The following is a 60,948-nucleotide window of genomic DNA, read 5'->3' as shown; positions in this document are numbered from 1 at the left end:
TTCTCTGCTTTTTCCAGCATCGCTTCAAATAGTCTATCCTTGCTTATATCATTGTCTAACTTAAAATCAACAAAAGGGTGATATATATTTATGCCATACTCTGTAAGTTTTCTCTTATGTTGTGGATCTGATCTGTAGTTGATCTTTTTTAGAAACCACATTGATATTTTCCTATATTCAAGCGATTTATACCTTTTACTTGTAAACCCAGGTAGCAAAAAGATATGATCTAATATTAGAAAGATGCAATATAATACTGCCCTGCTAGAAAACGCAACGCTCTTGAATCCTATCTTCTAATTTTAGAACTAATATTATATAAAATTAAATAGTATTCGATCTAACATTCGAACTTTCAAAATAATCATCTATTTCATTACTTTTGGTACAGCGTCACATTTTTGCGAAAGGTTATCCCATATTATTAATAAATAAACATTTATTTATGAAAGAAAACAATAAATTAAATATTACTTAAAATGTCATTTTTAGCCAATGCAAAGAAAGCGAAAAATAATATTAGTAGTAGTTTGCGAACGATTGAACTCAAAACTTTTTCAACTGTTGAATCTTGTCCCCCTTCTTCCTCGTTGGGTTCATCTGTTCGTGTAAATTTGAAATGTGTAAATTTGTTGAAGTAAGTAATTTGAATATTTTTAAATTTTTTTTCTTTATTGTGCCAATTATTACAAGAAATGTCCACTTAAAAATTGAACAATTGTAAGGGGAAAAAATTTTAAGTTTAAATTTCCACTCAGTTCAAATGTAAATATATAACTTTATAATTATATAGTGTGGTTTTTATTATATAATTTCAGAATATAAATAATGAATGATAATTGTGAAACCATTTAAAAAAAATATATATTACAAACTAACAAATTAAACTAAGATTTTAATAAAATAAACCCAGTTTTTTTTAAAAAAAAAAATTAAGAGTACATTTTAAAATTAAAGACTTGAAAATTATTAATGATATAAAATTTGTCAGAAAACCCATTGTATGAATAAAAGAAAAAAATATCAATAAAAGTTGCAATAAAATATTTCCTAATTTAAATATTCGAAAAAATCAGCTGAACATAAGATATACTTTGGAGTAAGGAGGAGAAAAATGGAAGGTAGCAGAATTCGCTAATATAATTTTATTTAGTATTTCTGTATTGCTAAGTAAATAATGCATGGAATGACATAAAACTGCTGTTCTATGTTTTACTGCTTCACAACAATACAGAAAATTAAGTAAAATTGTATCGTCGAATTATTCTCCATCCATATTTTCCTCTTGCTTACTCCAAAAAAATAAAAAGCAGAATAATATCAGAAAATACAAAATCTAATATTATATAGCATCAAAACTAACGCAAAAGAATATTATGGCGAACGCTAGATAATATTAGTTTGCATTGAATCTAATATTATAAAAGGCTGAGCAAACAGCGACCTTTTATATCTTTCTAATATTACAAGTTGTGTAATATAACGTTAGATTTTGCCGCTTTTCTGATATTATCTAATGTTATGTGCTACTTGGGAAAGGTGTGAATCGTTTTGCCAAATATCTGAAATTATTTTATTTAAATGTGAAAAAGTGACGGATTTCGGATGGCTCCCGCTATTTAATCAAGGTTTCAAAAAAGAAATTGGTTGCAAGAGAAGCCTTAACTTAATCAAACGTCATTTAAGCAAGTACATTTAGTAAGTTTGATTTGTTCGGAAAAATATCCAAACGGCAGTAGAAGATGTATTCGTGTGCTATGTTAAGTAAGTTAGGTCCAAGCGAAACATTATTCTTTAACGAATGCAGTTAGGTTATAATTTTCGTTGCAAGAAAAGAAGTGAAGACATTTTCGCGGTTTTTTGTTTATGATTTACCGCGTGATCCAACGAATACGGCGTAATCATAACTAATAACATTGAAATTATTTTTTCAATTACGTTGCCGATTCTGTTGTTAAATTTAACCAAGATATGCTCTAAGGAATCAGTTTTTACCACAGGTTAATCGAAGAACTCAATCTATTTGATTTGGGAAACATCTTTTATTTCATTGAGACATTGCTGTTTGGAGTAAACAATCTTTGTATCCTTATATAATTTTTATAACATTATGGCTAATTCAGGAACTCATTTCGTACTAGATCAAAATACTGTTGTTCTATTGCCTGCAGAAATTAGCTCACTGTTGGCAGGCATACCTCAATATAAAGCAGAAAGCAATAATATCTCTATAAGTAATTTATCTTCTGATTCTGCTACGATTGCAACGTCTGAACCTATTGGACGAACCGAGACAACTTATTGCGTAGAACAACCTGCTAACCTGGTATATTCGAATCAGATTCTTACTCCTATCAGTCCTAATATATTGACGCCAGAGAATAGCCCTGTTGTTTCAACAACCTGCAATTCTACACCAAAAGGAGCTAGAAGCAAGTTTCTGACGCAGTTTGACGAATCTCCCCTCACTCCTGTTTCAAGTCGCCAAGCTTCAAAAATTGTCAACACTGATGCAAAACCCAATTTTCCAGCTACAAATCTTTGCAATCAGTCGCCAGTTGTAAGCAACGATGTTAAACCTTTTGGAACTTTAGTATTTTTCGATCTTGAAACTACAGGCTTGGGTCACATGATTGGAAAATCGAATGTCCAGATAACTGAGATCTCTATGGTTGCAGTGGATCGAAAAGAGTTTTGGGTCAGCAAGAACAGTGAGTTGAAGGAAATTAGAATAATGCATAAGCTGTCCATGTGCGTGAGACCTAGAAGCGCTGTTTCTCCGGGCGCTGCTAAAATTACTGGTAAGAATGCAGCAATGCTATATTAATGATAAAATTGAAATATTAGCTTTAGCACATATGTAAAAAAATTATTGCATGCTAACTCCTGCATTACCAATCTTTTCTTATTGTTTATGAATGGTTGATCGTGTACAGCTAGGCGCAGATGGCACTAGGGATTAAAATTCGTTGTAAAACTTCGGAGTTACTAGTTCCAACTGATTTTTACGCCTAAGCCCTGTGGCTGTATTTTTTCGAGCTATCTGTGACAAAAATCTCCATCACTAATTTTTTTTTGAAAAATACTTTTAATAGTAATAAACCTTTATGTTAGTAATTCGAAATAACAATAAAGCTGTGTTTACAAGAAAGGAACTAAATAATTTTTTAATAATTGAACGTGTAATAATTTTTTATTCTAATATTATGGGAGATATTCTCGCATTTTGTTGGGGGAGGGGACGCACAAATTATTTCCTTCTTTGCATTTTGTAAATTATTAGAATAAAAAAATAATCACAAATCTGTTGTAGTATTTGACCAAAAAAAATATATAGACGAAGAAGTAACATGAATCTGGCTCCTCAAATGCTTGATTCGTTTTGAGATTCGGTTGTAAAAAAATAATATGGTATTAAAAAAAAAATTGGATTTAAAAACTATGGAGAAATCAATTGCTATAACTTGCTAAAATTCGCTAGAGTTATTGCCTTAAAAAGTGTATACTCAAATGCACAATTTGAATTTTCCACATTGTTTAAGATATATGGGGATATTTAAAAACCATGTGAAAATCAATGTCAATAACTGCAGAGAATACAATCGAAACATATTGATTTGCAATGCCATCCGCCAAAATTGAGCTCACTAAAAAATGATTATCTAAATGCACAATTCAAATATTATGTGTAAATTTCTGTTGAAAAGGAGAGTAATTTTTTTGCTTTTCGAACAAAAAATCTTTCTGCAAGAACTCGGTGATGTTATGCGACAATGTCGCAACGATTCTGTTACGAGGAGCCTAAGCTTGAAAAAGGGTTCCTTCAAATATTATACCCTGTAGTACAATATAACACTTTCTTTCAATTTAAATTTTAACGAGACAAACAACATATGGATTTGGAAGACTGCAAGCTTACTATGCCCTGCAAGATGTAACCCACACTGTAACTAACTGTGATATTTTACTCAAGTATAGCCAAATAAATAATAGCACTCGAAACATGGCAAACCTTACCCTTTATTTATGTTGTGATATTAATTTTCTTAAATTTGTTTTAGGTTCTCAACTAGTTAGAATTTATAAATTATAGGAAACTCTTATGAATTGTATAATTACCCGTAAATTTAAACATGAGTCACATTGACACGATTTCGTAGAATATTAAGCCTGTTCACATATTGCTTGGTAAGCGTGACAAATGCAGGGGGATGTCCCAGAAGTTTTCTAAATTTCTTCTGGTTTTAGGAAACTTATTGTTTAAATTCACTCAACCTTCTATAAGAAAATTTTTTCTTCTTACTACTTAAAGTTAAAATTGAAATTTATTCTTATATCAAATCTTAACTTTTTTTATCCTTCAGCTATTAATGTCAGATATTTCTCTAATTAAATTTAATTTGTCTTGCATAAAACTGCAACACACTATTATTTTGGGGGGAGACTCATCTTATAGATGTCAGGGGTGATTGTATTCCAGGTGTACCCCGGAATTCCGGGTTTTCCATATCATTCTTCTAGGTCTGAAAATTAGAAGCAGAACATGTGATATTTCTTAAAAAATCGTGAGTGTCACATCATATCTCAAGACCATTGATCAAAAACTTACAATCAGATTTTGAAATATCCTGTTAATGAGATGTTTACATACATGCGATTCTTCTGCTGATTTGGTTTAATGGATTTTTGCCATTTTAAATAATTGGAACTGCGTCAGAATCTGTAATTATCACGATTATTATTCACGCCAGTTTAATATTAAACATTAATTTATATTTACCTAATTAAAAATTTAGGCATTGCAATTTGTGTTCTCTCAATTGTATCTCATGATTCCTATTTATGTGATTTATAAATCCAATGTTTTTAAAATCTAATATTACAATCCATATTTACACGTTTTTAAAATCCTATATTGCGATTTGTATTCACGCGGTTGTAATATCAAACATCAACTTTTGTATTGATACTTGATTTAGAAACTACGTACTGTGATTCGTATATACGTGATTTAAAAATTTGATATTGCAATTCGTATTTTCGGGTTTTTTATATCCAATATCTCGATTCATAATCACATGAATTTAAAATCCAATACCATAATTTTTGTAAGAAGTAAGTATTTTCTAGAATTAGGCATGAATATAAAGTGTTGGTGAGGCTATAAAGGTGTGATACTCTTCATTAGTCATTTATTTAATTGTAAATGCTAGTTCTAAAGATTATGTTAATAATGAAACATGTATGGTATTTAAATTGCTGTCTTGTTATCGATTTTTTGCAGGGAATATTTTCAGGGTGTTTCACTTTGTGTCACTATCTCCCCTAAGATGTGTCGTAATATTAATTTTTCGTCCCCTATAATTTTTTATATATATATTTATTTCTTTTGCTTTTTAAATATAGATAGTAGGGTTTCAGCTGAATCAAGAATTCTTTAGCAATAAAGCCATACGCCTCAATGCTCATAAATTACTCAAATCAACACAAAAATACCAATCTTCATCTCAACTGGATTCTTTTTTCTTATAAAAAAAAAGTGTCTAGTTTTATTTTAGCACTTTTTGATAGTTCTTTTTTTAGCATTTAGATAAATATGCTACCATACCCGATACCCTGAAAAATACAGGTGACTAAAATTCACTGTTAGCAACAATTTTCGACCTGCAGCGACTATGGCAACTTTTTTTTTGCCTGGAAAGGTTTAAAAAAGCATTTATTTTTAGGAAAAGGAGACTTTTCTGTGCTCCTAGCGATGTTTTTTTTTAAGCATAAATTGGGTTGACAACCTGCGGCCCGTAGTAGATTCTGAACACAATGAATTTCCTTTCTTAAAAAATAAAAATTTTGAATTCCAAATTTGAGTCATCACATTTTATGCACTCAATTTGCACAGATTCCATTGTAAATCTATTTTGTTTCTCGATCGCCTTTTCAACGGTTATTGCTACGAAATTCTGCATGATTTTAAGAAGCCCAATTTTTTATATGATATTATGATGCATGAATTTCAAATTTGAATAATCACTTTTCATCTCTCTCTCTATATATATTTGCCAAATCAATTAGGTAAACTGAAATTTTTTTAGATAAAGTATGTTCTTTTTAATGAAAAAATAATTTTTTGAATGATTTCTAGTAATTAAAGTATTTAATTTTCAGCAAATGTAAAAATTTTTTTTATGCATAAATTTAGTGCTAGAACACTAACGTTTATATAAAAATTGTCATATTTGCCACCAACTTGACTAAATGGATCATGTTATATAAAAAGTCATTTAATAAAATTTTAGCCATATTTTTGTTCTTATTTAATTAAGGCAACTATTTGCATGGTTTAGGGAGGCTACTAAAACCAACTATATTGTTCTGTTTTTTTTTTTCTCAGGCAACTTTGAAAATAGAATAAAAGTATTTTTTGGATTAATCTTTTGGAACTTTTTTTGCAGGGCTGGACAATTTCAATCTGATCGACCAGTATCCATTTGATAGAAATGCTGCCACAACCATAATTTCCTTCCTCTCGCATCTCCCCAAGCCAGTTGGCCTCTTGGCTCACAATGGTAATACCTTTGATTTCCCCCTTCTCAAATCTGAATTTAAACGACTCTCGATGGAATTGCCGTCTGATCTGCTCGTTGCCGACACCCTGGTCGCATTTCGCACCATCGGAATCGTGGAGTGCCCTCCCGATAGGAAAGTCTGCAAATCTGTTAAGTACGGAAGGAATGGTAGACTCTCCCATTCTCTGGAAAATCTGCATCTCTTTTTCTTCAACAAGAAACCAGCGAATGGACACAGTTCGGAAGGAGATTGTCTTGCATTGGCAAAGGTGTGCCATAAACTGAAAGAAAATGCTTTACCTTGGCTAGAGGCTAATGCTAAAACATTGGACACCATAATCCCTATGTGGTAAACTTGCAAATGTTTTGTATATGTGTTTCATTTAATTTTTATCTCTGATTTTATTGAGAGCGGAAACTATATCGACTAAAAATCTGTGTTACTGAGTGATGCTTTCAAGGATTTGTTTTGTGTTTGTCTGCTTAATGCGATGGTTTTTATATTCCTCCCTGCAATCTACTGTGTAGCTTTAAGAAGAACTCCTCCAGATTAAAAGTCTGTGGCTGTTTGCTGCTATAGTAACAAGCAAGAGCACATTTCTAATGGTAGGTAGGGAGGTACTTTATTTACATCGCACAATTGGCGACGGTCTGGGAAACATCCCCGAGAATGTTCCCAGACCATGCCATCACAATTTTGATCCTCTACAGAGGGGATGACTCTCCTGCTTTGGCAAACCAACAGCCTTACAATTTTTCATATCCTTGTAAACCTTAAAACCTCATTATTTTGCTTTGCGTTCTTCCTCCAAAAATAGCTATAAACTCTAACTTGTGTGTTTTCTGATCATCTTGTTTTATAACATGTATGCATTTTGTGGTACGTAAAACAATATGAAATCTGTTCGTTGTTAAATAACTTGATTATCAAGTTATTTTGTCCATTGTATAAATATTATTTTGACATTTTTAATGTTTTTTCGACTTGATACTTTGATTTTTAAGTTTGACTTTGATTAATTACTTTTCAAATTTTGTACATGTAGTGACATCAAAATTTCTTTTAAATCTTAGTAATTAATTGCTTTTTTCATTGATTATGAATTAATTATACATTGTTTTGCAGCAGAAAGATTTTAGAAATTTTGCATCTCGCATTTATAATTAATAAATTGTGTTGTATTTTTTTTTTTTTAACAATTGTGTTTCCTTTATTTTGGCAGATATTTTAATTCATATCTGAAAAGTGATATAAAACTTTCGAGAATTAATTTCTAATATTTGAGAGGTTAAATTTCTCGAAATGTGTATTTTAAAAATTACTTGAAATAAAACAAATAACTATTAGGTTCTGTTAGATTTCTTAAAAGCATAAATCTTGCCTTTTTTTTTTCAAATAAGAAAAATTTTGTCTTTAATAGTTTTTCCTCTACTTCACAACAAAATTTCTGTTTTATTTTTTATGTATTTAGCTCAGAATATGAAATTAAACATACAATTTTCTAAGAAATTCAGATTTTTTTATAGTACTTTAAGCTATTGGGGGGAGGGGCAGAATTTTTTTTTCTTCAGAGACTTTTAAATTTTTTATTCTAGAGTCCTTATTGAGACTACATGATTTGCTCCTAATAAGAAAATTAAATATTAGTCACTTGTTTTGTTGCAATGCAACGATTTTTTGGGAATGTTTTAGATTGCTAGGTTATAATTTTTATTTCATAACGACAAAAAGATTGTCAACATAAAAATTTATTCAATTAAAAGATTCCCAAGTTTTTTAGTGCATTAACACAAATTTATTTTCTGAGTTTTTTGCATTAAAAAGTCAAATTTTTGCTCTGTAACCATTGCAACTTAATCTATAATATTGTTTTTTAAATTCCTATTCAACTTTTGGTTATTATAAAATTTAAATATTTTTTGCTAAACAGATAGTTAAAGTATTGTTGTGTAAAGTTAATTTTTAATAATAGTTTTGTATTCATTATTTTAACTGCAAATTTTGACTGAAAACTGTTTTATATGAAAGCAAATATTATTTACTGTTTAATAATTGCAAAATGATTAAGTTGCATACCATTGTGGTTTAATTTAGTAATCAAGTTAAGTTAAAATGTTACGTAATAATTGATGTTACATATTGTAATATTCGAACATAATGTCTAATTTTTTTGGAAAAATCTCGATGTAAGTGTTTGAATTGTGATGCTCGACAGTAATCAATAGATCAATTCTTTTCTATTTAATGCATACTTATTTTTGTCTTACTTTTAAAAATAAAATTGTTGTATTCACTTTTATAGTCAACTATTTTATTTACTTTTTAGAATTTACTTTTATTTATTATTTTATTTACTTTTTTCTACCTTTTAGAACATATTCAGTTCTGAATTTGTTATCCCGAAAACTTGCTATCTTGAAATTTTTTTAGCGTTCTCTTAACTTTGAGATATTGAGAGTATGCTGTATTATGAAAGTCATAAATAAAATAAGTTATTAAGACAATAAAAACAGTAAACGAACTGTTTCAGTAATAATTGGCTGGAGTTTTTTTTTAAAATTTTAATTCGAGTTTCTCAATGTGCTTTTTTTTTTAGTTCATTTTGAATGTTTCAAAAAATCAACTTCAAATATAGTTTTAAATTAATCCCCCAAGGTAGGTATGTAAAGGAACATTTTTTAAAAACAAATTATTTTTGTGACACTGTTTTTCAAACTGTAACAATTAGGTAGGTACTCGATTTACGTCGCATTAGAGTTGCACAATGATCTCTAAAGGTGATTCAAAGATATGCCATTGCAATTTTGATCTTTTGCAGAGGGGATGGCTCTCCTGTTTTAGTAGCTCGATGACCTACTTGCTTAGTTGTGCACTTAATGGTAGAACAGTTTAACAAGGACTGATACCGTGCACCCTCCGTCCCTATTCAGGCTGATTAAAGTGGTCACCTACCCTCTTACTGACCGCAGCCAGTGATGCTTGACTTAGGTCTTCTTCGCGATCAGGCCACGGAGTTGAACATTAGTAATCGTAAAAAATTTTATTTTATATTTATATATGCAAATAAATGCTATATTTTTACAATGAAAAAAGTATGATTTCTTATTCAATTAAAAAAATATATATAAACAAAACAATTGAAAAGGAAATATAAAATATTAAACAATAAAAAATATATATTTCTTTGTCTTCTAAAATTTTTCATTATTAAATTTTTAACACTATTTACATGTAAATTTTCTATTACAACATGATTCATGCCTTTTAGTGTTACAGTTTACAATTGGTGTTTTTAGTATAAAACTGCCACTAGTCAGGGCATTAGAATGTATATGAGAACTGCAGTTTTGAGATTGTTTCAAAAAAGTCTACCCAGATACAAAAATTTAATTGAAGTAATCAGTTCAATATGTAATCCGTAAATGCATTCAATATTATCTAATCTCAGGTGACTAGATGTATCACAGAAGCTTCAAATTTTGTGTCACTTTGTTTACAACTTCCTCTGGGCCTGCATAAAAGAAAAAAATAAATAAGTAAATTGATAATATTTCAAATTAGAAAAATCAAATAGGTTAGAAATTCAAGGGAGTGATATTTAGTTTTAAAACACAGGATGTCTCAAACCAGCCCACATTAGAGAAATGTAATAACGAAGTTTTTACTATTGAAGTTTTTTGAGCTTTGAGTAAAGTTTTGATACATCACGCATAATAATGCAATTCAAAAGTGAAAATAATAAAAGCACTTATATTTAACAAAGTAAAAAATATGTATATAAATCTAAATCAAAAGCTTTCATTAAATCATTATTTATAATTATTTATAATTACTTAAACTATAAACACTCAACATACTGCAGTACTGGCAATAATAAAAGCACTTATAGGGCTAAAGAGAATAGAAGGGCTGGTTCACTCCTTTGAAGAAACTCGCCACGCCAATCCTCCGATTTTCTCTAGTGACGTCACTTTGGCGCAAAGCTCGCACTTTTCTATAATGACTTTCCCCAGTTTTTGCCATGAATTTACAAAATTTTAAAACTATTAACGAAATGCCAGTTTGCTTAATTGCAACTTGCAAAAATTCTGATAGAAAAACAAAAGGAAAAAATATAATTTTCCGCGTGTTCCCTAAAGTAAATGATCAACTATGTAAAGAATGGATTCCAAAATGACACAGTTAATATAAAACAGCAATACGTTTTTTCTATCGTTAGGAACTTTTATAAAAATTTGTTATCTAAATAAAAACCGCCTCGTTACTTCAAAAAGAAAGGCATGTGAAAAAAATTTTAAAAAATGGATTAAGTCAAAGAAAATTAAAACATAAGTAAAAAGTATAAATAAAATATAAAGTGTACAGTTGAAATTCTTCTAATTTCATAACTTATTTTTTTAATGTAGTTATTCTGAATATTTATGATTCTTTTAAAAATTACATTCTCTTGATTTTAAATATCTATAAATTATAGCATCTTAAATTTAAATATCTATAAACAATTGTAAAATTTCTAATGTCATTATGAACCTAAATTATTATTTTGTTTCAGTAATTAGCGTTTAAGGTTGATGTTTCGCAATGATTAAGTATGAACAAATTGCTATTAACGGCATATTTTAAAATCGGGGATTCGAAATTTAACTCAGCTTATTGTTATAAAAGAATATGTAGATAAAAAAGTGTCGATATATGCTTTCATTTTTCTAAATAATTAAAGTTAAAACTGAACTTTTTAAAATAAAGTAGTTATAGTGTCATTTTCGCCGACTAGTAAAATATTTTTATAAGTTTAAAATGCTATTTTTTTAATATAATGGCCAAGAAAGTTTTTTTAAACTATGTTTATGAATGGAAAATGGAAATAATGTGTTAATTACGTAAAGTTTGAAAGCTAATCACCAGAAAAAGTCTAACTTATTTTTACAAAGAGAAAGATGCAAAGTTATCATAATATCTTTGCCTGCAATCTTCGAGATCTGTGGACACAGTGACGTCATGAGGAGGGAAATCGTAGCTTCAGCTCTAAGAGCGGAGTGAACTAGCCCTTCTATTCTCTTTAGCCCTGGGCAATAGCACCAACTGTTGTTTAATAAGATAAGTATTTTTGCCAATATTTTATCACCAATATTTTTTTAATAAATTTCTTCAATGAATACGTAGGAATTTGAGAAGATAAGGATAAACAGGAGACTTGGTAGGTATGGTGTCTGATAAATCTGATACTTTCAAAGCCTTGACCCCCAAAGGTCATTTTTTTTGTTGTTGCAAATATTACATAAAAAATAATAGATATGTAAAAAAAAGATCTAAATTACTTCTTTCATAAAGATTTATACAGTCGAACCCCGCTATAGTGAACCGTCTACGGACTCAGTAATGTGTCCACTATAATCGATGGTTCACTATATCCAAATTTTTTGAAGAATATTTTTTGCATAAGATAGTTGAATGATTGAAAATTGGGTTTGCAAATTTTACATAAGTCACTTAAAAATTATGAACTAATTAACAGATAATAAAGCAAAAATTGATGAAAAAAGTACTTACGGTTTTTTAACATTTTTAAAGCACCTTGGTTTTTGAGATTTACCTATCACAGTTAGTTTTCGCTTTTCCGAGCCATTTATGTTAGCACAAACAAGAACTGTAATTCTCACTTTGGAGAGTTTCCCATTAGTGCATTTTTCTACTTTGAATTTAACGTCTGATGGGGAATCAATTTGTAAAATAGTCCAGCTTCGTCAGCATTAAAAATGTCTTTCTCTTCATAATTCTGTATGATACTCGGCCACACTTCAGTTTTCCACATCCGTTGCATCAACACTCGCTTCTTCTCCAATAATCTTACCTGAAGAAATATTTTTCCGTTTTTTGAATCTATCCAGCCATCCACTGGAGCACACAAAATCCCTTTCCTCTAATTTTTCAGCAAACTCATTCGCTTTAATTTGAAGCATATGTCCGGTCACAGGAAGATTTTGATCCCGCTGAGTGGTGAACCATTTTAACAAAGCTTCTGCTACGTTTTCTCTTTTTTTTGATGAAACCATATTTTTGTCGTATGCGGCAAGAATTGCACTTCGATTTTTCCAAATGTTTGAAACTGTAGATTTTGCCAAGGAAAATTCCTTACACAATGCCGATTGATTGATTCCATCTTCAATACGCTTTACAATTTTAACTTTGTTCTCTTTCGAAAACGCTTTTCTCTTTAGAGAATTTACCATTTTCACTGCTTTTGAAATAAAAATCTTGTCTCAAATAGATAATGTAAGAATATGAAAAGAGCAGCTGTAGAATGAGTTAAATTGTTCCCCTTCTCAAGGGGTGACTTGAAAATAATATGTTTTGAACAGATAAGAAAATTCCAAAATTTCAGCAGGTGGCCAAGTTAACTAGTTGTAGAGCAAGCTTGGGGAAAAGAGACAAAGCGAGGCTTGTCAGGGAGGGGGGAGTATAAGATTCTGTTTGACATTTATTACAGTATAGTTAAAAGTGATAAGCATAAAGGAGTGAAATATGATGCATTTTATAGGAATGCATTCCTTTTCAGTCCCAACACCTACAAGTCTAAAGATGGAGGACTGAAAAAGATATTTAAAGAAATGAAATTTGAGTCCACTATAACCGAGTTTCCAAGTTCTAAGCTGTTCACTGTAAGCGTTAAGAATAACATTATTTAAATAGGAGTACGGACGGGACCGCTAAAAAAGTTCACTACATCCGAGTGTTCACTATATCCCAGGTTTACTATAGCGGGGTTCGACTGTACTAAAAAAAAAAACATTGTTTTCTTCAAAATCAATATACATGTTCATTTTTAACTTTTAAGACATTTATAAAAATAAAAAGAAGAAAATATTTCAAAAACTAACATATTTGCAATTTTGAATAATTCAATAAAATAATACATTACAAAACTGTATTATTTACAATTGACCACTGAAATTGATACACTCAAAAGACTTTGTATCAATATTATTTGAAATATAAGCTCAAAGAAATGTTTGCAGACATAATAGAATTCCACACCAGAGGAAAGAAAATATAACTTTGTAAAATAAGTTTAAAAAAAAAGTTTTTGACATTCAAAAACTATTCTAAATAATGATATTTGTGATTGTTATATAGCTTGAAGTGAATGAGCATTTATGTATACAGAGTTCTCTTAATGAGAATAAACAATATAAAAAAAAAAAATTAAAGTCAATTCCTACTTGGGTAAACAAAGAAAATTTTTATTTTAGTTACTTTTTATTAAATAATTAAAATTTTTTCCCCTCATATAAAACATTAATTAGTCAAATTAAATTAATGAATTAATATTTGAAAATACTATTAACATCAAGTGTCATCCAATACAAGTTTAAAAAAATGCATTTAAACTTAAATGGAATAAAAAGTATTTTATTAACAATTGAAAATTTGAACAAGATATATAAATATATATATGAAGAGTGTGTAACTAATAGTAAGAATTGAAAAAAAAAGGTATGTGGTATCAGACAACTATAAAACTATACATTGGTGACGTGGTCCACACGTGTCACCCTATTTTTTTAGTTCAAATAGAGCTATAAGTTAAAAATGATCACTAATGTTATCTTTAAAATGTGTGAAAAACTGAAGTCAAATGGAAAACAATGACCAACGCTTAACCCATCAGAAAATTCCATTTCGTTTTTCGTTCATCCAGGGTGCGTAGCCAAATCTTTGAATCAAAAATAAGCACTTTTTAAAAACTTTTCAAGCACTTTACAAAAATTTTCAAGCACTCAAAAAATTCATATTCAATCAATGATATTATTGAAAAACAAAAACTTTTTATAAACAGTTTTAGCGTTAAAAAAAACCCAGAAAGAAACGGGCATAAATCGAAACAATCAGTACTTTCCCACATCACCGAATGAATTCAACTTGACCCTGAACTTAGAACAAAGGTACCCATACCCCCTACGTCAAACAAAGTGTTAGAAGTAAAATAAAATAAACAAGAACAAAATTAAAAAGAAAAACATTTCATAAGGATCTGATATTCTCTATCCGAATTGGAGCACTCGGGTTTCGGTTTCAAGTGTGCGCGCATGCGCAAGTCATAACGTGGGTACGACATGAAGTCCGCAAGAATGATTACGTACCAAACTCCCCATTTTTCGTGAAATGCATGGGATCCACCAGATATCACTGAAGGGAGAAAAAAAAATATTCGAAAAAAAGCACTTTTTAAAAACGCCAGCTGAAAAAAGCACCTTTAAAAGCTTTTAAAAACGAAATCCCCAAAAAAGCACCTTTAAGTACTTTTTACAAACGCTACGCACCCTGGTTCATCCCTATTTAATGAAAGAATTAATATTTAAAAAAACTGTATTAACATCAAGTGTTATCCACTAAAAGTTTTAAAAAAAAGTGTATTTGAACTTGAGTGGAAGAATAAAAAGTATTTTATTAATGATTGAAAATTTGAACAAGATATAGGGAGAGTGTGAACTAATAATAGGAATTGAAAAAAGGAATAGGTGCTTCCTCGTAGAAAAGGGCAATCACCACTATTAAAATTCATCCAAATGTGTAATGTTACGTTATATAACTTATCCTCAATCATTTTTAACCCTCTAAGCACTGAGCCCTTGGGTAGAACTGAACAGAGATTTCTCAGCTATGCACTACTCTGCCTTTGAAGAACAGGGAAACTGGTTTTTCGATACATGAAAGCTTGCAGCTAAAAGTTTGAATAACGTCTAAACTAAAGTTAAATTACCCTTTCATACTATTTTATGGTTATATTTCAAAAAGTAATTCTCGTTCATTATTCAAAATAACAGAAAAATTTGAAGCTTTTGAAAAATAATTAAAAGCAAACTAAAAAAAAACTATCTCTGCGTACCTGCCAAAATTGGAGAAATAAAATAACAGAGATTTTACTAGCAACATTTTTTACGCTACGAGTAAAGTTTTAATACATCATGCATAATCATGTAAGTCATAAAGAGAAATTCAAAATTTAAAATAATATAGGGACTTACATTTAGCGAAATAAAATATGTATAGAAATCTTAACCTAAAGAAGATTTTTTTAAACCGTTATTTATATTTACTTAAACTATTAACACTCAACATACTGCAGTACTGGCAATAGCACCATCTGTTGAAAAATAAGATAAGTATTTTTGCCATCAGCAGATATTTTATCCCATTTTTTTTTAAAATTTCTTCAACAAATACGGAGAAATTTGAAAATATACAGGTAAACAGGAGATAAGTTGTAAAATACAGGAGTCTTTGTTAAAAAACAGGAGACTTCGCAGGTATGTCTCTGTATATAAATTTTTCCAAAAAAAGGTAACAAAAAATGATTAATTTATAAACAATATGAGAGTTTTTTTCCTCATATATTTTAAATTGAAAATTTATGAGAAAATGAACATTTAAAGATGCATTTTTAAATAAAAAATATTCATTAAAAAAAATAATCACAATATTTAGTCACAAAAAATTCATTATTATCTATCCATACTCCACTCCCTAAAAAAAGAAACTAATAAAAATTTAACCAGTTAGAATAATCCTTAACGGTTATTTATACAAAAAGAGCAAAGAGGAAGCATTTATAGGGATCAAAATCTCAGGCACGGCGTCACATCATTCTAACTTCGCATTAGAACTCGTACCATAAACTAAGAAATCTTTTCTTTTTTTTCAATAACTGTCAGTGATTTAAAAATTGATTGTGGTACAATCAATTACAAGCTAGCTAAAATTTATTTTGCAGGATGTTGCATTGCATCATAAATCCTTATAGACTAAAATATCTCAAGATTTTCCGAAAATGATTTTATTGATGCTTTAGAATTTATGATGTGTTTTAACAATAATAGTGAAATTGTTAATGAAGAACATGCAAAATTAATAATATTTGTAAGTTAAATAAAAAATTATATATTACCTCCTTACTGATAGCATAAATATTAACCATGTAGTTCTTAAAAGTCAAATAATTTTGTTTTATTATTTAAGTAATTAGATATTTAGAATAGATCTTATGTAGAGCATTTTTTAGATTTAAATGAACATCAGTAAATAACACTGATTGAAAAAAGAGAGAATTGAACTATTCTCATCAATATGCATAGCTGCCAACACGAATAGGAATAGATCCAGTAGATTTTACAAAATAATATTAATTTTATGATAATCGTTGCAAAATATACTAAATATTTTACGCAAAGGGAATTTTAGGGATTCTTATAGTCATCAAAATAAAAACTGCAATATTTTCCAGTTATGATTCCACATTAAATGATCTTGAAATATTATGTATTAATAAGTGTTAAAATCTTCAAAGATAAATAACTGAATTTTACAAATGAGGCTCACTTTAATATGTATTAGTGACATTTATTTAAATATTCAAGCCAGCAACAAATATTCTACTTCAATAGGGATTTTTTAAGGAAACTTACTCAATTTTAGGGAATTTTCTAAAATGTACAAAAAGCGGGAAAATTTTTATTAAACCAGTACACCAGGAGAAACTGGCAAAATCCAGTAGAGTTGGCAGCTATGAATATGTAAGCAGTAAAAAATAAAATTTATCTCACAAAAGTATTAATTAAAATATATCTGAATAACAATAATATGGAACCCATTTCACAAAGAGTGTGAAATGTGAATAAGTTTCACAAAGAGTAATAAAAAAAAGCAATTATCATTAGCATGTCATATTGTTTAATAAATTTGTAAAACAGACTAACTAAAAATGAAATAAGTCTTATCATGTGACAACATAATACAAAATAGATTTCATAATGTCATGAATGGAACACATATGAATATGAATCATCAGAATTTATAATTATTCTGATTTAAGACTTACCTGGCCCTATTGCAAGTACAGTTTTTGTAAAAGGATCAACTTGAGTTAAACCCCCGTCAACAATAATACTGGTTAGTAATCCTAACTTTTTTGCTTCATCAGATAGTTTTAACCTAGGAAAATAATTATAATGATTTTACACAATAGCATTCTTAAATACATTGTTGTCACAGCTAGGAAAAATTTATATGTAACAATATAAAAAAAACAATTGTTTTTACTTGTAATAGTATCAATATTAAAATAAAATTAAGATCTTTAAAATTTCCATCAGCCTCATGAAACATTTATCACCACATTACCATAACCTTATCGTAAACATTTATTTTTTATTAGCTTGTTATTTGAAAATGGCTCCGACTAAAATAATGAGCTAATAAAAATCTAATACTGCCTTCAGGAAAGAAATGTTCTTCGGGTCATTCATATCAGCAAAGAAATAAGATCCTTCCTTTTTTTTGAAGAAACAAAAAAAGCACTGACTCCATTTAATTTTACCGATATTCCCTAATGCTTTATAACTGTCGACCCAATTTTTGGGTTAATGACAACTGTTCAACTTTGAAGCCTTGTAATTTTGAACACAAGCCAGAAGACAAGGGATCAAGTATTTTGAGACAGTTGCCTTCATGAAGGACTTTTTGATGGAACTAACCCACATTTGCCTTACATGGAGTGGAAGACCACAAGAACCTCCCACGGTTAGCCTGGCAGCAAAGGGGCTCTAACCCATGATCCATCTACCACTGAGGATATTTCACTGTAGAACTGGTGCAAGCCGTATGCGGATTCATATCGACCAGCAATCGCCGGGATTCGAACGCGGTTCACCTCATCGAAAGGTGAACGCTCTATCCCCTGAGCCATCACGGCTCGACTTTAACCCACTGACGGTTCTGCACGTAAAAAGTCGCATTTTAACCTGCAGTCTTCTCTGCATAGCAAAACCGGTTTTCCCATGTTAATTGATAGGGGAACTGTGTGTAGGGGAGAAACATTCTCCCAATTTTGCCCATTTCCTTAACTGCCAGTGGGTTAAAGTATTAACACTCAAAATACTGCAGTACTGGCAATAGCACTATCTGTTGAGGAATAAGAGAAGTATTTTTGCCATCAGCGGATATTTTATCACCAAAGTTGTCTTAAATAAAATTCCTTCAACGGACAAATTTGAGAATATACGGGTAAAGAGGTAGTGTTCATTAAATAACAGGAGACTTGACAGATATGATGGTGCTTACTAAAAAGAAGAATTGTATAGAGTAAAACTGCATAATTTTTTTATTGTAAACGTAATATTTTTTATTTTATAATATTATGCGTAATATACTAGCATTTTGTAGGAGGGAAATGCACTAAATATTTCCTAATTATTCACATTTTGTGGTTCATATGATCCTGATTCACATTCACCAAAAGTAATAACTAAAAATCTGCAGCAGTAACAACCACAAAGAAATCGACAATGAAACCATGCAAATCGGACTCTTTCAAAAAAAAAGGTTACTCAAATGCCTGGTTTGTTTTGAGATTCTGTAGTTGTAATAAATAATCAACAGCAATAACAGATAAAAATATATTAGAATCATAATGTATAAAAATAAATACTCAATTAGCATTTCCCATATGGTCTGAAACATATCAAGATGTTAAAAACCACATGAAAATCGATGTGAATAACTACCAAAAATACACACGAAACACAACATGGATTTAAGATATCAATGCCACAAATTCAGCAAGTCAAAAAGTTATTATTTAAATGCCCAAATCAATCAAATTTCAAGTGGCAAAATAATATAAACTGAGAAAAAAAAATAATGAAATAGTCACATTAAAAGTAAATAATCAAACAAATTAAATAAATCATTAAAAGTAAAGAAATTTTTTAAAAAAAACCTGGAAATTTGTAGCAATAGCTGTTGAAAAAACTATTAAAACACTGCATGGATTAACAATGATATCTGCATAAATCGAACTTATTAAAGGGTTATCTTTTGAATGTGCAATTCGAACTTTGCATGCCAGATTAATATCAGTATTTTCTAAAAACTCACAAGAATATCAATAGTAATAACTAAGCAATAAAAGCCATTGAGATTTTAAGAAACCAAGAGAAAATTCCCAGAAATTGCCAAAAAAAAAAAAAAAAAAATTATTAAAACAGTGCAGGGGAAAAAATATGTATTTCGAGAAATTCGGCAGAAAGAAAACCAAAATTGTTTACTGCCCAAATAAAAAATCTTTCCATAAACTTCTTGCGACAATGTTGCTGCAATTCTGCCATGGGGAAAGTTATCAATGAATTCATAGAATGTTTACAGTCACTTACATTTCTTTTTCACTTTTCACCTTCAAAGCGATCTTTTTTTGTCGACATGCTTCCCATAAAGGTACGACATCTGGATCAAGAAGCAGAGCAAGCTTATACGCAGATAAGGTGGCATGACCACACTGAAACAGAGAGAAAGAAAATAGTAAAAACACAGCAATTAAAAATATTTGATATTATATGCAATAGACTTAATACCGTCTTTACTCATGGGCCAAACCGGGAGACTCCCAAGCACTCAGGGGGCCCTTGAGAATCTTACTTTTTATAAATTGTATTTAAAAAAACTAATTATAAAAACATCACATTATACATATTTTTTAAAATAAATATATTCTCATGTAAAAAGTGTGCATTTTTTTCTACAAATAGTGATTGATTATCATGCAAACATAAATAATTTGAATAGTTTATCACCAGGAAAACTTAAAAAGTCCACTAAAATTTATTTTTCTATTTTAAAATAAAATTTTTAGGTACTCAACTAAGTCATAATATCTCCAAATACACCCCTAAATCTGTTTAGTATTTATAATTAGTTAAATAAAGTAATAATTGAAAGAGTTAAGAATTACACAGCACTATGGTAAGGCAACTTTTAAACTGATTATGTCTGATGTGCATTGAAAGATGTTTTAATAACTGACTTTAATAGAGTGATGAAATAATTCACACCTTTTCAATTTTTCATTTGTTATACCCTCCTTTTTTGAAAAAAAATTTAATGGAAATAAAAATATATAAAATTTAATGGTGACATTTTCGGAAGAACAGCGGGTGAAAACAGCTGCTACTTTTGACTACTGTTTACTCATAAGACTGCGTAAATTAAGTAAACGAAAACTACTTAATTCCCTAACCGTCAATGGGTTAAATAAAATATATAAAAAAATTTATTTATAAATGTGATCCATGATTTCTTGAAACTTCTGCTCGGTTAGCTAACAATCCGGATTTTTTTTGGAGCACAATCATCTCTGTATATTAAACTAAAAAAATTCACATACAAGTAAAGCATATTTAAAATATGCAATATTTTTAACAAATTTAAACACATTTCTTCTAGGCCATCTATCCATCTCAAATTCGGCCTGCCTCTTTTTCGTGTACCAACTGGTCTGGCATTGAAAACTCTTTTTGTGATACAGTCTTCGTTCATTCTGATAATGTGACATGCCATAACCACATCAGCCATAACCAGTGTAAAAGTTGCTGTACCATACTGCTGCAAAATTCTAAACTCTTTTAATTATTACTTTATTTAACTAATTTGAAATAGCAAACACAGCTGGTGGTGGTCAAGCATTTTAGTGACATTATGACTTAACATAAAACTTGCTCACATTAATTCATTTCACGGGTGAGCATAAACCTTGCGGTTACAAATTAATTAGTAGGCGAGAGTTGATTAGTACCTAAAAACTTCATTGGAACAAAGAAAAATAGATGTCAGTTGTCTTTTTAGTTCTGCTGGTGCTAAACAATTCAAGTTATTGGAGTTTGCATGTTAATCAATCGCAATTTGTAGAAGAAAGACAATTGAATATATTTATTTTAAGAAATATATAAGACAATACTGCTTATTCTTAGTTTTTTTTAAATATAATTTATAAAAAGCAAAATTCTCCAAGCCCCCTCTGGGTTTTTATGGCACACAATAGTACCTGCTATACAGAACTGTCAATAGTACCATCCATAATCAGAGGGTTAAATTTTTAAAATAACTTTATCTTCATAAATACAAAGAAGAGCGGTAATGGCTCAAGGGATAGAGCGTTCGCCTTCCAATGAGGTGAACCGGGTTCGAATCCCAGTCGATATGACTTCCGCATCAGGCTTGCACCGACCACAGTGGTGACGTGAAATATCCTCAGTGGTAGACGGAGAAAAATTAAAAAAGTGCTTTTTTGTCATTAGGTGTTGCACCAACATAAAAGTTCCAGCAATGAATAAAAAGTGAGCAGTTTGTTAAAAGAAAGCAGATAATATTAAGAGTTCAAAAAAGATAAATTGTGTTTATAGTTTGTCTAAAGTAAGAACTCCCCTAGCCATTTGTCTGGACCCGTGGCTGTGACTATGGTAACAAGGTATAACTATTTAAAATAGGGGTGTGGGATCACTGTTTACGACAGGTTTTGGCTTGGGTCAGAGAGCAGGGGTGATTGCGAGCACAAGTCAAAATTCCGGAAAATTTCCCCGAGTTCAAAAAAAAAAGAAAAGTTTAAATTGAAAAAAATTTAAACTAGGTTTTTCTAGGAGAAGTAATTAAAATTTACAAATATGTCTTTCTTTCTTGAGTTTATGATTATAACTATTTACTGATAAAAAATGTATCTGGCTGTCCCTTACAAACAAAATAAACTGTGTTTTTAAGTTCCACCTTTGAAAATTTGATTTCTGGAAATTTCTGTGCTCAATGATTTTTTGAAACGTCTGGACCTTCGATCTCCGGAAACTTCCGGATCACTGTTAGCGAAAAATCCGGAAATCCGGATTTTTTCCGGAGCACAATCAGCCCTGGGAGAGAGAATGGGAATCTTTTTCTTCGGTCTATTGTGTTAGCCCTAGAATGAAGAAAAGCTACCCTCTCTGAAATGCCTTATTTTAGTTTTCATAGCTGCAGACGGCCTCAAACTTTGTGGTGGGGGGAGTTCTTATCGTAGACAAACTATAGTAATACCTGGGATGCTATTTTTCCACAGCCCATTTTCAAGTCTTCTCTAACAACCAAAGCCATTTTAAATTTCGTTCCATAGTTGTTGCCTTTCTAAATAAATAATAAAAATTACACATTAATTTTGAACTTAATAAAAATAAACAATTTAGAAATAAATATATTAAAAGGTTTATCCAATGTTGTTAATAAAATATAAAGTATGTTTGCATTATATATGCTATTTGTCGAGCAATATAATCTACAAAAGAGCTTTTGCTACTTCTGTATTTTTTTATATTTTTTAATCCTGTTTCTTTTAGACTGTTGTCGATTTATTAAGTTAATTCAAGCAAATTAAAAAAAAATTATTTTAAATTTAATTATGGAATTATGCTTGAATGAAGTACTACTTTAAATGCTGTGTTGTAGTAATAATTTTACTCTCAGTTTTCCAAATACGCTGATTCATTCCTTACATACACATTCAGATTCGTTAAATGATTTAGTATCTAAAGTTTAACGCATTAAAATTTCTGTATTTTAAAGTTTTACTTTAATACAGCAATAAATGTTCAATAACCTTGACAGCTGCGAAAATTTTATTAGCTATAACTAAACCAGGTTGTGTATTTCTCAGGTAAAAACCTGCACATAAACCAGACATAAACGTAACGACACCCATTAAACCTGCTTTCGGTTACAGTATAGGTAGCATTCTAACAAAACAGCCAAGTTTGTGGTTTTTTTTAATATTTTACTGAACACTAATCATAATTAAAAGAAGATAGCTTATTTATGTTACAATTAACCCGCACACTTGGGTTTGTTTGTTTACAATCTTAATTTTCGTGCATTCACTTCATAAGTAAAAACTCAAACCTTGGTCATCGTCTCAAAATCAATAGCTGTATTTTCTGTGACGTCATCAAAAACTCTGCCATCAGGGGCTCTAGCCATCCCTTTCCTATTTTAGAGACCATTCTCACTGTATCTGATTAACGCTTCTCCTATCGCACTTCGATTTAATTCACCTATCCCAATCCCTCCAGAAAAAATGCGGAATGTATTTATTTTTCGCTATCAAAATGATTATATTATCTTTCCTTATATGTGAGCCAGGAAAATAGCATGTAACATAAAATCGAATCAAATAATTTAATTAAAATCATTGATGAAATTGGCAGTTACGCAAATAGATAGATTTGCAGTATTAGAATTTCATATAATGCGAATGAAATGTCAAAGTAACACTTACGAATAAGGCAAAAGAGCAAAGAGGAGCATTCTAAAACCATACTTAATAAAGTTAAAACTGAGACATCCAGTTTACATGGACGGCGGTCAGGGGCCCCCATCAGGGGGAAAGGTGGGCGCACGATGCGCCCACTTAAAGCTTGGGGGAGAATTTTTACACTAAATAAAATACACTAAATAATTTGGGGGGGGGGATTTAGACGAGAGAATTTTTTTTAAGTACATAAATAAAAGAAGCAACTGGCAATGCAAGCAAAGTAGCACTATTTCGAACAAGCTAACATGAAAAGGGGAAGTTAGCTTTTTTTTGGGGGGGGGGGGGGTGAATGCACCCAAGAGCTTGGGGGGATGGGAACCACAGACGGCCGTACTAATTGGTGCTGTCTCTCCTATTGTGCTATCTGTCCTCTTCTACTTGACGAAGGTTTATAAGCCTATTTTGAGCACACAAAAGCCTGAAAATTTATGTAATTGCAATAACCAATAAAGTTAAAATAGCTAAAGTGTAAAAAATTTACATTATAGTTTTAAAAAAGACAGTATAAGTCAAAATTAACGACAAAGTAAAATTAAATAAGAAGTGTAGGTTAAAATAAAGCGTTGAAATAATCAAAAACAAAAAGGCGAAATTAAAAATACTTTTCATTAAAATCGAAGCAACTTGGATATAATTTAAATGGAAAGTTCGTTAAAAGTTTATAGATAAAAGCAAATCAAAATAAGAGAGGCAAGACAACCCAGAAAAATGTTGAGAAATGACTGATACAAAAAATCAATTAAAACAGATTTAAAAAAGGTCAAGTTATAATAACCTCAAAAGAAAAGATGAACCTGATTGGTGAGTTTTTCGCCGATAAAGATATTTCACCAATCATGTTCCCATCCTTCTGGGCGGATATCCGCATGCGAATGGAAACTTAAGGGTGAGTGTTTCTCAGGACTTTCGACCGTTCTCTTAAAATCTAAACCGATCGAAAAAGGTTTATTTAGAGAACATATTTTTTTGTATCGAATAACTTAATATAGCATATACACTAATTAATTCGCATGTTTGATCTTATTGACCATCAAGTTTCTGCCCGAGAAATCCAATCATTAGATCAAAAGTTATTTAGGGAGTTCTGGTTCTTTTTTTTTCTTTCGCACTGTACATACATTTTATTCATTATATACTGACAAACAAAAGTAATATTCCTTCAATAAATATTCGAAGAATACATTTAATATGATTTAAAAGCCTCCTTTTTTTAATATCCAATAAATAGCATTCTATTATTTGAATTCCTTTCAGGTAGTGATGCAAAAGACCTACTGTTTATGAAAGAAGGGCAAAAAGTCTCGGAATAAACCTGGAATTTTGGAGAACATTGGGAACTTTGAAGATAAACAAATCCGGCCATTTTCTAATTTGAGTTAAGGGATAAATAATAAAATAACCTCAATGTAAATAAACAGTCTTTAAATAACTTAATATAAGTAACATTAATTACCATTGCTCTCAACGCATTCTTTTCGCTCATATTTCCTTCAAATAAACATTCAATTATTAAAAGTCACGTTTAAATTCAATATTTTTTAATTTAATAAATTTCTTTAGAAAAATCATCAAGTTTTATTTATTTGAAAATATTTAAAAATAGATTTGAAAAAGGAGAAGTATAAAAATCTTTGAATACATTTTTACAAATTACTATCTTAAGATATGGTTTTAAATAAATGATGAAAGAAATATGTTTTCTTCTAATTATAAAACATACTACCAGTGCTTCACTTAGTGACACATAACTATAGAAATTAATCAACTCATTAACCATATTGCGCATGCTTCTTCTATATTTTTCTGTATAAATGCTTCTTCCTAAGGTTACCTGCTACTTTCACTAAAATGAAGGCAGTGACTTTAATACCAATTTAAACTATTAGGAATGAACCAATTATTTCAAAATTTACTTCCCAAAAGTCGGCTTTTTCCCGAAAACGAAGTGGGTTTTTCCCTTCCTATGCTACTCTACTTCCAGATGTAGCAATTTTAATGGTCAGCAAATTGTAAGAAACATCGAGGAAAAAAAAGGAGAGTTTGATTCGTATTGGTAAATGTTTTTATTTATTCCTTTTCGAAATATCACCGAAAATGAGAAACACAGTGAAACACACACAAAAGCCGTATAAATGATTCACAAGCAATTGACAGCAATATTAATCTATTAAAATAAAATAATATGAAACTACATAAGCATCTACATTAAAACTTCGATCATAGTCATTTGTGTAGTAAGTGAAAATGGCTTCTAATTTCACCGGGAAAAAAACAATTTTCAGCTATGTTTAATTCTAGACAAAGTATGACGACGATGGAACATTAAATAAAAGGTTTTTAATGCCATCACATTCGTATGGCTCTCTGAAAACAATGTCAGAGCGATTCTCGCATCAGGCAATACACTTTGCTTGTAAAAAGAGTATACTGGAATGACATCAAGGATCTGGTCTTTTGAAAGGTTCGGTAATATTCGACGTCATTTGCACGTAATTTTTATTGGCGAAGTATATCACCAGCTACAAGAAGTGTGTTATTAGGCTACCTTAAAAGACCATGTCTATTAGACCTCCACAACATTTCCAACTTTTGTAGAAAATTTGATACAATGGCTAGGATCTGTTAAACAAAGTTCTGCATAGTTTATAATATACATATATATATATATATATATATATATATATATATATGTGTGTGTGTGTATGTATGTATCCCAGGTAGCAAAATAAGGTTTATTTTAAGTCAGCAAACCTTTTAATTTAAACCTAAAAAGGTTTGTTATGCGGTTTACGTGTAAACCTTCTACCATTAAAACGAGATCTGAGATAATCTGTTCTATTCTACGCACATTACCCTAATCCAAAACCCTGGAAAACAACCTCTTCCATATAAAAAACCTAAATCGAGGTTGACTTTGGGTTTTCAAGCGTGAAAAAATCCTTTAATGAAGCTAGTTTCAAGGTGAAAATAATCTTAAATCTAGGTAATTATAAGGTTTCTTTTCGCAACGACTTGTATGCTCAGCTGAAATCCACCTTGTCTTGAAATTTTAATGGACACTGCAATTTTAACCTATCGCTAGTGGGACGTCAGCTAAAATGTCATTATGGACCTAAGTGACCATTTCACTGAGGACTGAGTGACAATACTTTTTAAAAAAGCTTTAAAAAATAATTTTTTATTCTTTTAGGATGAATAGTTTGAAACTGCAATATTTTTGTTTTATTGATAAAAGGTTTTTAGTACAAGCATTTTTGTATCAATAAAGAGAAAATTCCGACACAAGGTTGCATGTTTTCTGGGATATATATATATATATATATATATATATATATACACACAAATACCTAAATACTAGACGTGTAACAAATTTAATTAAAGTTGGAAATGGGAAGAGGATGATGAGTTTACAAATTATATTCGGAGTAACACATAAATACACCAAACAAATACGTGTGAACAGTTTATGAATATTATAATAACACTGATATCAATTAATTTTATTGATAAATGCAGAAAACAGTTGAAATAGAATTTCTGCAAATACCCATGGCAGTATATATGTAGGAAGACACGAAAATCAAACGTAACGTAACTTTTCTTAACGATATCAAACAACGATTACAACTGTGCGGGTGGCAATTATCCGTTAACTTTTTCATAAAATTTCACAACTTCAACAGTTTCTGAAACACTCCTCAAAATATTTTCATAAACTCTGTTTACGCATCAATGTAACCAACATTTGTATACAGAAGTATTAAAATTGTTATTATTTGCTTTTCATCGTTTGATTAGATAAGTCGCCGTTAATGCTATTATCTATTTAAAATAATTGTGTGATATGCTTTCTTCCTTCCCCCCTCCCACTAACTCAACAATGCATTTTCCTAATTTGTTCCCCATTAACTATCTAATCTGAAATTTTCTGTTATCCACAATAATGTCTGATATGATATTCCTTGTAGTCCGACAATAATAAAGAGCAAACAATAGAGAGATAAAATGTTACACATAATATTCGCGATCGCAACACTGGAATACGCCATCTGGCAAAAAGAACGGTTCCATGTCTTAAGCCTCCCCCCTTTCCTCTTCTCAGCTGAATAGGAATATTTTCTCCTTTCTTAATAATTTTCGTATTTAATTGTCGAAAATAATTTTTTTTAAAATTTCCATGATGTTTTATTTTAGAACTATGTTCAATGTACTTTTCAGTTCCATATCATTTCATAACTTAAAAAATTTTAATCTATTATAAAATCAAGACAGAAACTAACGTGCTTCCTTCTCCTATGACTCTCCACACTCTAATGGTGAAAACATGCGAACTGTTGCCATAGGTAGAGAGTTCTGCTCTACGCCATCTGTAGCCCATTTCGATCGCCATTTCTCAGTCCCCAAAATATTTTTCGGATAATTATCGGCTTCAAAATAATTATTTCAAATAATTATCGGATTCAAATAACTAAATTTCAAAATAATTATCGGCTATGCTTTTTCCTGTCCAAATAATTTTCTTTTTTTGTCTCCTAATAATGTTCGATAAGATTTTATCTGTTGTCCAAGAATAATAAAAAAGCATCCAACTGAGAGAGAAATCGCAGTAAATAGTGTTCTTGGTCCCAAAATTAATTGTCCGATATGCTTTTCTCGTTTGTTTTACTCTCAATTTCTCATGTACTTTTTTTCTGCTTTTCGCTCTCTTTCATGCTTTGTTCTGCTTATTTTCTCCGTTGTTTCACTCAAAACTATCTAGTAGGAATAGTTAAATTGTAGTGTTGTTAAAAAGGGAATGGACTTACACACGAAAATATTAGTTTGCTGCAGTGGACAATTATTTTGGAAGAGTTATAACGTATAGGCGAAGATACATTGTAGGCAAAGAGGCAATTTACTAGAGGTCACTTCTACCGGAGTCTAAAGTTAATTTGCATCTTTTCATTCATGTGTACGCTCTTAAAAATTCTTTCCGTGTTGTTTAAAATGCCTTAAACTTTGACACGGATTAAAAGAAACAGGAGCTTTGTTAGAGAATAATATGCAAATAATTATGCTATCAAAATGAACATGGTTATTAGTTTGATTTAACATGTGACATAACGTGGGTTAGGGCATAATTATTCTTAATGGAAACATATTAATGCTAAGACAAATGTTAAATGTGAATTTCAAATTTCTACAAAGGAATTGACTATTGGCATAATGATACAAGAGCCAGGAACGGCGACATTGAGCTAGAGTAAAAATTAAAAAAACAGGAACGGAGAGCTTTTACAATGGTACACAATGGTTCTTACAATGATAAACGTAACGAAGTCAAATGGTTCTAGAAGCTATGTTATGTGCACAAAAATATATAGAACGTGGAAACTCTTCATTCTTACACACACGATTCATACTGACTTCTGACTGGAACTCGTTTAGGGAATCTCAAGGTCACTCAGCATGTATTTATCGAAAAAATATAACCCCCTGGCGGTGGTAATTAAAAATTTTTTTAAACTTAAATAACAGGTATATTAAAAAAAAATAAAACAAGTAATATTAAAAAAAAGTTTTAAAGTCAATTCCTACTTAGGTCAACAAATAAAATTTTTATTTCAGTTACTTATTATTAAATAATTATAATTTTTCCTCCCATATAAAACTAAAATTAATTAATAAAATTTAATTAATGCATTGATATTTGAAAAAACTGTATTAACATTAAGTGATATCCACTTCAAGTTAAAAAAAAAGTATTTGAACTTGAGTGAATGAATAAAAAGTATTTTATTAACGATTGAAAATTAAAACAAGATATATAGGGAGAGTGTGAACTAATAGTAGGGATTGAAGAAGAGGTAAAAATAGCACATATTTTATAAATAATAAGACCAGGACAGCTTTTAAAAGTAAGCATCTGAATTTAACACGTTGCCGCTTGCATTTATTTGATGATCATGCTCAGTAACACATTTTTGTTTCGAATGTTTATGACTTTCATATGTAATTGAGCGTCAGTCGCGTGTTTAGAAGTGAAAATTATCACATTTTGTTCATGAAAACTTTCGACTACTGTAAACGTCTTTTACTTGTCACGACATTTTCTTTTTCCAAAGAAAATGGCGGAATCATTTTTTTTCGATGTTTCAATGAATGATTAACAAATAAATGCAATTGTACACTTCGCACTATTGATGTTCCTTTTTTTTATTAATTAAAAACTGTGAAGAACTGCTATAGTCATCATTTGCCAGCACATCATCAAAAATAGGACGAATATATCCGTCATTTGCAGCAATGTGTTAAATTTGTTTGAATGTGTTTCAAACTAATGAACGTAGAGAAGTTTTAAATTTTTTGGTCTACTTTTTTTAGGCGCAATTGATAGGTATTTATTACTAGAGAGAATCAAAAATAAACTTTAAGTGCAGATTTTGAATAAATAACGTGAAGAACTAAATACAAAATCTGACTAAAATAGAAATTAAAGCTACGGGGAACCAAAAATTTATATCAAAATTAAGAAATAGAAATTTAGAGTTACAAATAATCCAACTGAAACTTATTTCTCTGACCATATTAAGAAAATAGGGAGAAAAGAACATAAGAATCAGAACAAAATTTAGAACAGACTTTGAGCATAATCGAAATAAATCGTAAAATTAAATGCAGAATCTGACTAAAATAGAAACAAGAGCTACAGGAAACTAGAAAATTATATCAAAATGAAGAAATTGAAATTTAGAGTTACAAATAATCCAACTTAAATTGTATTTCTTTGACCATATAAAAAATAGAAAAACGCAAGAATCAGAACAAATTTTAGAACATATTTTGAGTGCAATCAAAATAAAACGAAATATTAAATACTAAATCTGGCTAAAATAAAAACAAAAGCTTCAGGGAACGAGTACATCAAATGAAAGAATAGAAATTAAGAAACTACAAATAATCCAAGTAAAACTTATTTGGTCCACCAATAATAATAATAAAGAAAAAAAAAACTTTAGAAAAAATTCTAGAACTAGAGCAAATTTTAGAGCAGACTGAGTAAATAAATCGAAAAATTAAATATACGAAAATGATTATTTAATTTAAATATTCTACAAAATTAAAAATTCTAAAAATAAAGGAGTAGAAATTAAGAACTACAAATAATCCAAGTAAAACCTATTTGGTCCATCAGTAATAATAATTAAAAAAACTTTAGAAAAATTTTTAGAACAGACTGAGTAAATAAATCGAAAAATTAAATACAGAATCCGACGAAAATAAAAATAAAAGCCACTGTAAACTAGAATATGAAAACGAAAAATTATAAATTAAGATCTATAAAGGATCCAACGGAAAGCTATTAGTTCGACCACGTGTTCCTTATACGCTATTTAATTTTTGTAAAAGGATAAACGAAACAATTCGTCTTCTCATATTGCAATCACACCATTTGCACCAACTCCTGGCATTCGATTCAAATAGTTGTTTTGACATTCGCTCTGTGATTTTTCTCCATTGTCGAATGGCAACAATCATCACGTAAGGAGTTTTTTTTGTTTGTTTGAGGGGAGGGGGATAACTGTTTTTGTTTCATTGAATTAAGACTCCAGTGCTATAATGGAAGACTAGAGATGGTCTCGCATTGAGAGAGACTTCATGGGTCTCGCAGGTCTTCAAAGTTCAGGGGTCTGATCTTCATTTCACTTGACTTCAAGGAGTAGTCACCCTTCCATCTCTCCCAAATGATGCCCAGGAAATAACCATTTTCTGTCGGATCTGTGTGATAGGGTCCATTCAAATTGGCTTCAAAGCATCTGAAAAGAAAAGGAAACAAACATGTTCAGAGAGAATAAGGATGTAATTTTGGTTTTATTTTATGACTGTCGTTGAACAGCTGACCGAATTTTCAGTTTACGGCTACTATTCAACTCCGTAGCCTTGTAATTTTGAACCCAATCCAGAAGACAAGGGAACTTCTAGATCAAATATTGGCAGAAATTTGCCTTCGTGGAGTACTTTTTGATGGGACTAACCCGCATTTGCGTAACATGGAGAGGAAAACCACGAAAACCTACCATGATTAGCCTGACGACAAGGGGACTCTAACCCATGATCCGACTACCAATGAAGATATTTTACGTAGGTACTGTGGTCGGTGCGAGCCGGATACGGAATTCGAATAAACCAGCTTTCGCCGGGATTCGAACCATCTCATTGGGAGGCTAGCGCTCTATCCCCTGAGCCATCACTGCTCAAAGGTTGTAGTTTAAAACGAAAATCAATTTTCAAAAATTTAAAAAAAAACTATTACTTTAGGTCGGTAGGTACTTCATTTACGCCTCACTAGAGCTGCCCAATGAGCAATTGGCGACGGTCAAGGAAGCATCCCTGAAGAGGATCAAAAGACATGCCATCGTGATTTTGATCCTCTGCAGAGGGGATGGCTCTCCTGCTTTGGTAGCCCGACGACCTGTGCATGAAGTCGAGCACTTGACAATACTTTTTAAAAAAAGCTTTAAAAAATAATTTTTTATCCTTTTAGAATAAAAGGTTTGAAACTGCAACGTTTTATTTTTTAATTGAAAAAAAGGTTTCTAGTACAAATATTTTTGTGACACTAAAAAGAAAATTCTGACAAAAGGTTGCCGCAAGGTTATATGCTTTCTGGGCAGTAGTTTCACTAACTGTAGCGCGCTACTTCCAACTACTAGTTTTGATAAATTAAATGATAAATTCCCTCAAAACTCTCAAGGCATTATAAGACTGTGTAATATACGAGTAAGCTTTGACCTATTATGTTTTACTCTAGTTATAGAGCCTATCTATACTCCGTTTTTGTGTTACATATATTCTACTAGTTGATACTGAAACGATGATTCCGTTCATATATTTGCCGTATTTGAATTATCAGTTCATTTAAAACGGTTGATTCAAATTAAATCTACCTTTAATCTATCTGACAATTTCGAACTTCGAATGGAATTAAATTAAATCATTTATTCAAATCAGTTAATTACAATTCATTAAAAATAATTCCAAACCTGTTGATTTGAATGAGTGGATTTGAGTAGTGATCCAAATCATATTATATATATATGCATACACATTATATATATACATACATTATACACATATACATAATATATATACATACGTTATATACATAATATATATATATACATAATACACATATACATAATATATATATTTGATTTTATAATTTAACTGTAACTTTGACGTAACCGCAGTTTCTAAGTAAGCAGAAGTTGAATGATCGCCTACGAGTTAAGAGGATGAAATGAGCTGTTCCTTTTTCAAAATATTAATGTGTCGTTTAATCTTGTTTGTAACGTTTTTGTTTGAATATTAAATGTTTTCAAAAAAATGGACAGGAGTTAATTCCTTCAATGGCAGACCTTGTTTATTTTTAATAATGACTTCTTTTATTCAAGAGTAGCCAACTTTTGAAAAGTAGTCCATCTTCCCTCGGCTTAACTTGAAGAATCAACACAGAAAAATACAGGTAAGGTAAGTTTACCTTTACCTCTAACTAAGAAGTGAAATAAGTACAGTAAAACCCCGTTATAGTGAACGTGATTTATAGCGAACTCCCGGATATAGTGAACGAAATGTTCGCTCCCGTGCCTCGCTATACATATATAATATTATTTTTGGTGGATATAGCGAACCAAAAGAAGAGAGGATATTATGAACTTTTTTCTATCTCCAACTGATTTTTTTTCTACATTTTTTGGTAATTTTGAAATTTCTACATAAAATACATACGAGTATATCGATTTTTAAAACCATCTATTGACTGGAATGTAGCCTTCATTTTTTCTTGTTTGCTTTTTCTATCTCAGTTCCACATCCCTAAATAAAAACCAACCCTAATTTTCTTTTTGTACGTAAAACGTAGAGTAATTAAAAATAAAAGTTAACACATTTTTTTTGTGGCTAAGCATTGTTTCTTTTAATTATTTTTGTATTTCCTTTTATGGGTCATTTATTTAAATAATGCGTAATAAAAGGGAGCAGTTCGGAAAAATTAGTTAAAATTATTTGCAGTACGGATAGTTAACTCCCGGCTACAGTGAACCGAAATTTCGGTTCCTTGAAGGTTCACTATAGCGCGGTTTGATTGTATTTTTAAATTTATTGAGTTTTTCAATTTTACATGTTTTGTGACTGATCTTCACTCAATTGACCCGAACCCGCTGATTTTAGTTGATCAGAATCTCTTCAATATGATTTTAGGTTTAAGTCATTAAAATGAACTGACTAGATTAGCTATGTGAATGACTATAGTTTATCTAAAGAAAGAACTCCCCATGGCATTCGTCTGGACCCATGGCTGTGACTATGGTAATGAGGTATAACTTATTCAAGTAGGGGTGTGGGGTCATTTTTTAGGACAGGTTTTTTCTCATGTCGGCGAGAGAAAGGGAATCTTTTTCTTCCGTCTACTGTGTTAGCCCTACAATGAAAAGAAGCTACCCTCTCTGAAATGCGCTGTTCTTGTTTCCATAGTAGCTGACAACCCCAGACTTCGTAGAGAGAGGAGTTCTTACCGTAGACAAACTGTATGTTGATTTGTTTTGACAATTTGTAAAAGGTATTTTGACAATATAATTTACCGGTAATACCACCATCCTCCCTTGAAAGTGTCGGCGCAGTTACAGCAGGATGCCACTTCATCGTTATCCCTGTCATATGTGGAAAACATTTTGTTGTCATGAAGACTTAAGGAATCTGTTGCGTTGCCTTGGTAACCGCTGACGTAGAGGCGATACTGTTTGTTTTCCTCTTCTACTCTGAATCTAGAAAAGAAATAGAATAGAAATAAGTCTAAAAAGGGCAAGAAAAGACATGTTACTAAGAAGCACAAAACATGCATTGCGAAATAAACGAAAAATCGCAATATCGGATACATTTTTTTTGTTACAGCGAGGTTGTTGTTATCAGCGAGTGTGCACATTTAATGTTTAAAATAACAATAGACGTGCAATAGATATTGACATCATTGATAACACTGAATATTGATTTCAATAGCAAGCTTTCAAGATGGAAAATATATGGTCGATAAATGGGGTGAATAAAAGACACATGATTTCAATACATGCATGATTTCAATGGATATGATTTCAAGATGGAAAATATATAGTATGTAATTTGGGTGAACAAAAGACACATGATTTCAATTATAAGCTTTCAAAACGGAAAATATATGGTAGATACATGTGGTGAATAAAAGACGCATGATTTCAATAGATATGATTTCAATAATAAGCTTTCAAGATAGAAAATATATGGTAAATACATGGAATAAATAAAAGACACATGATTTCAATAGATGTGATTTAAATAGATATGATTTCAATAATAAGCTTTCAAGATGGAAAACATATGATAAATACATGTGGTGAATAAAAGACATATGATTTCAATAGATATGATTTCAAGATGGAAAATATATGGTAGACATATGTGGTGAATAAAAGACACGTGATTTAGATAGACATATGATATCAATAATAAGTTTTCAAGATGGAAAATATGTGATAGATATAAGTGGCGAATAAAAGACACGTGATTTCAATAGACATGATTTCAGAATGGAAAATATATGGTGGATACTTGTGGTAAATAAAAGACACATGGTTTCAATAATAAGCTTTCAAGATGGAAAATATATGGTAGATACATGTGGTGAGTATATGGTTAGTATGAGAATATATGGTAGATTCATGATATGAAAGACACATGATTGCTTTGCTAAAAAGGACAGAATAATTTTTGTTTTGTAACGTGGAAGATTATTTTACCGGTGGTCACCATGACTTGGAGAGGAAATAAAGCGTGCTTTTAACCTCCCTGTATTCATACTAGAAACAAATAAGAATGTCTCACATTTTGTTCACGACCTTAAACAGCAGAATCTGCAGTATCTGCAATGATACAGTATCTGTTGCAGGTATCTTCAAATATGAAATATTCTGCAATAGATACTGTATCATTAGAATGAATGTGCAAAAAAAAAAAAAAAAAAAAAAAAAAAAAAAACGGAATTCACCTGTTGTATTCGGCGAAGGCTGTGCTCTCGTCGAAATCCATGAGCTCCACCCTCAGTTTCACTTCCTCCTGTGTAGAGAGGAGATGAATCTTTTCATTTCCAATCCAAAATTCTCGCTGGGGATCGCCAAATCCATGTTTGTACACTTCCCAGCTCTGAGTAAAATTTTGGCGGAACTCATCGCCGTAATCTCCCCTCCTCTGGAGAACCTAAATATTTACACAGAGTTGCTTTAAACTATAAATAGTTCTAACTTAACTCACTATATAGTTATCACTATATACAGCCCCTTGCCATATTATTAGACGCACTATATCTTAATTATCAGGAGATACTATACAGCTTTATTGTTTTTACGCCGGTTTGCAATTGTTTACATTCGTGTATCAATTGGTTAAATTAGACGATATATAATTTAAATTGGACATTTGGAGTTTATATGCAATACTCTTATATTTAAACATAAATGTAATGAGTCCTTATAGAAGAGATTTCTTATATACTTCCAATTTGTATTTATTTGTACGTATTGCATTACAATTTTAATTAATACGTGAAATAAACAAGTGCAAACCGGTTTCATCAGCGTAAAAATAATAAAGCCGCACCTGATAATTAAGATTTTACCTAGAATCTTACAGTGCGTATAATAATTTGGCCAGGAAATGTAGTTCTTACTTTACACAAAGACAGGCACTAAACCAGGATCATAAAATAATTATGCATAGAAGTTTCCAGTGTACACAGAAAGAAAAAATGCATCACGGTTACAATAAAGTACAAAAACAAATAATAAATCTAGGTTTAGTAAAAGACGTAGAGGAGCAAGAATTATATTTCAACAAATTTGATGAGCGATACGGCGCTGTTTAAAATTAACTTCACGTTAATTAACATTTCAACTTATGCGGAGAAACTTAGTTCAGTTTTAACTCGCCATTATGCTTATAAACGATCAGCTGGGGGCCCGGGATAGCCTGGTTGGTAGGGCGCTGGACACATGTCCAAGAGTTCGTGGGTTCGATCCCAGCCGACCGAAGACTCCCCGTGTAGTAAATGGTGACTGGTGCACGTTAAATCTGTCAAGTTGCAAAGTTCTCCATGTTCCCATAACAAATCAATACCTCTGCGGGTACTCATCCAGGAGTTTCCTTGTCTTCCGGATTGGTTCAAAAATACAAGGCTACGGAGTTGAACATTAGCAGTCGTAAACCCAAAATTGGGTTTACGACTGCTAATGTTTTCAAGAATTTTTCAAGAATCAAATTTAAAAAAAAAACGATCAGCTGGGAGCCGCGATGGCTCAGGGGATAGAGCATTCGCCTTCCAATGAGGCGAACCGGGTTCGCAATCGAATACGAATTCCGCATCCGGCTTGCACCGACCGTAGTGCTGATGTGAATTATTCTCAGTGGTAGACGGATCATGGGCTAGAGTACCTTTGTCGTTAAGCTAACCGTAGGAGGCTCTCGTTTTCTTCATCTCCTAGTGACGGAAATGCGGGTTAGCTCCATCAAAATGTACTCGACGAAGGCTAATTTCTCCCAATATTCGATCCAGGAGTTCCCTTGTCTTCTGGATTGGGTTCAAAATTACAAGGCTACGGAGTTAAACTTTAGAAGATCGAAAATACGAAATGTGAATCATTTTTGGAATAGGGTGATACTGACTTTGGTTTTGAAGGTTAAAATTTGTTTTGGATGTATCTTATATGTGCCTTAAATATTCTTTTACGTTTTACGAATGCACTAAAGAACAATTTTAACTAAATCAGTTATAATTCTACTAGTTTGGATCCAGACCACTTTGCTGACAGCAGAGCCAAGCCCTTGCGACGGTTGAGTTCGGTACTTTTAACTGAATGAATCTTGCGAGAATCCTATCGAGAAACCAAAGAATATAGATAGGGGAAAAAGTCTATAGTTTGTCTAAAGTAAGAACTCCCCTAGTCATTCGTCTGGACCCGTGGCGGTGACTATTGTAACGAGGTATAACTATTTCAAGTAGGGGGATAGGGTCACTGTTTAGGGCAGGTTTTGACTCGGATCGCTCAGAGGAAGGGAATCTTTTTCTTTGGTCTATTGTGTTAGCCTTAGAGTAAGGAGAAGCTACCCTCTCTGGAAAGCGCTATTCTTGTTTCCATAGCAGCAGATGACCTCAGGGAGTTCATACTCTAGACAAACTGTAGCTTTCATTGACGTTGTGTAAACCAGTCCCTCAAGGTTAAACCCGGTTCCTGTCTATAAAGGAAAAAGCAACATTTAGGGGCGCAACAACAGAGGTTCTTGAAACAGGTTTGCACCCTCCTCTCCTCTTAACCAATACTGAGATTGGGAAAGCGTTGGGGTGATGAAGAAAAGTTTTCCTTTTCTTTATTGGCGATCGAAACGGGCTACAGGTGGCTTAGAGCAGAATTTTCTACTTATGGCAACACTTCGCATTCTTTCACAATTAGCGTGTGGAGAGTCATGGCAAAAGGAAGTACGTTAGTTTCTGCCTTGATTTTCAAATTGATTAAAGTCTTTTAAGTTAGGAAACTATATGGAATGGAAAACTGCATCATAGTTCTAAAAAAAGCGTCATAGAAATTTCACAAAAATATTTTTAACAATTAAATACGAAAAATATTAAGAAAAGGAAAAATATCGTAGTACATTCCTATACAACTGAAAAGAGGAGGAGAGGATGACATGGATTCTGTCTTCTCGCCAGGTGGCGTATTCGAGCGGTGCGATCGCCTATCGTTGGTTTGTTCCGTATTTTTACAATATTGATAAACAGTACTGTACTTTTAAAGATATTTCTTTGAGAACACATTTATATCATCTAATGCAGTTTGACATAAGAAAAAAAATGGCGCTTGGTGAGAAGTAGCGTACAGAGTAGTCTAACAACCGGTTCACGGATGACGTACCTCATGACTATCACTTTGCTTCTTATGCGCATGCGCAGGATCTTAGTTCAAATAACGCTCTTCTAAATCTGAATTTTCTTCTCACCCTGTAAGTTTTTTTTCTTTTATAGCGTAACGAACCGAGCAGTTCCCCGCAATAGTATCGTATTCGAAGAGCTGTACTTATTCTCCTTCTATATTCTTTGCGAGAAACTCTGGGTTGGTTTGAGGAGTACGTCGCTTTGTTTACGTCACTCTAGAGCAGCAGAATGGACTACCCAAGTCAAAATCTTTGATGGTTCCATCAAACCATTTTGATGGTTTATGTTGTTTTCAGTGCGATTCATGAGGGTCCAACATCATTTGATTGTCACCATCATCCAACATTTTCCTTTATGCGTTCCTGGTTTTTTTCGATATACCAGTAAACTTCCATCATTCCATGATGGAAAATGCTGCTTTAATACTATGATGGTTAACCATCAAGAGAAGTTTGATTCTCATTGACCAACAATCCATGGCGATCCGTGATGGTCCATGATGATGTATAATGGGAATTCTTGTTGGTTCGCAGGAATATACGACCAAAACAATTTTTTTTAAGTCGGGCCATCAAAAATCAGTCCGACTTTTTTTTTACATTGGGATGATGGTGGTTCATGATCGCTCCAACATTTGATTTCTAAGAAACTATGATGGAAATTTCAGATGATTTAACATGAACAAACCATCAAAATAAGTTGCTATTCTTATGTTAGACCAATATAAATCAGTCCGAATTCCTACATTGGGATGAGGGTTGCTTATGTTAGTTACCATCAAAAATATAATGGTTGATGATGGAATTCTTGATGGTTACCATCAAGATTATGTTGGTCCATCAATTTGACTTAGGTATAGCATTTTGATATCGAACACTTTCTGGGAAGTATCCCTGAAGATAAGACCTGCTTTCACAACTTTGATCTCCTGCTTTGATAGCTCGACTACCAGTGAGCTAAGTTATTTACAGTAGAACAAGTATTATAAAGAGGTCCGCGCATCCCTGCTGCTTTCGCATTCTGATCAAGGTGATCCGTTTATTGACCATTGCCAGTGATGCTTGATTTTGGTGATATGCAGTTCTACGATTCGGAACCTGGGTCGATTTGAAGGGCTGCAACAATCCTCCAAAATTGGAAGAGGGACTTGTGTGTCTTTTCCAAATTGAGTGGAAGAAAATATCATTAAGCTACATAACAAGGACTTGTGGAAAACTAAATCCGGTTAATTGGGTCCTTGCACTTCATGAAGAAGAAAACCTCCCATGCATAAACATGTGACCTATGGCGTCAGCGCCAACTAATCTTTATCAGCAAAATGGCGTATTCTATAATGGCGTAATGCTTTCAACGATTACCTACGTTTTGAATTAACACTCAATTTTTTTTTAAAGTTAAATCTCACAATAACACGAAACGATTTTTAAACTGAAATGAATAGATTAGACATATAATTCCATAACAAACTATACAATCTGTTATTAGTTACTTATTTATTTTGGTTACTTATGTTGGTTAAGATCAAAAATATTAAATATTCACGATGGAATTATTGATGGTTACGATCAAGATTATGTTGGTCCATCAATGGTAAACCATCAAAAATTTTGACTTGTAGGCCCATTTTAGTTTTGATACACGAATCCTTTGCTTATGATGAATCATATAGTATTATCTAAAGGTCAGAAAAATGTTGCACAGTTTACTCTTTTCACCCTCTTTTTAACACTATACATACCATAACCGGTCAAATGACCGTTTAAGAACTTTTGCATAGAAAATGCGCCTATCTTACCGTTTTTGCATATCTGACTTTATGACTTTTTCAAACAATTATATACAGTTAATATTCTATTATTATTTTTTTCTGTATATTGTTTGCTTCGAATAATACTTGTCGTATACCTATTCCTACCACAACCGGTCATTTGACCGGGAGAACAATTTTGCGTGTTCTATGTATTGCATTCGATGAGTTGCACTTTTCTGCAAAGACGGTTGCGTAGTTAGTTCCATTAGAATAACTGTGAATTCAAATTTCAAGAAAGCACTTAAAATTTTAGATTGGCATTTTTGTGTCAGAAAAAGTGGCAAAAACTAAATGCTTTGGTAAGTAACTTATATTTTATTTGGATAGCTTTACTTCATTTCTAACTTAACTGTTAGTTTTTATCCTGAAAAATGTCGAAACAATCAAGACAGCACAAGTTCTTAGAAGAAATGATATTTAATAAGAATAATTATAATTCTTATAGTTATAAGAATTATAGAAATAATAATAATTCGAGGAAATATATTTGCGGAAAATGTACAGTGGAAACTGTACATTTACATATACTGTACAATGTACAGTATATGTAAAAAATGAGTTGAGCAATGAATTAAAAATTCTTATTCCTTGTGTTTGTGATACATAAAAATTGGCAATATACAATTTTGTATAATTATGTATAATAAAGTTTTTTTTAAGTTTATTTCCTTCCTAACATGCATATTACACACATTCAATCAAGAAACGTAAAGTCCTGTCATTTGACCCGCTATAGTAGAAATAGCTATATATTAAGGGTTAGTATGTTAAGTGATAAATTGTTTTTTTTTCTTGCTATAGCATTTAGATTTTCCACTTACCGTCCATCCGCCTCCATCTGTTTCAAGGTCACAATAAGCAATGAACTGATCAGTGGCTCCTTTTGGTTTCAGCGTGTATATTCCATTTCTCGTGATCCCCTGCATTTGAATATCCGCACAGTTAGTACCCACGTAACCATCAGCTCCAGGTCCTTCGATATAAGCCTCCGTGACACCCGGCACAAAGACGGTATTGCTTCCTTTGATGTTACTCCTCACGCGTTCCATTTCGGACAATATCTTGTTCGTAGTACTCTGCACCGAAATCTGCCTCGTCTCTATCTGCTCCAGCTTCTCCGCGAACTTTTTGGTCTCGTTCTGGACACCCAGAATCTGTTTCGAACACGCCTCACCCCCATCTTTCGTTTTACCGGTCCATTCCTTCAGTTTGGACAGAGTGGAGTTGTGATGACGCTCGTTCGACACTTCGATCGTCTGACTGAGAGATTCGATTTTTTCGCCAACCTTGTTGATGGGCTCTATCATCTTGCGCCAAAGTTTGCGAAAAATTCTCCCGGGGCTCTCCTCGCTTTTGCCCACCGTTCTCTGTTCCTGGTGGGTGTCGCTGGAGTAAGCGATGTCGTGGGCTGTCAGTTTCTGATTCTTGCAACTACACTCCTCGATCGCACCGTGGAGCTGGACGTTGAAGCTTTGCAACTTCGTCTGGACCGAAGACTGCAGAGTGTCCGACATTCCTTTCAATTTCGAATCGATCATCCTTCCCAGGCTTCTCTCGACGTCACCGGATGCGCATTTCTTGACGATATTATCCATGGGTTGGCGCAGGAAGGATTGTAGAACATCCTTTAACGAATCGCGATCGCATTCGAGGCATTCGGAGAGCATGGCCATCGACGCAGTCAAGGAATCGATCTTTTTCGTGATGAAGAATTTTAAATCACTCGTGGGGCAAACGTTCGATATTCGCTCGACTCTAGTCTGTAGGTCGTCTATTTTTCTGTTCATGCCGCCGAATATTTGAAAGAGAGCCTGAACATTTTCAGACAGTTTGTCCAGTCTGTCTATTTCGACCTCGTTTTTCTTTTCTAAGAAAGTCAGTTGCTTTCTGTTGATGTCCTCTAAACTACGAGACATCCTCTGGAGGACTTCTTTCCTGGCGTCATTGTCCTGGTGGATTTCACTTAAGAGTTGGCTCTTTCGGTTGATGTCGGTCACTTTGTGTACTAGGGTATTGATTGACGTCTCGAAACTATTTAACTTTTTTCCGATATCTGGCAGTGATAAGGAGTTCAATTTTCCTAAATAGGGAAAAAGAATACACTCATTATATGAGAAGTTGGACTACAGTACCTGGCCATATAATTAGACGCACTATAGTAAAACTATAATTATGAGGTGATAACTATACAGCTGTATTGTTTTTACTCGGATGAAACCGGTTTGCACTTGTTTACGCTCCTGTATCAGTTGGTCAACATTGTAATGCAATACGTTAAAAATAAATACAAATAGAAAGTATATAAAAAAAATCTCCTGAATAAAAACCCATTACGTGTATGTTTAAATACAAAAGTACTGCCTATAAAGTCGTTCAAAACATGCAATTATTAAAAAACTGCAGTGCGTCTAATATTTTGATCTAATTATTATAATAGACTAATATAGTACCTAGTTTAATAAATAGTCTATATTTAAATAATATATCGTCTAATTAATCCAAACGTCAAATTTAAATTATATATAATCTAACTAAACCCATTGATAGACGAAAGTAAACAAGTGCAAACCGGTTTCAGTCACATTAAAACAATAAAGCTGTATAGTATCACCAGATAATTAAGATTTTATATAGTGCGTCTGATAATTTGGCCAGCGACTGTATAAATTACTTACTAATTAATGAGAAATTGGACATTTAAATTTAGTTTAAGTATAATGCAGTTGAACCTCACAAAAGCGAAACCGCTTAACGTGAAATATCACTTTACATGAAACACATGTTTGGAGTCAGCAATTGTTGTATTTTACATGTTTAACATGAAGTTTTCAAGCTGATTAGCGCTTAAAAGGAAAATAAACTGGATAGAGCATAGATAATACATAATTAGGTACGGTATGTTATAATATCTATAATACCTCGCCTTGTTATTGTATTATTGTAATAAATGTCGAATCTCATTCATTCATTTTGAGGAATCATATTTTCTTCCTGTTCAGATGTAAATATATAAAATAATTAGCTTTAAAGCCTATTTTAATTTGTTTGGTTCAAAATAGAATTGCTTGCATACATTAATGTAGTACATAACGTGTGTTAATAGTACGTAATAAATTGCTTTTATGATGCATCGGATGAAACGAAATTCGGTTGAACATGAAATAATTATGATAGTCCCGCCGATTTCGCTATAACGGGGTTCGACAGTACAAGGTGTAAATCTCTCATATAACAACAAGTTTGAACGTTATGAGGATTATAGAGGCATCATAATTTCTAGGATTAAGTGTTACAATTTACCGCTTTTAAAAAATGGCTCTGCTGTTATGAATGTTTCATAGTGACAGCTGAAAGAAAACACAAATAATTAAGATCAAAAGGATAAAACTTCTTTGAAAAAAACGCGCTAAGAAGCAGCAGAAATTTCAGAAAAAAATATCAATACAAAACAAATGAAATAAAATAAAAATATGACCACCGAAGCCGACGGCTTCAGGGGGTACCGGCCCCGGTAGCCATTAAAAACAAAACCATTTCTATTTGAGGGAGAAGCAAAAGCTTAAAATATCTCCCTCAGTACCCCGATGGTTTTGTATAGAGGTCCAGGAAAAACAAGATACATTCAAAAGAATAAACAAATTACGAAAAGAAAATCAATAAAAATCACCAGAAAATTAAAAACTCACAGTCACAGGTCAAGACAAGTGACAGCTGGTTTCAGTGGTTTCAGAGAGGTTAAACATCTGTCAATAATATTCAGTTTATATCGCTTTGAGTTTCATACAAAAACCTTGTTTTTTACTTTGTTGAATATGTCAAATTTTGCGGTAATGAAGCACCATTTGCGGGAGGTTTTATGTTTCTGCTTTAATTGGAAGAAAAGTGCAGCTGAAGCGCATCGAATGCTTGTAGAAGTTTATGGTGACAATGCTCCAACTGATAAAACATGTAGGGAATGGTTTCGACGTTTCAAGAATGGTTAATGGTGAATAAAGAATGGAAAATGATGAATAGTTTTGTATACTATGAGCTGCTACAAACTGGTGATTCCATTACGGGCGATTGGTTAGGCTACAATTGATTCAATTGAGCCGTGCATTACGAGAAAAAAGGGCGGAATACGAGCAAAGACATGACAAAATTATTCTTCTGCATAATAACGGTCAGCCCGACGTCTCAAAAGTCGTAAAAAACTATTTGGAAACACTCAAGTGGGATATTTTACCGCACCCGCTGTATTCTCTGGACATAGCTCCTTCTAATTACTGGTTGTTCCGACGGATGCAGCATGATTTTGCAGGTCACCAGTTCACTTCTTTCGCAGAAATCGAAAATTGGCTCCTAACTTGAAAAAGTCCTCCTAAAAGTCGTAAAAAACTATTTGGAAACACTCAAGTGGGATATTTTACCGCACCCGCTGTATTCTCTGGACATAGCTCCTTCTAATTACTGGTTGTTCCGACGGATGCAGCATGATTTTGCAGGTCACCAGTTCACTTCTTTCGCAGAAATCGAAAATTGGCTCCTAACTTGGATCGCCTCAAAAGACGAGACATTTTTTCGAAATGGAATTCGAAAATTGCCTGAGAGGTGGGAAAAAGTAGTAGCCAGCGATAGACAATACTTTGATTAATCTGTTCATTCATTTTGTTCTGAAATAAATGCATTTTTGACCACAAAAAAATGGACCGAACTAATTTGTACTCCCAATAGTACATATTTTTTTTATTTCACACTCAAAATTATTATCACAAACTATTTAACACAGTGTATTATGGGTAAGTAAACAACTTTTAAACTAATTTTTTTCATTTTCTGCCGTCAAATTTCGAAATCGTTTAAAGTGTGCCTCCCCCAAAAAATGGTTGAGAATCACTGTTTTAGCACATTTATTTTTAGTTGAATAACTTCAACTGTTTTATGCCAAGAAACAGTAATTATTGCGAAGCAATCATTTGGGTTGGTCAGTGTCAGCAAACAGGGGGCTTAGCCCTCTAGTAACACTAAATTATTAAAAAAAAGCACTTAAAAAGTAAAACAAAAGCTAAAAATTAAGAAAAAATTTAAATGTGCTTTATAAAACAAGTAAACAAACCAAAATATTTGAGACTCGATGTTTTTATCTTGAAAAAATGTTACATTTCATTCAGAATAAAGCAATTTTTAGCTAAACAAATTTATAATTCTGAAAAGATTGCAATACTGGCGCACAAAAATATCTCCTAAGGCCGAAACTTCTCATCAGATTTCATTAAAAGCTAAAAAATTAATAAGCCGAAGAAAAGCTGCAAATGTTTGACTTGTTACAATACAAAAGCACGTTTATTAAGGGATTAATTATTTCTTTCGACTAATTTTTTATTAGTTAGTAACAATTATTTTTTTTGCTAGTTATTAATTGGTAGCTTGTTTTCTATAGCTATTAATTGTTATTTTTCTGTGATTTCTTGTTAACTAGTTCTCTTGCTGATTATTAATTGTTAGCTTATTTTTTGTTAGTTATCCTTTGTCAATTTGTCTTTGTAACTATTAATTGCAAAACTTACTTTAATGATTAACTTTTATTTCCGTTTGAAAGTTACTATTTAGCTTGCTTAAAGCGTGGGAAAATTACAAAATGTTTATATATATATACAATATTTTATATATATACACTTTTCTTTATTCTATAACTTTATGGAATAAAGATATAACACTATCTATAACTTTATTCGTAATAAAAAAAAACATTATGATTTTTATTGTATCATTTCTAATATTTGGCGGCACATTTTAAGAATTTAGCGGCACACAAAAGTGCCGCGGCACAGTGGTTGAGAATCACTGTGCTAAAGAGAACACTTGTGCCTCCACTTCCCATTTTCCCTTATGATACTATTAAGATGTATAAATAAACATAAATCGTTTTTCTAAGTAATCATTTAAAAAAAACATTTAAAATTATTTCAAATATTTAAAGTATATTGTTATAACAAATTTGGTGATTTTTCAACTGTAATTTAATATTTTTGCATACCAAACGGACGAATGCATTTTAAATAAAATTTTTGCATTCATCACTTTGTGCATGAAGCTGAAAGTTAAGTTCTGAATCATTTAACGAATCTGGTGAACTAAACACACACGATATAGTAAGCAATTTTACCAATTTTTAATTTGAAAATTGTCCAAATTTGAAAAAATAAAATTTTCATGAAAAACTTGCATGTAACTGTACTGTATAAAAAACTGTAACTTTAACTGTATCGCTAATTGTATCAACAAAGAAAATTTCAAACACCATTGCAGAGCTAAGAAAGAGACCTTTCATTTGATACCATATATGACCTTCAAAAGCTAGGCCAAAATTTCAAAGTGACCTGATTTGACCTTTGATCTGAAATATCTCAAAATATGTGGTCTCAAAAAATTTCGAAAAAGAATTTTTTTTTTTTACTGCAACATTCTTCTACACATTTACAAATTTGTAGCCTGGAGTTTCAACAAGAAGGATATAAAGAATTAATAAAAACGGTACACTGTGCAACTTTTTTTTTCTCCATCTAAAACAATTAACATAATATCCATTGAAAATTGAGTAAAAAACGTAAAACGTTTAATTCGCTGAGCAACCTAGTTTTTTTTTTTTTTCATTTATGACTTTTTTATGATTTACTCATTTATGGTTTTTCATTTATGAATGAGAAATCAGGCAATTTTGAGAGAGATATTCGAAAAGAAGAACATATTTTTTGTTGCAAAGATAAATTTTGGAATTTTTCAATCATCCTAGGTAGTACTTTTCTCAAATTCTTTTTGACATAGGTGTGGTCATTTTTAACCAGAGGATTAACACAAAAAATTTGACCTTTAAAATCAATTTTGTGAAATGAAATACATTGATTAAATTATACAGTAATTGACACATTACAATAACACATTAAATAACATTACAGTAATTTATTAAATTATCTTAAACAGCAAAATTAGCCTTAAGTACACAAAATCGTAAATCTAAATGGCAGATATCTAAAAGAGTCTTTTGAAAAGCCTCATTGGTTATAAAAAAAATAAATAAATAATAAAATTAACTTGCAAAGAGAAAGAAAAGGAAACACACAGAACTAATGCGTTAGGATGCTTGCATTTTAAATTAAAACATCTGCTTCAGCGCTCACAGCAAATGATAATTTTTGTATAATCAAAGCAAAATTAAAATTAACCTTTTTAAGATTCGTATTTTGTTTTTTGTTTTTTCTTTCAACAAAATATAATTTTATTTCATTCAGTGTATTTGTCTTTTATTTTTTTCTCATTCAGAATTGCTTACAATACTTGTTTTATTTAATAAACTTCACTGTTATTTTTAAAACATCTGAAAATTTGTTATTAAGCTAGCAAATATTAATGACTCACATTAACTTATTGACTACAATATCTTATTTTTTGATTAAACTAACAAGAAAAAGAAGAACACAGAACTTTATTTTTATTTATTTATTTTTTAATTTTAAAAATTCAAAAAAGTGAGTGCTTCGAGAAATTTATAACACATATAAATGAGAAGCTTGAAAATGATGTTCTCATTATTGATTATTTAAAAGAATTTGCATATTGATTAGAAATAGCGGTGATCATGTTAAATCAGTGTTTAGTAGTTCCAAATGCTGTCAAATCTGCTGATTTGTAGCAAAATGCGTGTATTATATAATTAAATATTAAATTCAAGTCATTTCTGTCCGGAAAAGAAAGAAATATTAATTGTGTGCATTGTACAACATAAAGTTTTTAATTATTCAATATTTCACTTTTGTTAATTCTTTTTACCCTTCCTGTTGAAACTCCAGGCTACAAATTTGCTAACGTGTGGTATTTAAGGTCAAATCAGGTCAATTTGGAAGTTTGACCTAGCATCAGAAAGTCATATAAGGTATCAAATAATAGGTATAATTCTTAGGTTTGCAATGGTGTTTGAAATTTTGTTCTGTTACATATAGAAAAAAAAGCTACAGTCATTTATATCTATGCAAGATTGTTGTTTTTTATGAAAATTTTTTTTTTTTTCAAATGTCAATAATTTGGACGATTTTCAAATTAAAATCTAAAAATTGATAAAATTGCTTACTTTATCATGTGCGTTTATTCCACCAAATTTCATTAAAATCGGAGGGGGTGGGGGTCGGTCCAAAAGTGATTGATCTGACGTGGAATGACTCATATATAAAAATCTAATAGTTTAGTCACAGTTTTCCATTGTTATCAATACATTTTTATTGGCTGAAAAATCACATGGTAGGATCCAGTTTTACCACATTAATTTTCTTTTTCGATTGGTTGTCATCAGCATAAAATTAATATTATAAGTCTTACAGGTATTTTTTTTTCCTATAAATACTTTTATTTCCCTAATTTAAAGGTAAAATTACCTCTACTGTTATATATTACGTTTTTTATTTTGTTTGATTTCTAAATTAAGAGTTTCGGAGGATTGCTTTTATTATTATTAGATTAATATAATTCTACGTTGCATTTTAAAATAAAGTCATTTAAATTAATGCCTGATCTTATTATTAACAGTTTTATGATTATTTTTTTTTGGTGCAAATTACATTAATACACTTTTATGAATTGTTATAACCTGGAATTACTCATGCAGTAAGATACAAATTTTTTATTTATTTAATTGCTTATCAGTTAACAGAAAATTTTCAAAAATAGGATACTATGAGAAATCTTACTTTCTACGGTTATCACAAGCTCTTTGACAGCTGCTAATTCTTTGCGCAAGTCTTGATGTCCCGTTCTTGCGCAGGGAACTAGGCTGAGGAAGAGGATAGTGCTAACATAAATTATTGACATACTTTATTGCTGTTTACTCCCGGGTAAAGTGACTCATGACTAACTACTTATGCTTGTGACCTGTAAAAAGAACAACAACAACAGACATTGTAAATTTGATTACAACCACAAATAAAATAAGCTAATTTTTTTATTAAAGTAAAGGACCCGTAAGATTTTTTTTTTGTATTATAAGTAAACGAAGTACTATTCCCTTAGAAAATAGAGTTTTCGTCTTAAGGTTACGTGATTTCTCTACTCTCCACACTTTTCCCCTCTCCATGGTTCCAGCAGATCTTCCTTTCACCATGGTAGTATATGTTTTAATTGAAAGTTGGATTATACTGGTGTCGAAAAAAACAAGATATCTCGAAATAATGAAAATCGAGAGAGGAAAAGAGTAGAGAAAAATAGAGCATATTCTAGTTACAACGAGTAGAAGACGAGTGATATATAGTTTGTCTAAAGTAAGAACTCCCCCAGCCATTCACCTGGACCGGTGGCTGTGACTATCGTAACGAGGTATAACTATCTCAATTAGAGGTGTGGGGTCAGCCAATGGCCTCAGACTTTGTCACGGGGGGAGTTCTTACCGCAGACAAACTATATTTCAAGATGAAGCTCAATTGCGTTTTTCATTTTACATTAAAAAAAAAGCCGTGGTTGCTCAAGGAAAAGAGCGTTCGTCTTCCAATGAGGTGAACCGGATTCGAATCCCAGCTGTGATTTGTCGATACGAACTCCGCGTACGGCTTGCACCGACCACATGCTTACGTAAAAATATCCTCAGTGGTAGACGGATCATGGGTTAAAGCGCCTTACCATCAGGCAAATCATGGGAGGTTTTAGTGGTTTCCCCCTTCATGTAACTCAAATGCGGGTTAGTTCCATCAAAAAGTCTTCCACGAAGGGGTTAATTTCTCCCAATTTTTGATCTAGGAGTTTCTTTGCTTTCTGGATCGGGCTAAAAATTGCGAAGCTAAGGAGTTGAACATAAGTAGTCGTAAACCCAAAATTGAGTCGGCTGTACAACCACGGTAATAAATTATAAATTATTAACCGAAAATTCGATGTGGATCAGGTGCTCAACGTTGGCCATGAAATTAGCTATGCGATGCTACACAAATAGTGTTGCGAATTCTAGAAAAAGAACACTATCAAGTCTTATTTGGGTGGGAATTCCATGCATATTTTTATCTCTCTCACCCTCTTGTTGTTTTAAATACAGTACGTCCTATTGTAATATTAAGCCCAACCCAGCAGACAAGGGAACAATTTGATCAAATTTCGTGAAAAATATAATTTGTAAAAGAATAGAACAAATCCGCATTTACATTACATGGAGAAGAAAACCACAAGACGTTCTAATGGATAGCTCTACTCTAACTCATGATTCGTCTAAATTAGGTAATAAGAAATTATGTTCCTTATTTATTACTTTAAAAAATAATAAACTAAATAAGCATTAAAACACTCGCCATTTTTTAAAAAATGGAATAAATATTATTTGCGGGCATATTCTCAGCCTCAAGGTTATAAGAATTGTTTCAACTGCAAACAAAGTATATATAGCTCAAAAACTGAAAGTTTGCACTGCAGTAAATTATTTTATAAAAATAATAAACTAAATAAGCATTAAAACACTCGCCATTTTCTAAAAAAATATGAATAAATATTATTTGAGGGCATATTCTCAGTTTCAATATTCGAAGAATTGTTTCGACTGCCTACAAATTATAAAGTACACAGTTAAAAAATGATCCCCATTTTGTGAAAAATATGAATAAATATTATATGCGGGCATATTCTCAGCTTCAAGGTTAGAAGAATTGTTTCAATTTCAAATAAATAATAAAGTACACTGCTAAAAAATGAATAAATATTATTTTCTGGCATATTCTTAGTTTAGAGGTTTGAAGAATTGTTTCTACTGCATACAAATTATAAAGCACATATCTAAAAAAAACTAAAAGTTTGCGAGATAATTAAGCGAATTTTTTTCCTCCTGGTAAAAAAAAATACGCAACACTTAATTTCCCATTTACAGATTTTGAATGTAGCTGATTGGGCTATAAGATGTTATCCTCATAGCGTTGCCACTTTCTGAAAGAGAACATTACCATTTCTCATTTGGGCGGGAATTCAATTTATGATGTTCTCTTCCGCTATCTCATTTCCGATCCCAACTTGTTAGCAGTTTATGGGAGCCGATCGATGAGAAATGGGACATGAATTTGTCAGCCCCTTTCCAATGCTTTTTGGGACAAACTGCGAATCGAAGTTCTTTCACATAATACACACCATTTTGTTTTCTTCTTCTTTTTTTTGTTCTATGGAATTCAAAGTTAAAAACATTTTTTTTTTGTCTTGTTTATCGTCTGTTTTGTTTATCGTCTGTTTTTTTTTTACACTATTGAAAAGTTGTAATCTAACTAACATTAACGTACTAACTACGAGCCTTATCTTTTTATAAATTATTACTAAATATTTAGTTTTTAAATTCTCTGTGTTTGTGTTAAAATTCAGAAATGTTAACAAAAGTTGGATTATGTTGGTCAAAAAAATTTTTCAAGCATTATTATAATTCATAAATGCAATGTTTAATTAAAGGTTTAAATAATACGAGTTTGATTAAAAAGTGAGTAAGTTTATCAAAGAGACGTTTAATATTTATTTTTCTGTTTCATCTACATTTTAAAGACTTTTAAAACGCCCAAATAAGGGTGAAACTACGAAAAATACAATTATTTAACTGAATGAATGCATTAAGTCTTTGAGAGTAAAAATGAAATTCTATCTTTTTTAAGGAACAGTTTGTTAAGTTGACTATTTCCTTCGAAAGTAATAAATAATGGAAAAAAAATTACTCTCAAATTAAAAAAAGTTTTTGAAATTAAAAAGTTGATTGAAGAAAAGCTTTTTTTTTCAATTTTAATTTAGATACTTTAAAAAAAAAAAAAAAATACGAACTGTTAAAAGTGGATACGAAAAAATGATCTGCAAAATCAAGTTTTTTTTTTTTTTTAAGTACACAATTTTTTCCCTTTACCTCATATACTAAAGGAAAATTTTGAGTTTTAAACTCATTTTTAGCTTCCGAATTTGTATAAAAGTCCCATTTTAGTCTATTTTTACAATTTTCGTTAATAAATTTTAAACATAAAAATTTTTTTTAAAAATTTCTTATCTGTATTATGTTTTATGATGAGAATAGAAAATTCGAGATACTTTTTTTTTGTATTAATCATTTTTTTAAAGAAAAAATATTACACAATAATTCAGTCGCCTTAAACTGTGACTTTGTTTTACATTTAAAAAAAAAATCGTAATCAAAATTCATAACGTTTTGCTTTGTTTCAGTACAACAGACTACTTCAATAAAGAAAGGCGGAAAAAAAAACTCCCCTTGAAAATATATTTAATAATATTATCACCATCTGTTTTCAAGCTTTTTTCTTTTTTCTTTTCTTTTTAAAGTCTGCGTCTCAAGTTTTCCTTTCGATGAAAAGTTCTTGACGTTTTTCCCTCGAGCCAGGGATAAAGATAAAAGTTCGCTGGAGGGCGATTTTTCCCACTATGCGCGTCGGGGAATTTTATGATCAATTTTTGAACCTGCCTGCAACGACGCGATTAGAAGCAACCTTCAGTGTTGAAGGGGCAATTATCTTCACCCCTTGTTGATTCTTGCGGACATTTTGCCCCAAATTTTTATTTACAATCCAGTGACAATGTTTTTGCTACACCTGGCGAAAAATAATTAATTCAACGACTTTTTTTTTTCTTAGTGAAAGAACGATTAATGAAGTATATATCTATGTTATTGATGCTTTTTTTTTTCTTCTGTTGTACATTAATTATGAAGATCTTTGCTGGGGTCGTTAAATTTATTGCTGTTTGCGCAGCGTAATTTGCTGTGTAAACGAGTTGACATAGTGTTAGTGTGGTAAGCCATGTAAAGGTATATACAGTCCCTGTCCAAATTATTAGACGCATTATAAGATTCTATTCAAAATCTTAACAGCTAATCTACACAGTTTTATTGTTTTTACGCAGCTGAAATCGGTTTGCATTCGTGTATCAATGGATTAACATTGTAATGCAATACATTAAAAATAAATACAAATAGGAAGCATATAAAAAATCTCCTGAATTAAAAACCCATTACATTTATGTTTAAATATAAAAGTATTGCCTATAAACTCGTGCAAAACATGTCATTATTAAAACACTACAGTGCGTCTAATAATTTGATCTAATTATTATAATATCTTATTATATAAAACGCTAATACGTACGTATGTATGTATCAATAAAACCGATGATATTTCTTTTCTCGCGCTGGCAACAGTTTTCATTTTTAATTGATTGGATTCGGCGCGCAAGAGCACGTAGTGAGCAACCAGATAACAATAACCAGAGTGAGCATTATCAGGTTGTTCATCTTATTATATAAAACGCTAATACGTACGTATGTATGTATCAATAAAACCGATGATATTTCTTTTCTCGCGCTGGCAACAGTTTTCATTTTTAATTGATTGGATTCGGCGCGCAAGAGCACGTAGTGAGCAACCAGATAACAATAACCAGAGTGAGCATTATCAGGTTGTTCAATTCAGATTCATGCACTAAAAACATGACAATATTTAATTTAAACTCAATTAGGAATTAATTAATTAATTGAAGTGAGAATGCTTTAAAAGGCCGCTGTTGAATTGATATTTTTCTACTGGGAGCTACCTAAACGTCTAAAAAACGTTTAAGTGTTTGTATTGAATGCATTGAATTTTTTTTATGTTTCGCGTTTATTTATGCATTGAATTTTCACGCTTTTAAATACAGAATATTAGTGAAGCAATATTTGATAATTTATTTTGCTAATATGTTTCTTATTTAGTTAATGTTTTGATTTTTCCACCATGTACAATCTAAATAGCTAATATACTTTTTTAAAAGCCAATAAGAACATTGGTAGAATTCTTCTACATAAGTACAATACTATGGCTTTGATGATAAAATACTATGTCTTTGTGCTAGAACATTGTGTTCATTGGCGAGCGAGTGCAGCGAGCCATGGTTCACGGCGTGAACCACATAGGATTGCGTAGCAATTCTCGGGGGTTGGCGAGCGTCAGCGAGCAGGGGGCGGAGCCTCCTAGTGCTAATATAATAACTGATATAATAAATATTCTATATTTATATAATGTATCGTCCAATTTATCCAATCGTCGGATTTATATTATATATCGTATAATTTAACCAATTGATACACGAACGTAAAAAAGTGAAAACCGGTTTTAGCTGCGAAAAATAATAAAGTTGTATAGTATCACCTGATAATTAAGATTTTACATAGAATCTTATAATGCGTCTAATAACTTGGCCAGGGACTGCATGCAAATAACCCTTTTAACTTTTCTCAAAATCGGGTAACACTTGTTTTAATGGTTTTAGGTTTCCATATGCAAAATAATAAAAATGTTAGTCGTTGTTCTGGTAAAATAAGTATAATTAATCATTCAAGAAGTACAATTAATCATTAATTCCGCACAGCCCTTCCATTATTTCGTTATAAGGATGCACTTGAAAGAAATGCGGATTTTCTGATTCATAACCATTGTGGTTATGATTACCAACGCAGAAACTGTTTCTACTGATTTGAACTATCCGAAAACATAATTTCTTTTTCTTCTAAGTAATTGTTTAGTTATTGATAATTTTGTAATAATATTAGTTATTTTGAAAGAAAAAAATACCGATAAATTTTTTTACCAATGTTTAGCAATTTTTCTGTTAAAAACACTATATTTTCCTTTTAACCAATTACTTCCACTAATGTATTTATTAAGAGTTAAATAAAATATTATTTATCTATTTATTGATTTGAAACTAAAAGCGTTTAAACGATTTCGAAATTTTCTCGAATACTTGAATTTTAATTTTTTTAAATTCTTAAAATAATATTGAATTTTAATTAATTAATTAATAAAATAATTAATTAATATAATGATTAATTAATAAATAATAAATTTAATTTAATCTCTTTTAGCAGTATTGAAGTTCTTTTAACATTATCTTCTTTTCTTTTTAAATAATATAGTTCAGAAATTTCTTGAAAAGTCACTTATTTTTAATGATAGTTTAAAGTTTCTTTAAGTGATCCAAGCTAATAATTCACAAATTATTGATAATGTCGCAGTTTAAAAGTAATGACTCCCGGCAGGGCAGAGTAGTAGCGCTTCGCTCTAACGTGCCACAGGTTCTGGGTTCGATACTCGGGCCGGGCAAGGTTTTGCATGCTTGGGAACTAAACACTGGGGGTTCCGCGTCCGGCTGACCAGCTAACCGGAACATCTGCTTTTGCACCCCAGAGCTCAAGGTCAAGAAAACTGAGATGGGCACAGTAGGCCTTGACCCTCTATGGGCTGTCGTGCCACTGAGTTTAGTCTAGTTTTATTTTAATTGTAATGCAAGACTTCTTCAAACAATATTTTATAAATTTTTTAAGATTCATTTAAGCCTAGTCTCTCATAATTTTAAAATTTTTACTAATAATAATAGATCCATGACTTACATATAAAATTAAACATTAAAACTTAATAATAGTTTTGGTAATACTTTGAAAAGACCAACTTATAATGATTTTGTATGGGGTTGAATTAATTTTTATTTTAACGAAAATGCCCTGATGTCAATTTGAAATGCCTAAAATCAATTTTCTCTCTTTCTGTCTTCTTTTTTTCTTTTCTCTTTTTTGAAATTTGACATTATATTTGCACAATTTTTTTTAAGTCATTGCGTTACTATTTAAATTTAGTTTATAAAAAATATCAAATAAACTTATTAAATGTTTTGAAAATAAAAATTATTTATACATTCTAGAACTAAAGCTGTCTCTAACTATATGAGCTCTAGTAAGTGAAATAAAAATTAAAACATAACTTATTATTATTTATTTATTAATTAAATGAGAAATCGGTTTAACACGTGATTTAATTTCATAGAAGCATAAATTATTTTTCCCAATCAAAATTTGTTTTTATTTTTTATCATGGAGTAAGGTATTCCAAGTTTAAATATATTTTATCTTAAAATTGACAAAATATAAAATTAAATTACAGTTAATGAAAAAAAGGACTTCTTTTTGTATTTTATTTACTTTGTTATATTTTTTGTAATTTTAATTACAATTATTAGTAATTTTAAAGCTATCAATTCAATACCCAGCTTAAAATTATATTCATTACCTTTCTTAATTACTTAACACAGCAAATTAGCCGAGATTAGTCAGAATCGGGCTTTGATGTCTTTTTAAATTAATTTTCGAATTGATTGATGTCTTAGGAAATTAATTAATTCTAGTGATTCTTAATATTTTTCTTCTTCCATAGCTTAACTTTTGACGTATGTATGTAGTCTGTTGTATGATTAAAAAAATCTACATTTTTTTTTTTACCCTACATGAGAATAAGAATGACATGATTATTGTTAAAATTGTTCTGGTATTCTCTTTCTGATGTATTGTAAAAAAAACGTTAAGTTTTTTTTTGCTTATAAAATTGAGCATGTATTAGTGAATATTTCTTGCCAATATTTATTAAACATTTTGTGTAAAAGTTATTAAATTTGTTAAGTAAAAATAATATTTAAATTGTTTAAAAGCAAACAAATAAAAACTTTATGTTTTTCCTTTACTCTTACAGAATCAAAAATGTATTGTCAGAAAAGCAATTGCAACTTGCTACGAGTCTTTAATACGTTGTTGAATTTGTATCAAAATCTCCGAATCAAAATTTTTGAACGTTAAAGTTGAGAAACTGTATAAAATTAGAAAAGAATATTCTACACAAACGATTACACAAGCAATTACAAATTATAATTAAAAAATCTTTAAATTATTCTTAATTAATGACCAAAACAATCAAATAATATTCTAAAAAAAACTTTTTCCACAGTGAAAAATTGTACCAAAATTATTATAATTACAAATTTAAAATAATTTACGAATGCTTTTACTAATTTGATCCTTCAGTACTCGATCAGAAAAATTAATTTCCCCAAAATTGGTCAAATGGATTTTGCAATCTACACAAACGATTACGACGGTTACAAATTATAATTTAAAAAAATCTTTAAATTATAATTTATCTTAAATAATGATCAAAACAATCAAATAATAATCTGAAAAAAAAAAAACTTTTTCCGCAATGAAAAATTGTACCAAAATTATTATAATTACAACTTTAAAATGATTTACGAATGCTTTTACTAATTTGAGTCTTTAGTACTCGATGATATAAATTAATTTTTCAAAATTTGCCAAATAGATTTTATAATTCGAACAACAATTAAAAAAACGAGAAATGGATTAATAATAATTACTCACATAATTAACAGCAAATTCAGAGTAGCATAGGATCACTTCGCTCCGGGACGAAATTCCCAATCCGAAAGAGTTGGAATAAAATTTTGAAAATTCAATGCGCCTGTGTCCGGAAAGAACTGATCATGCGCAGTAAACTCCCTTCTTCATGTTTGGTTCTCTTTTTTCTTTCTTCTTGTTGGCCAACAGATGATGGATGAAGTTTTTCCTTCCACCACAACACGCGCCTCTCATCAAGTACTTCCGAAAACTGATTTTGCTCTCCATCCCCTACCACCCTCCTTCACGAAAAATCATCACATATGATCAACAATCCACGAAGTACCCATTATCTTCAACTAGGTCAGTCCTGTAGTCCGGCTCTGATTCTGACCACATGGATAGCATAAAAGAAAAACAGCACATAAATATATTTCTTTATGATCGTCTGCAGAAAAACGTAGATCTTTTTACGCTTGTTAAAAATTTATGTAGAAAGATTTAAATTATCGTTTGCAATTGAAAGCCGATAGTAAATAATCTCGAATAAACGCGGTATTTTAAGGTTTTTCATTACCATCAAAGAAAAGCCCGTGTCAAATTTAGACACCGGAAATACTTCTGAAAAGTATATATTTCAAAACTCTAGCAGTTCTAGGGTAAAGATAGTCATGTTTAAAAAAACAAAAGTGAAAACTGAACTTTTTAATGACTTAATCCATTGCAATAATGCAAAGAATACTTCTTAGAATTTCCGTAAGTTATAAGATAAAAGTATTATATGACAATTTTGAAAAGCATAAAATAAAATTCTATTTTTGATTTATGATCGTCTGCAAAAAAAAAAAAAAAAAAAAAAGTATTTGGAAGTATATTTTTTATTTTTATTAAGATTTCGAACAAAAATATGTAGAAATTGCTTGGAAATTTTACAAACCTGGTAAATATAAATTTAAAAAGCATTCACTAATTTTTTTTTTAATTTAACAAAAAAACAATCTGAAAATTTTAAATGTCTTAATACATTGTAATAATATTAGATTTTGTAAAACATGTATTTAGCAGTTCATCCCATCAAAATAAACATTAACTGTATTCAGAATCATCGGCATAAGGCTGTTGATCATGATATTTAAAACTTACTACAATCAAATGTTACTTTCTTCTGTACATATATCTTCGAGGTGTCATGAAGAGCCTCGGTATCTATCATAAAAATGTACAGTATTAGTGCAGCTGTAATCGGTATCAAATTTGCTCATTAAATGCTTCATACCTTCATAAGTGCATATTTGGTACCTATTGAAACTGCACCAATTGGGTACTTGCACTTCAATAAGAAGAAGATCACTGATACCCACACATGTGACCAATGACGTCAGCTAATCTTTATCAGCAACATGGCACATTAGAGTTACATAGAGTTTCTCTACATAAGTTAGAATATTAATTAAAGATAAGTTAATTAAATACAACCGTATCGCACATCGAATTTGTTGAAATAGAATTCTTTCTCATCTACTTCTTTTACTCAACCTAAATTTATTATTTGTTAATGTATTTTACTGCAACCGTGATGTATTTTTGTTTTGTGTATCTGGCAACTTCCATGCTTAATTACTTTGTTTATGTTCCACAAGGCTTAGTATCTGTTTTTGTGCTAAGTAAGAAATATATAGTGAAAGAATTGAAATCTCTGTGAACTAGCATAGAGTGTCGTGTCATTTAAAGGAATTGATATTTGACGGGCTTAGCTTACTCGAAATAGAATGGAAAGAACAGTTGCTAACGTAAACAAATGCCGCGTATCAACAACCAATCAGGATCGAGATACTCACTCTACGTCACTTCACTCTTCGTTTCTCTTAAACGAATTAGCACCATTTTCCTATTAATTTTGCTTTTCACTACGAAACTATTTTTTTTTTATATTTCAGTTATCGTTTATTTAAAATTATTTAGTTTTGTAGAAACGCTTTTTAAAAGCAGAATTTCAAACAAAATAAACACACGGCTTCAGGTAACTTTAAAAAAATGTAGTCCCGCAGTGGACTGATCGTTAAGACACGGTTCCCAGCAGATCATCGAAGTCAAGCATCACTGGCTGCGGTCAGTGTGCGGGTGGGTGACCACTTGGATCAGTCTGCGTAGGGACCGAGGGTGTGCGGTATTGGTCCTCGTTAAACTGTTCTACCGTAAAGTGCTCGACTTCGCGTGCAGGTCGTCGGGCTACCGAAGCGGGGGTGCCATCCCCTCTGCTGAGGATCAAAATTGTGATGGCATGTCTTCGGATCATCCTCAGGGATGTTTCCCAGACCGTCGCCAATAGCCCATTGTGCAGCTCTAGTGCTACGTAAAATGAACAAATCAAATCAAATTAGAAAAATTTAATAATTTGGTAATGCAGTTCAGGTATGCTACTACGTTGATCATTCAGTTCGTTAGAGTTATAAGCTAACAAACGTCACTGATGTTCTAATTAAAATGTTTGAAAAAACAGAAATCATCTTCAGTTTAATTTAATACAATTGTTTCAGCTAAACCATTGCGAAAATTTCCTTTCTTAAATGTCTCTGTGCTCTATTGTTGAATCAGGGCCCCCCTCTGATTTCTGACTCCCAAAATATAGATGGAAACCGCAATCTGGAAAATATGGTCTCAATAGTTTGATCAGGAGAGCAATCTAAAATTTGGAACCCTTTACGAATTTTTAAGAAAAAGTATTTTTAAAATTCGATTTCTTTAGAACTAATCGGCCGATTTCGCTCAAAATTTGTATTCTGCTATTTTCGATGCCTTGCCTAAAATGGATTAAACTGCTTTTAGATAGAACTATTTACTGTCAAAAACGTATTTTACTGTGCAAACTGGTCTTAAAATGTAAAAAAGTGTGCTGCAATACTTCAAATTCTACGAAATGATAAAAACACTTATAACTCCAAATGTAATAACTTATATTCAGTTTCTCAGCACTAACATTCAATTACAAAGAAATGTATAGTTTATAAGAAAGCATGTGTAATTTATAAACTCACTAATGTGATAAAAAATTAAAAACAAAATTCAATCAATAAAGCTTAATTTTCTAATTATTTTTAATCATTGCTTTAAAAGTGATAAAATTTATCATTTTATTGCTTTTAAACTTTAATTTCAAGCTTAGTTACTATTTTAATTGAATTTCTCTTACTGTCTTCTGAATTTTTCATTGTTATTAAACATTCCAATTAACAATGAACAATTAAAATTTA

At 31.1% G+C, this 60,948-nt stretch overlaps 3 protein-coding genes across 5 annotated transcripts; 1 reads left to right on the top strand and 2 right to left on the bottom strand.

The window, feature by feature from the left end:
• The first annotated feature begins 1,814 nt into the window (after window positions 1-1,814).
• LOC107437315 (three prime repair exonuclease 2) lies at window positions 1,815-8,857 on the top strand. Its single transcript, XM_016049254.5, has 2 exons — window positions 1,815-2,801; window positions 6,450-8,857. Exons 1-2 carry the CDS (start codon window positions 2,111-2,113, stop codon window positions 6,914-6,916), a joined length of 1,158 nt encoding a protein of 385 aa, XP_015904740.1. The 5' UTR covers window positions 1,815-2,110; the 3' UTR covers window positions 6,917-8,857.
• Window positions 8,858-9,722: 865 nt separating this feature from the next.
• On the bottom strand, window positions 9,723-23,400 carry LOC107437314 (peptidyl-tRNA hydrolase 2, mitochondrial). 2 transcript variants are annotated; one of them, XM_043052193.2, is made up of 5 exons: window positions 23,308-23,400; window positions 22,453-22,539; window positions 19,773-19,894; window positions 17,441-17,553; window positions 9,723-10,075 (listed from the first exon to the last, which is right to left on the bottom strand). In XM_043052193.2, exons 1-5 carry the CDS (start codon window positions 23,383-23,385, stop codon window positions 10,026-10,028), a joined length of 450 nt encoding a protein of 149 aa, XP_042908127.2. In that variant the 5' UTR covers window positions 23,386-23,400; the 3' UTR covers window positions 9,723-10,025. The 2 variants fall into 2 exon arrangements, with proteins under 2 accessions (XP_042908127.2, XP_015904738.3); XM_016049252.4 differs by having other exon boundaries at window positions 23,009-23,310.
• A 5,025-nt stretch (window positions 23,401-28,425) lies between these two features.
• Window positions 28,426-57,834, bottom strand: LOC107437313 (uncharacterized). Of its 2 annotated transcripts, XR_015435979.1 has the most exons (7): window positions 57,722-57,834; window positions 49,236-49,416; window positions 41,340-42,598; window positions 35,775-35,983; window positions 34,339-34,521; window positions 30,933-31,515; window positions 28,426-30,731 (listed from the first exon to the last, which is right to left on the bottom strand). XR_015435979.1 is itself a non-coding variant. In XM_087169490.1 (6 exons), the coding sequence occupies exons 2-6, from the start codon at window positions 49,354-49,356 to the stop codon at window positions 31,356-31,358; spliced, it is 1,932 nt and encodes a 643-aa protein (XP_087025616.1). In that variant the 5' UTR covers window positions 49,357-49,416; window positions 57,722-57,834; the 3' UTR covers window positions 29,894-31,355. The 2 variants fall into 2 exon arrangements, 1 of the variants encoding a protein (XP_087025616.1); XM_087169490.1 differs by having other exon boundaries at window positions 29,894-31,515.
• Window positions 57,835-60,948: the final 3,114 nt, after the last annotated feature.

This window comes from Parasteatoda tepidariorum, chromosome 8 (assembly GCF_982258835.1).
Source record: "Parasteatoda tepidariorum strain Cologne lab strain chromosome 8, Ptep-v5.0, whole genome shotgun sequence".
Lineage (NCBI taxonomy): Eukaryota > Metazoa > Arthropoda > Arachnida > Araneae > Theridiidae > Parasteatoda > Parasteatoda tepidariorum.
Note: the sequence above shows the minus strand (reverse complement) of the source record. Positions and strands in the feature narration are given on the sequence as shown.

Excerpts from the sequence above, each read along its gene's own strand:
- LOC107437315 (XM_016049254.5), top strand. The coding sequence starts at position 2,111 with ATGGCTAATTCAGGAACTCATTTCGTACTAGATCAAAATACTGTTGTT. Across the intron at positions 2,802-6,449 it reads GGGCGCTGCTAAAATTACTG|GGCTGGACAATTTCAATCTG; the intron begins GTAAGAATGCAG and ends CTTTTTTTGCAG.
- LOC107437314 (XM_016049252.4), bottom strand. The coding sequence starts at position 23,110 with ATGGGTGTCGTTACGTTTATGTCTGGTTTATGTGCAGGTTTTTACCTG. Across the intron at positions 22,540-23,008 it reads AAATTTTCGCAGCTGTCAAG|AAAGGCAACAACTATGGAAC; the intron begins GTTATTGAACAT and ends TTATTTATTTAG. Across the intron at positions 19,895-22,452 it reads GTGGAAAAATAGCATCCCAG|TGTGGTCATGCCACCTTATC; the intron begins GTATTACTATAG and ends TCTCTGTTTCAG.
- LOC107437313 (XM_087169490.1), bottom strand. The coding sequence starts at position 49,356 with ATGTCAATAATTTATGTTAGCACTATCCTCTTCCTCAGCCTAGTTCCC. Across the intron at positions 34,522-35,774 it reads GCCTTCGCCGAATACAACAG|ATTCAGAGTAGAAGAGGAAA; the intron begins GTGAATTCCGTT and ends TTTCTTTTCTAG. Across the intron at positions 31,516-34,338 it reads GGAGGATGGTGGTATTACCG|ATGCTTTGAAGCCAATTTGA; the intron begins GTAAATTATATT and ends TTTTCTTTTCAG.